Here is a 72,089-nt window from a genome sequence, read left to right as displayed (position 1 = left end):
AATGTATGTGAAGACTATATCAAATTTTGCTATATGTACTTACACACACATATGGTAGTAGAATGCAAAAATGTAAGTAAAGCATATTGTAATTTATTTATCGTATTTCATTAAATACATATGTGGTGACTCAACTGGAAATGACACTTGAACTACTTTTTCTCAAAAAAGTGTGGGATGGATTTGTTCGTCTTATTATCTTCCAATTTTTTGAATAAGTTATTTGCATTAGCCCTACAGAGGCCCCGTTACTCCTACTTAAAAATTGCAAAAAATTACGGTCACAATAAAATAAACATATGGTGCCCCTGATTTAATTTTCTTTTGATATATGTAGTGCGTCAACATACAAGCAATATTGAACAAAAATCACGATAAGGAAAAAATCCCAAATTATTTTTACTTTATTTCACGATAATTTTTGATAACGTAATTATACTATCCTTGTGAGTTAATGCTAGGATTGATTAATGAACTGAGTTTTTGAGCCGTTGATCTTCAATGAATACCTAATGTTGAAATTTTTATTGAAGGAACTCATCCTTTTTATATCATTTGAGGTTCGTAGTCAATATTAAAGAGTGATAAGCTCTTTTGACTATTGTATACTTCAACTTACAACTTAAAATACAAATAATACTACAAAAGTCTTGACTGTTCGTTCCTCTTTTCCTAATGCCTTCCAATATTTCCAAAGAATCCCTTCTCTTCAAATTCTGCTCAAGCCTTTGACAAATATAGTTGTACTATCATTCAGAGGAATATCAAATAGAGTTAGGATTTAAGTCGCAAAATACTCTTGTATCTTGATGTCTTCAATGTTGGAATATTCTGTATTCATTATATTAGATTTTTATTTCATACAGTATGTTTTTATTTTTTTGCACTCCTGTATGATATAAATTATACATAACGGTCAACATTAAAGACGGAATGAAGTAAAAATACGGGGTGGAAGAGAGGAAGAATATGAATGGGACGTACAGACTTTTGAGTTCCTTTATTTTCGTAATTTCAAGAATCGAATGACGATACTTTGGATCTTATTGGCTATTACTTCTTCTTAATCATTCCTTTGATGTTATGCGTTTTTTATTATAAACTCAATTAAATTACTTGTGAGTCATCGATCTTTGCTTAATCGAAGAAAAAAATTGAATATTGAATATAGTTTATGATTATTATCAGATTTCCTTATGTATGTAAAGCCTTGGAAGTGATTCGATAAATCTGTGTTATAGGATATATTATTTGGAGATTGCGGTTTTGCATCCATAACTTTGATCTCAATGTCTTATACTCATTACACAGATTTGAATTTTTGAACATAATTTTTTTTTTTTAAATAAAAAAACATCATGATCGAGATAACACTGATTCAACAATTTTTTTGATGTTTTTACAAATGAATTTTTTACACAACTGTTTTAAATTTTTGTTACTGTAAAACTTGCACCTTCTACATTTTCGGACTTTTTTGTTTAAATATTGATTATATAAGGAGCCCAATTGAAGCACCTTTCTTTAACTCTTGATGATGATGAGATAGGAAGAGTGTTTTAGGAAGGAATCTGATTAAATATAGGAGGGGGCACGAGGTAAGAAACGGATTCAAGATTGAAGGAGAGTATAGGTTAGAAAGAGGACTTGAGGTTGACGAGATTGATGTACGGAGATGGCTTGAAGAGTGCTCCATAAAGTCTTAAATAAAAAATTTCCTCTCTTCCTCACAATTGATCAGAGGAGCTATATTTTTTTCCTGGATATTATTTCCTTTCTTCTGTTAAAAAGGCTTCTTCAAATAAATAATCTTCAGGAATCAAAATTGTTAACTCCTTAGATGAAATGCTATTATTTAATAGCCTTAACAATTGAATTTCTTTACTGTTGAACCACTCATTCATTCTTACAATTATAGGATGATCAGAGGAGAATATAAATACGTGACATTCTTTTATTACTTTTATCTTAAAGTATTAAGATATAAATTTTTTTCCCCAATTGAGCCATTTAACTCAGTCTTGTTTTACAGACAATTTTGGAGACGTATTATTTACTACTTCATTAAGTAATCAATACAATCTATATATTGCTGATTTTTAAAAGGTTTAGAATCATTCCAACTCTGTGATCGGCAGAAAATTTGGAAAAACTCTCTTCTAGAAAATGAACATAGATTTTATCCACTTTTCTCAGCAATACAATGTATGCTTAAAGTCCCATAATAATGAAATTTTTTGTTCTGGCCTCTAAAATGCAGTAAAAAAAAATAGATGACAAATAAAAATATTATTGAAAGAAATCACCACCACAGTTATCACATTGAACTTCAGGTCGAGAACCAAAATTTTAATGCATTATTTCATGGTATAGAAGCAATTCAGTATAATTAGAACCTTTCTTCCAAGTTTCCCATCATAAGTATAAAGAAACTAAGAATATATAAACCTATTTTTGTAAGTACAATGTATAAATTTACTTGTTCCACTTCATCAAACATGTATGGTCTATGTGAGATGTCCCTGCTCCTTCATTCCTTCATGTTCAACAGCAAATAAATTGATTTTATGTAAATATAACAAGTGAGTCTTTCTTCTTTGAATAGATGAATTGACTTAGTCTCCGAAAAGTCCATTGTCAACAATTGAACTTCATTCTTATTATATTTAGCATAACTGACTCGTGTGTTGTAGTCTTTTCTTTCCATTTAAACACAATCTAAATGGTTTTTATGGAACTATCAATTTTTAATGTATAATCGCCTGAAGGATTTTTTTATGAAGGACTCCCTAAACAAGGAGGCTAGAGTTTCCGAATGATCTAAATATATATGACAAACTTCACTCCGCCTTCCCATAGTTTCTATTTGTGGGCATGCTTTCTTCCACTACTTTATAAATGTATATTTTCAACAATATCTTTGATAACAAAAATCTGGTATTATTAAATATATTTCTGGTAAAGATGAATTTACTCCAATGATTTGGAAAACTAAGAGATTTGAAGTCTGAATGAGAAGGCAACATTCGAGGAATAAAAACGCCATGCTCATGATGAAAAAATCTAGAAAGAAAAAGTGATTGACACACATTCTCGAAATGCTTCCCTTCAATAAAGAGCGTCATCCTATTTTCTTCTTCACCTATTCAAGAAAAATGTCCAAGAACACACATATCGAGAGAATCTTTGGAAGTTGTCGCCATTTCCAAGGACTAACCCCTACAAAATCTAACTTATTGGAAGAAAAACCAATTAGAGCATGGACATCTTTTTTCACAGTGTCTCATCATGATAAAGAGGTCGAATATCGAAATATGAGGTGGTAAAAATGTTGTTCGAAAATAATTTATACCTTTTGGAAACTTAATAATAATGATGTCTAATCCTATAAATAATACTAATAGTGTATAATTCAGAGATAATAATAGGATTGTTCCTCTGGGAGTAAAGTTAGATCGGATTAAAGCTTTTAACCAAGTAGCGAAACGCGATCGCTGGCCTGAGGAGATACAATGGTGCAGTGTTTTAAAAATTTCTCGCAAGATGTTGCTTTTCATATGACGTCACTCTTTCATTTTTCTTACTACTGACATAGGCTGGGATGTAATCAAAAAAGATGTCTTTGGGATGTAATAAAGAGAAATAAAATGAAGCACGCCTAGCTCACACTCTAAAATTGCTGTGGGGAAAGAAGAAATAATTTTATCCTTTGATATTTTTCTTTTTTGAATTTCCTACGAAAGAGAAGAAGCCGGAGTTTTCAAGAACACCAAGGACGCTATAGTAGAGGCATCCTTGATTATTCATTTATGATTTATTGATTGTTATTATAATAACAAATGTATGATTTAAAATACAATGGTCAATTATTGTCAGAGATGGGAGCTTGAACTCGAGACTTGACTGGGTCTCCATAGTTAAATATAGAATATATATTTTTATATTAATTATATATGAAAAATAACGCAGGATAAGCATAATAATCTTTGAATAAGAGTAAACAAATTAACAAAATTCCGTTTTATAAAAATCTTCTCTAGTTTACCTAATTCCGTCTTCCGGACTTCAAATGAGCATAATAAACGTATAATTTAAGATACAATGGTCAATTATTGTCAGAAGTGGGATCTTTGGATCCGAAACTTGACTTGGACTCCATAGTTTAACATAAAATATATACTTTTACGTTAATCATATATGAAAAAATAACATAGAATCATAGAACACATTAGATAACATAATAACTCCTACCAATGAATTCTATTGATCCTACTTATATCTCCAAATAATAACTAACCAATACCTATAGCGAAGAAGAAAAGTATCTGTGCACCAATACATTTTTTAGCTATTGATCACGTGGGTCCTCTTTTCCTGACTTAGTTTAAAGCTTTAGATCGGCTTTATTTTTATGCAACTCCGTTTTAATAAATATTAACAATGTTATGACCAATTATATTCAAAAGGTCATAACAGGCCCAATTGGAGTCTCATTAATTAATGGAAGGCTCTAAATTATAGGTAATATTCTTGAGTATCTCATTCCATCCCTCAAATTTGAGCATAAATCCCATAATGGAACAAATATGCCAACAAACTATTTGGCCATTAATGTTGATTAAGTAATAATAGGGGAATTTCCTAATAACTTGATTTTTACTCAAGAGTCATTTCTAGTTGACTCACCACATATGTCAATGAATTTATAAGCTTTTTAAATATCACAAATAGTGTTAATTTCTTTACAGTAATCTAATTTTCATTTGAAACTATGTGTTTATTCGTTATTGGAATTTGTTTAAATAAATATTTTTGACATATTAGGATAGATGAAATAATATGATAATAGTATTTTTGTAATTGCTACATAAATATATGTTTTTTATTTTCCAAACTTTTTATAATTATTTTTATATTCTGGCCCAGAAAATATAGGAATAACATTTAATTAAAGTTGACATGTTTGTAGTATAACTACTTTAAAAAAATAGAAATGGAAAAATGGTATTTGCGTGTGCTTTTTCCGTTTGTTTTGTTTTTTTATTTAATAGCTTGTCCTGGTGTTAACTTCTCCCTCTAAAGTAAGCATTATTGTCTATCTTTGGTGCATGTAAGTTTAAAAAAAAAAAATTAAATAAGTATATGGGAATTTAAATATAAAATTATCCAACAAAATCACACTTTTTTTAAAGCACTAGAACAACAAATGCTCAGCTTAGTAGAGTTTGATCTTCTCCTATGGCTTTATTTTTTCTCTGTTACCTCCTGGCCTTTAGAAAAAGTCATATAGTTTCTGTTATTTTTGGTTATAATCAAGATTCAAAGCTTTTTTAACCGTTTGGTAAATTATAGTATGTGAATATATTTCAAAGCATAATGTTAAAAAAATAATTGAAAAACATTTATTAAGTATATTTATCATGCTTATAACTCGAGTTATCTATTTTTAAAGTTGAAAATAGGTTATATTTATTCAAAGGTTCATAGCTTCAAGACAACTATATTCATAGCATTTAAAAGTTTTTTTTTGATAGTTGAAAGTCTGAACTTTAATTTAAAAAAGAAAAGTTTCCCCCAAAAACGTTCTATATTGTTGTCAATTTGAGATAAGACCACGACAATATTTAAATGATAAAACTCATTTTTCAATTGATTAAAAAAAGTCCATATAATGGAATACCGTAGCTTAAAGGAAGAGAAGAAAAGTGGAAGAAAGAGAGAGAGAAAAAATGTTGTGGTCAACTTAAAAAGTGGGAAATGAAATCCCCCTTAAGAGTAGGATCCCAGATTTGGGATCATTATAAACAATGGAGAAAACTGCATGTGTGGGAAGGAATCCCTAGCAAAGCAATTTCCGCTGAACTGTTCCTAGCCACTAGGATTCGATTTTGCCCCAAATGTCTTGCCCTTGAATGTCTGTCTTTTGGAATCCCTCACTCACTACTGGTCTACCACGAGTCATCATAATTCCATGAAGCTTGAAATAAGCATGTATTAATAGTATACCTCAAACTAAACCATTCTAAAGTAGATATAAATGATAATTTTTTTTCTGAGATGAATTTTGGATTCGCTCTTGATGGATGCTGCTGAAGTTAAAAAGAACTGTTCTAAGTGCTGCCTTTTTCCCATTTTTTCTGTGAAACAGTATAATTATTGTATTTTGTTTTTACTAATGCTATTGTAAATGTTAAAGGTTCTTTTCTTTATAGGAGTAATTCATTTTCTCACTCCTGAATCATATAATAGGCAGCTGATAGGGGTGTTAATTCAGTAGTACCATACGTCTCACTCCGGTCTTCTCCTTGTGCTCTTTTTTTCTTACAAGTATGTCAACTCTACTTATAAGTATAAAGTAATTACTGGACGAAAAGTAACAATGAAGATTTGTTGCAGAGTTATAAGTGAACGTCTTTGCTGGACTTGGAGTATAATTGAGGATTGACATCAGAGTAATTCCTGTCTATATCAGTGCAAGATACGGAGTGGGATTAAGATTTTATTTAATGAAAAATATCCTGATTTTCTTACATACATTCTTTAAATTGCTAAGGTGACCTCGTTAATTTGTGGTATGTATCATGAAAACAGAAATTTATGTTTTCGCCTCTGTTCAGTAATTTTTAAATTTTCTAATATACCCTATGAAAGAAGTTCAGATGGTTAAAACTATTTAATTCAACTCAACTATTTCTATCAGCCTTTATAAATCCCTAATTTTTTAAAAAAGAAATGGTGTAGATAAATAGTTCCAAAAACCCTCAACACTACAAATCCACTTGAGATATTTTTCTTTTACGAAATAACATCTTATTTCTGCATTATTTTTACATATATGATTTTTTTAATTTAAAAATACTTTTTTTCAGAAAATATTTTTTTATGACCTTGATAACATCAGAGCCCTGGACGATGCACTAAGGATCCCTGTCTGGTTGTCATTGGTTCAGATGAATGGTAATTATTTTAATGAACAACAAAATTTTGTACAAGAGAGTGGATAAAAGGGACAACGATATCACGAATCTAATGCTTCCATATAATATAGATATATTTCATACATAAAAAACAACTTTAAAAAATATCAAATGGAATTTCTTTAAAGTAATTTAATATTTCTACAATCAAATTGTACATTTTCAGTGTTAATTTCATGACTCTTTTTTGTATACTTGATTCAACCATAGATTGTATAAAACTTACCCATATTACCATAGGTGTATAATATATGCTGCAAAAAGTGGGACGGGCATTTCCTTGTTGGTAATCTGAATATAAGATTTTTGTTTTTTTGCAAAGGTCTTGTAATTATTATTTAATTTTTGAAAGTAGAACTTCTAATTATCAAGTAATAACTAGTACATGTGCTCAAGAAATATAAAGAGTGCAGGCCAGTTCACTAATGGGCATACACCTCTAAAAATATAAACGATGAACGCTTTTTGAAAGGTATGTCCTATTTTTTCCTTTTAGCTAAAATATCCCAACCTATCAACTATATAAATAACGAGTAGAAGTAGTTACCGCTTTCAATTTAAAGAATTTTTCGGTGATATACCAGAACTGCGCGTTATTAGTTGATAGGTTGGGAGATTTTAACCAAAATGACAACTTGGATGAATCTTTCAATACATGTTCATAGTAGATATTTTCATTGTTTGTACCTATATGTGGCCCATCAGCAGGAAAAAAAAACTAGAATTTATTTTCATCAAAATTTAGCCTGTACTACTTTTGTATCCTTCGGAATTTTTTTATTAATTCAAAATAACAAAATATTTTGATACACCCTTTGAAAATGTCGCAAACTCCTCGTCACAATAATATATTTTATATAAATGTCATATTGGCGTCAAATTAACTCTAATAAATCTAATAAAGGTTTTAAATTATAGCTAGCATTCCTTAATCTCTCAACTTATCTTAGAAATTAGAGTAAACATTCTAGAATCGACTGAAATAGCCATGTCTATGAAATATGGGCTCGAATGTACATATACTTGGTACAAAAGAAAGGACATTTCCCCTCTCTTGATTTTTGTTACAAATTATTTCATGTTAAGCCATCATGTAGGTATGCATCCAATAAGTCCTTTTTTCCATTGAATAAACCTTTCTCAAGAACTACATAGTTTTGATTTTTAATTTCTCATTACAAATGCAGATTCAATTAAGGTTTTTTTGCATTTTAAAATTAATGAATCGTTAATAATAATTAGTGTTGAAATGGATTGTAAGAAAGAGAGTGTTCTCCCAGGTAGGGCTCCTTTCCTACTCCTAAAAAGAAAGGGGCTATGCATATTGTACCATACATAAATATTCATTTGAATTATTAATTTTTAATAGTCCTTCGAGGTATACCTATACAATATATCAGTATTTGTGAATATATATAAAAAAAGGCTTATACCATTTTTTTTTAAAAACCTCAAATGTTTTAACAAAGAGAAAAAAACAATGTTTATCCTGTGGATGATGGGGGACGTCAAGAATTGAATAAAAAATTTCGGAATGAAAATAAGGGAGACCAAAGAGCGTTGTAACATGTTTTTGTGAGTTTGTATTAATCAGAGGATTGGAGTCCGAGTTAAATTTTAAAACAGCATACCTACACATATTAGGTATTGTTGTTTTAATCTATTTAAAGAAGAATAAACAATACGAGAATAATTGCAACAAGTCTTGCAATTTTAATAAGCATTATAATATCCCAAATTTCTCCTGATGGACTAAGTTTTGAATTTTAGTAAAATTTTAGATTATGATAGCAAAAGAATTAGTTACTCAAATGATATAATTTAAGCAAAATACAATGAGACAGAAATATATAAAGTCGATAAGTTGGGAAATATACAGAGTACAGAAGCAAATTTTGGGGGGGACCAGAAACAAAATTTTTTTGCACAAAAAATTTATTAACTGATTTGAAAAAAATATATTTACAAACATTGTTGGAAAATCAGAGATGCTTCATCTTATTCTATATAACCTCTATTAAAAGCAATGCCAGACTTAACAAGGTGCTTGTTGCTGGTACAGGCTTTTAACAATTTTTTCTTCAGGGTAGTTGGCCCAGACCTTGGAGTTTGTGTACTTCAAGTCATCCACATTTCGGTGTGGGGTTGCAATTTTAATGCCCTCGATGGCACTTCACCAAAAGTAATCTAGGGGGTTCAAATCGGGGGATGACCGAGCAACCATATCTGAGTTCTTGGCATCTTGGATATTGCGGACGTTCCTCACATTGACCCCAACGATGGGAGTGATCTTTTTTCGGACTATATGTTAATGAAGAAAGTTGTATATATGACCCCGTTTTGTCTTTTGTTCACTAATTTGGTGACTGAGTCAAAATAAAATATGCATCAAAACACACCTTATTTATGATGCAATCAAATAAACTACGCAACAACGTCTTACTCAAAATTCCTAAAAATGCGATTAAATCGAGAAAAAAAACAATGAGTAGAGTTAACTTTGAATAGTCCAAATGTGTTTGTGTTTTTAACCCAGGACATCCCTACTTGATTTATTTGAACAGCAGCTGATTTCTTCTACACGAGTTTTATTTTCAAAAAAATGTATCTCATCATGCCAAACTACCATCAAAAAAGATTTGTTCTCTATTCTTTTCTTTCTCTTTGGCAAATACATTGAAAAACAACTTTTATTACAAAAATATTCAAAAACAGTTTTGATTGAATATCTCGCAACAAAGTTGACAAAATCATTGATTTCTGTAACAATAATTACAATTGAGATACATTTTTTGTGACTATAGCTCGTTACAAGTGTCACCTGTCTCCCTTACATATGTAAATGTTGTACTTAACTACGTAATATCTATATATATATCCTTTATAATGTTTAAAACATATTATATCTAGTACATAATAATAATAAGAACAGTATAAGTATAAGTTATGATGACGTAAAAGTAAAAACTCTTTTGACTCGGAAATGTACATTTACATAATAATATGAGATACACTTATTTTTACCGTCTAGTATTATGAAACTCTTTTGAATACACAATACATTTCATTTTAAATCATCATCCTTGGCCACTTTTAAATACATTTATACTAGCTAAGGATTATCAAGCGTTGCACGGGCTGCTACGGAGGGAGAAAGAATTCACATTGTAAATTATCAAATTAATTGAGAAAATTAAAAAAAATATTTAGAAAATACTTCTAAATAATAATAATTATTTTATGAATGTTTCGTTATTGTCGAAAAATAGCCTAATAATTCTAATTGTAATTATTTTGGATTGGATTCTTCACACTATATCAATCCGGGTAAGTAAAAATGTATTATAAACTCGAAATAACATACATTTTTTATTTACTTCAAAAAATTCTCAAATCGAAAATCGCGAGGAAAATTGCAAAAAAAAAACTTTTTTGTAGTTATTCGTATAGTTATTTTTTGAAATGCCAATCGTTTATTGATAAATAACTCAACCCCCTATCTAGTCTCCTTGAGCTGCAAAAAATGGTTTTTGGGTATATCATAAGCAATCGACAATCCACACAGCCACACGTGTAGAAAACATTTTGTTTCAGGCACATAAGTCTTAATCTTGGTGGCACCGAGCACCTTCATGACCACTGAGGTGTCGACTATCTTAGACATGGTCAATTAAAAAATTTGGTATCTTTATTCAAATGAATGTAAATATATTGAAAATAAATTCTACGGGGGCATCCAGTAGAGAAAAAATGGATTATAAAAAATCTAAATAGCTTTGGTGGCAAGATGGATACAATATATTTTTGAATATCTGAGTAATTTTCCCTTTAAAATTCATGGCGTCAATGGATTCATCATTTCCTCTTCTTTCCTTCATCCTCCATTACTGGCACTCAATCCTCCTTTTGCTATAATAACTGAATATTTTTAACCTAAAAATGTCGGAAAAGTGCAAATAAAGGTCGAAAATGCAAACAAATGAAAATAATAGCCCAAAATGCAAATAAATCTTACTTGCATAATTTGGACATCACTAGTCATTTCATTTTGATGTTTCAAATATATTTATTCTAATGATTATATATTGGATTACTTTTATTACTTAGATTATCATATTTTGGCCCGCAAGCTGGCAAAAAATCCCGAGACCTTTTAGCCCGAATTAGCCAGAAGCTCAATACATACTAGCCCGATCCACCTCTACTCAATACTCTCCTCAAAAGTAAAAATAATAACTAGTGTTGTGTCAATCCTTATTTATGCAGTCCAGTCCATTCTTTGGACTAGTCTTTAGGACAGTTGGTCCTTTTGGGATGTCCGTTCTAGAACTGATTTAAAATAAAATAAATAAGGTCGATGACGTCATCACTAATCAAACTTAATCAGTTTTAGGACTAATATGCTAAATAAGGATCGACATAAGACTGATTACAGCTTCTGTGCAAGTAAAGTCAAATTTTCAAAAAAGTATTTCAGGCGAGTTATAGTAATTTTCAGAAAAGTGGCGGATTTTATAAGTCATAATCGAACCCTACGTTGTATAAAAACTTTGACAAATGAACGTTTACTAATTGTAATTTTTGAAGACATCCATTATTGGAAAAAAAAATATTTGGACTCTCTAAAGTGGATTGTAAGGTCGTAAAAAGCTTCTATAAAAATAGTTTTACTATGGGGACTACAGCTACTTTTCATGGGGAATTACGTATTGTATTTTATTCTTATCCGCTCGTGTTTCTGTTCTTGTTGTGTGCTTGTATGTCTCTTCCAAATTCTCGAAATTGATGGATTTTATTTAATTATTTTTGTTTTGTGGTATATTTATATGTTATTACTAGGCTGGTTATCAGGAAAGAGATAATTATAAAGTAAAATGTTTATTTATGTTATATTTATTATGTGATCCTTCCTCCTTCATGTATTTCTTATGTCATTTGTACACATTAACTGATAACCTCAATAATAATAATAACAAATCAATATAAAATAATTTTTCAGGTATAAAACATCCACCATAGCAATCTTCATTGCATTTCTTAAACTTGCCTATACTCAAAGAAAACGATAAACAGACTTAAAATTACTTGGTTGTGAGTCAATTGCAACATAATCTCAAAGTGTCGCAATATTATCTACTTAATAATACGGATATTCACTGATTTTTCTGCATTTATGTATTTTGTTCTTCATCTGATCAGATCTTGGTTGCAATATAATAAATATTTGAAAGGGCTCGGATAAGGTAGTTGGGAACACAACTCTATTTAACAAAAACTAAGAGAGGAAATATAAAAGGTGACAAAAATACCCCTAAGAATTGTTGACGTTGTTGTGATACAATTGTTATAGACGTTTCTTATAATTATCCATCATTACAATATGTATGTTTTATTGATTGTGCCCTGATTAAACTTTTAACTTTTAATTGTGATAATGTTAACAAATATACAGCATTACAAATGATGAATATTAATGTTAATTAATAGTTTGCTACAATACGACATTATTTATTTAAGATCCCGTTTTTTTTTACTAAAAACAGGATCTTAAAGCCATCTTGCGGTTACGAATGTTTTTCCTAATTTTAGATGGCATTACCTCACCATAAAAAAAATCATCGCCAGTCCATTCTTTTTTTCTGCCTTGGTGGTGTTTTAAACGTTGATTGGTTGGCTCTGCTTAAACTATGAGCTATTAAATGATTATTAGTATTTTTCTTTGTTCCTTTTTGGAAAAAAAGTTGCAAAATACAATTAAAGTAAAAAATATTGTGTGATATTGTAAACAGGAATTTGACCCGTCGAAAATAAAAGAAACAGTTATCAAAAACATTCTAATGTTAGTGTTAATAGCTAGTTAGTTAATATTTAGATATTTACGTAATCCTGGTTAGTTTTTAGAAGTATAGAAATGTTTTAGTGGATGAAAATTTTAATCAGACTGAGTATTGAACATAACTATATGAATTTGAAAATGTCAATAAGAAAATGAAATGTTTATTATTTTGCTTGTATTTTTTGTTTTACTGTTATTGAGATGTGAAGACATTGACTCGACTTGGATTTGCTGTGTCAAGACTTTTTTTTCCACGTCCGCTATTCTGTACAGACTTATTTTTGTTGCACAATGTACCCACTTTCAACTGCTATAACAGTTTGTAATAAAAAACAATTTTATTTGAAGTCCGTCCTCACTTGATGCAATTGCAATAACAGTCATGTACACAGTAAAGTTGAGAGGCCCAATATGGTTGGGAAAAAATTGGAGAGCAAATAAGTAGGAAATTAAAGTTTTGAAGAATATCTTTTTTTATAATAAAAACAAAATTATATTTTAACGATTTTATTCTATCAAAAACGTACTACATAAACTAAAAAAATGTTATTGGACTAATATAATTCTAATCTGAAGTTAATTTATTAGTGTGAAGATTCTAAATCATCACGGTGATAATATTCAAATATGGTAACACACAATTCAATAATTTTGATGAGGATTACAAACTCACTATGTTTTAAAATTGGAATGAAATTCTGATTTTAAATATAAGTTAATATATTAAGAAGTACATATTTTTAAATCACCTAACGGTTCCTCCAAATTATTTATACATATAATTGTAGAGTAAAATAATATTTTGCTAACAAAAATATCGTCATAACAAAAGCAAATTATTATCTTTGATAGTCTAAGATAATCTTCCACTTGTTTTCTAAAGGCAAAATAATCTTACCAATAATAAGAAAATTGAGAGTGAGGCTTGAAGTGTTCAGGATCCATAATTTCCCTATTGACCGTAAAAATATATTAATTTAAGGTTGATAGAGACTATTCAGTAGTAATTCCTACGTCATAGACATTAAGGGCAATGAAGTGCTGCAAAAATGCAAATTATAACTATAAATTCAAGACATTTTTGGAGCTTATAGGGGTAAAGACCTATATTTCCATGGTTTTAGGCTTCTAACTTTTTTTTTTCTTCTCAATCGAATAGTTTCAAAAAGTTTTCTCTGGCTATTTTCTGCGTCATTATTCTATTTATTTTATGTCTATGACAAGATTGAAGATCTCTGCCCTATTTTTTACCTAAATTTTGTGAATATAAATCAAAATAGAGCAGTTATTAATGAAAACTTATATCTCAAAAGTTATAATGTAGTTTTCTCTAAAATAATAAATTATCCTCTATTGTAAAAAAAGGAAAAATAACACAGGGGAACAATTGGAGGGTCAAAATTAACACCAATGAAATTGAACCAATAATATAATTTATGTTTAAGAGCAAAATCCTAAACGGATCTTAGTTTCTCTCTTGGTCATCATGTTTCAGAAATATTTGAGATTATAGTCATTCGAGACTATTATCGTTCTGAGACATTTTTTTATCATTAAGACAGTCACCAAATTGAAGTACGATTATAAAATTGTTTTTTTAAAATTCTGCATTCTCTTCTTAACTCAACCTATTTCCATTTTTAGGCTGAAAAATTAGTAGATAATTTTCATATTCAAAATATAGCTAATAGTAATTAATAATTATTTTATTTATCACAGGGTATGACTTCATTATAAGGAAATTGGAATTGTACATAATATACAATAATGTTACATATTTACTAGTTCACCCCCTAAAAATGGGATCACTCAAAAAATATCAAATGGAACTAAAGCCCTTGGAGATCATTATTTTTTAAATAGGCATTTTTTAAATAAAAGATAAAATATTTTTCTTTAATATGTTCTATGTTACTCCTTATCACTATGAATAATGAATAAGTTATAATTGTCTCCAGAAGAGTGTCGTTCTTCATGATTTTTCAGCCTAAAAATGAAAATATGTCGAGTTCAGAAGAGAATACAGAATAAAAAAAAACACTTTATAACCATAAAATACCTTTTTACATCAGTTTTATTCATCGTACTTCAATTTGGTGATTGTCTTAATGGTGAAAAATGTTTCTGAACGATTGAAGTCTCAATTACTATAATCTCAAATATTTCTGAAACCTGACAACCGAGAGAAAAACTGAGATCCATTTTGGATTTTGCGCTCAAAGATAAATTATATTCTAGGCTTAATTTCATTGGTGAAAATTTGGTGTTCCCCTGTGTTATGTACCACTGTTTTGCACAAACTTTTTTTTCCTTTTTTTAAAAGAGTTTTTTACAGTGAAAAAGTTCATATTTTTATTGAATATATCCATTTTAGCATCCACCAAGCTTAACATAGTATTTTGCTCTAAAACCGTTAAATTGTAATCCTCATAGTGGATTATTGGCCAAAAAAATCAGAGTTAGTACCAAATGTATCAGTAGGCTATTTTTATCATATACAAGGTCAACTGGAGAGTCGAAAATTAGAAAATTTTTAAAAGCTATTTCCAGTTTTACATATTTCTATTTTGTGCCATTTTTATTGCAAAATTTAGAAGCAAAATTTGGTAATTGAACAATTTTCTACACTTTTTATACAATGAAATCACTTCCATTCTAAATGATGGCTTCAATATGGGGACGAACAGAAGGAAGCTGGCCTTGATGAAGTCCGAGGCAATTTTTTCCACTCCTCCGAGATCATGGCATTCAGGGCATCGACTTTCGGGTGAAAAGTTTTGTTTGTCTTGCCCTCCAAGACTCATCAAACAGCAAAGTCCAGGGGATTCATGTTGAGTGAGGACGAAGTCCAGAAGTCTGCGTCCAGAAGGCAGCCACGACATGTTCGATTTGGTGCGACTTATTAAAAAGCAACGAAGTTAATGAACTAACTCGTGCCTCAATAGTTATAATATAATAAAGAATACAAAAATGCGCTGAGATGCTACAGGATTAAGGAACTAATCAATTACAATTTGCCACTCCGTTATTGCTAAATTTATTTTCTCATTAGATTAAATGTTGTTTTCATATTGTCTAATTTATAGTTTTATTAATCAATTAATTTAATATTACAATATACAATTCATAAAGGAATTATTTTGAGTTCTTAATTGATTTTCGAAGTGTAGTTATTATGTAACATTTGTTCGAGAGTGAGTTGAAAACACCAGTTTTTTCGTCCTGGAAAGTGATGGTAATTAATTTTTTGGGATAGTCATAAAGATATTTGGATCTATTATCTTCAAAAAGGGGGAAAAAACCATTACAGGAGCATATTACGCATCATGACATGACAAGCTTAAGGCTGATTTTCGTCAAATGAAGAGGTAATTACTTTCATGAACAATTATTTTGCAGAGGAAACCCCCCGGGTACTTTTTGGAAGGGTTACAGAGATGTAGCATCCCTAGGAGAAATCAGGAGAGTTACAAGGAGACTTTGTTAAAAGAAAAAAAAGTATAGTATATTTTTAGGGTAGGAAACCTCATCTCATATATAGATATTCATACATAAAGACAACCCTTGCTTTATTAACAAAGATGAAGTTAATAATTGACAAAGTGCCGTAGACGCTACATAAAATCTTACGTAGAACATTGAAAACTAAAAACAAATGTATTTAGTAGAGTTTCTCATTTTCCAGGAAATTATCCTTTGGGGAAAATCTGGGGAAATTTTAATATGAGGTGATAAAGAAAAATGCAGTAAATTCTTGTGAATTAATTTATATTTTAAGCAGAAATATATAATTTATGCTAGTCATTCTCTTACCCATACTTATATATAACATCCAAAATTAATTTATCTTTCTGAGGTTAGAAGGTGAAGTTATAATTAAATATTTTTTTATGTGTGCTTTCTTTGGCATCATTTTTGTTTATTTGGGATGAATTGTCCAAAAGTTGATCTCAAGTTCATCTTCAATATGTATACCACTTTTTGTTAATTACTTAAAAAAATATATATTTAACATTAGTGCAATAAGTCAATTTATGAACCCACCTTTAAGAAATAATTAAGTTTCCGGGGAATTTCTGGAACAGTAACCAATATCCTGAAAGAGAAACCCTAGTATACTGTCTAATGTTAATGTTGCTAAAATTGTGTTGTGTTTTGGGTGACTCTGTCAGGGATTTTTCCTTGCGAGGATGTTTAAAAAAAAAGTAATATATTTTTTTAAAGGGAATATATTAGGACATTTTCCAAATGATATCCCATTTTATCTGACTCAAAATAATCCATAGGAAGTATTTCATGAAGATCATTAATTTGAGTGACATCATTTTCAGCAATTATCATTTTAGCAAAATTAATTTGTGAAAATATCGATGAAAATAAGCTTGGCAAATGAATGTTGCCACTATGACACTTCCTAAAAATAAATAACCTCCAAAATTAGTGGAGACGGTGTCATACAATTTGTATTTCTAGATGATGGACAAAATTTCTTCACATAAATAATAAAATGGCCAATATATACTCGAATATATATAACAGTAAATAGTATTCCTGTCTTTTTGGTAACGGAACATAAGTTTAATATAACTTTTAATTCGTTTATTTGTCAAAAAGAATAAACTATGAAATAACCATTGTATATTAAGTGAGATGAGATAATTGACAGCTCACAATCAAATACAGTGGGTATTTTTGTGTTAGCGAGATAACACTGTGCCATATTAGCTAAATTTAAAAGTTTCATTCAAGAATCCAACGTCAAATATTTTAGACGTTAATAGGTTACAAGTACCGATATTCATACCAATTTAATATCGTACTATTTTAAATGCGTCAATATTCCGTTAAACAATAGTACCGGTATACCGAACAAACGTACATAGATACAATTTATACTTATGTACATATCAGAATAAACTAAATATGCTGATAATACTAGCTTTCAAAACAATGGAAAAATCACAATAATCCAGGTCTTGTATTTTCCTTAGGCGTTTAAGGGGAAGTTAATGAATATTCTTATTATGTACTTATGAAATATTCCATTGTATGTATGAATTTTGTGTTTTTTTGTTGTTGTTTTTTTTGAAATATTCAATAAAGAGCTTGCCCATTTTCTAATAAACAAGTATATATGTCTATGTGTATAAATTGTATGTACTTCTGTATGTACAAAATATGTATTTAAAGACATGTAAGATCGTATAATAGATATAGCCTCATAAATACTCACATTTACTCTCTACTAAAATGCAGTTTTTAAAAGTAGAGGCTAGTACAACAGCTTCTGAAAGTGTAACTACCTACAACTAATATTAATGATTTTTAACCCAGGGATGTGTTTTTTCAATGCTTAACATAAATGTTCTCAATTCACTTATCTAACTAAATGCATACATAATGTATTTAACAGCAGTAGTTCAGAATAATTTTATATTTCAACATATGGAACAAATAGTTTGTTGAAAACAATACAAGGTGTCCAAATCGTCTCATGTTTTTTTTCTAGAGAATTGGGATTATATACATAGTAAGACAAATTTTATGTATGTGTGGAAAATTTCTAAGTTTTTGTGCAAAATACGACAGTTGTATTGAAAAATGTAGAATATTTTATACAAAAATGAAATGTATTTTATTAAAAATATAAGGATATTTAAAGATAATAATTTTCATAAAGAAAAAGTAATTCAAAAAATTAAACATAAATTAATTTTTTTTTAATCCATGAAGAAAAATCATTGGAGACACTTTGTTTTAGTATAACTGTGGTAATATTTATATGTAACTCCCTCCTCTCACGTAAAAGTAGAGCCAGGGTGCCACCAGATGAGTCAATTATCATATTATGGAATAATAACATAGGTATAACCTCCTGGAGCTGATTGATGAGGGTAAATTTTAGAAACAAAGGTTTGGGTAGTGTTGTGTCAGTTCTTATTAATTTGGTCCAGTCCAGACTTAGGACCAATCCTATCTGTCCTGAAGACTGTCAATGTTTCCGACTGTCAGAACTAGAAGTTATGAAGAAAAGAATAGGTATAGTAGATTGACATTATCAAAGACGGAACATTAAATGTTTTAGGACTAATATGCTGAACTGAAATGTACGGGACTGTATTCTTCAGTCCTAAATAAGGACTCTTAAAACAATAGATTTCCCGTTAAAATATATTCAAAAACGTGATATTTATTTTACAAGACTTGCCTTAGCTCTATGTCCTCAACACCCACAAACCTCTAATTATGGAATGAGGCTGCCCTTTTTGGACGTCAATATTGTATCACCGTCATTAAAATTAATTATACTGAACTAAAGATGAGATAAAGTCAGAATTTGGCGTGTTATACTTTTACAACATGAATTATTTGATGCCAATTTTTAAATAAGTTTTTTTTTCAATTTAGGCAGATTCTGAGTTACATAAATCAGATGCTGAATTTGAAATAAAGTCAATAATAGCATTAAGAAATCTTGGTATTAGTGAAAATATTTTCTTGTTATCAAGACAAAATTGTTCAAAATTTTCTCCAAAAGGATATTATAGTTTTTTTATATAAAATTCCATATACCAAGTGGGTTGAAGGAAAAAGTATACTAGAAATTAATATGTCTAGGTACAACATCATAACTTTTATCGAGAATATTCTTTTTATAAATACTCGGTGAAAGTATTCCTTTCTTCAACAATTTGACCTAAAGTTTAAATTTTTTTTAGATAAATTAAACACTTTTTAACTTAATTTAAAAAGAAAAAATCATTTCTGTTTATTTGAATCCAAAACATTGGTGCCTAAAATGAATAATTTCAATTTTGATAGATTATGGGACAATGTTTTTCCAGTTTATAGTTTGCCAAAGAAAATTATTACGGTTGTAAAGTTTAACATTTGAACAGTATCGTTTGATCATTTTCTTCCATATTGAGAATGTAGGTAAAATATACAAATAACCAAAATATAAGTAATTAAAATAATTTTTGAGCTCCAAAAATAGACTAAAACCATCCTTGGCCCAGAGTACAAGGATTCAAATGACTCATACATGTGCATTGTGCATATTAGTGTTGTCAACCCATCAATATTTTTGTATTTCTTCTGTTACAAATAATATTATCAATATTTTTATTTTTCTATACTTATTGGACTAAAAATATTTAAGATACGATAATTCATATGCACTTCCAAGGACTTAGCTTTTTTTTGTGGACTTATATTTTCGATAGCTCAGGTACTTTAAGATATTTTTATAAAGAAATACAATTTTCAATTTTGTTGAGTTTATAAAGGACATACATAATCGGTGGTCAAATATTTTTATGACATATTGACGGTGCAAGTACCCATTTAGTATACAGAATGGGGATCCCAAACTTGTAGCAGAATTTAATTACAATTTAATTTCCGTTATTTTCAACTGTGGGGTTTATTAACCGAAATAAACAAGTTTGATTTTTATGTCATGTTGCTATGTCTAAAAATGTAGAAGTAACAAGAAAAAAGCTAACCCTCGTGCAATCTCATCCGTGTCTTTGTCAGTGTCGAGAAGTCTGCAGAGACCTTACACATCTCCATGTGGACTGCCTACAACATCAAGTTAGTGCATTAGAGTTCAATATAGCCAAGAATAACCAAAAATTCTGGCCGAGCTGCCATCATGTAAGAGTGGTCGGCCATTGCCACGGCCTTCATCATCAAGAGCTTCCAACCTTTTTCCCTTGTGAAAGAGGACATAATGCATAAAAAATATAGATAAATATAATATCTAAACATATCATATATTGGTTTTGAGTTGCCTTTTATTGACTCTATAAAAATCACATTTTTCCTAATTAAGTCATGCTACTGCAAGTTTCTGTTCGCCACTCTATAGTACTGAATGTAACGGGTCACTACGCCGTTTTTTGAATTGTACCGATATATTAAACAACATAAATTTATCATATTAAACGCTTAAATCTATTTCTATACAGACATTATTAGAGATTAGGTTCCTAAATTATTATGGTTAATTTGAAAAAGAGGGATTTACCAGATAAATTAGACAATTATAATAGAAGGAACTTTAATAGGGCACGAGCATCTAAAAATATGCATTATCCGCCAGGGGTGTTACTCTCGCTTTACCTAATATCAGGCTGGATTGCTAAAGGCCGCTAGTATCTTTTAAGATTGCGTCAACTGTTGTCATTTTTTTAGCTATTTCAATGATATTTCATCTTTACAAATTACAATATTGCGGTATTTGTAAATTATAAGATAGTTATTAATTATAATTATAATTTATACCAATGAATTCTTAGATATGGATGGGAAGACTCTTGCAACCCTTCAATGCAAGTCTACAAAGTAGGATCAACTTAACAGAGGAAATTTGACCAAACGATACACGGTTTAAGTATAAGTTCATCCAAGTAATGGGAAAACTTTGTGTCACACCTGGATGCCTTACTGTCTACAGGCTAACTAAGTATGAGAAGAAGGATCCTCCATCCACCAAAAGACAGTTCCATATTTTTTCAACGGATAAGAAATGACAAAGTCTATGTACCAAAGCTCTCTTTTTTAACGATTAGTCATTAGGAGCCTTCAAAATATTCTGCAATATGCGACTCGCATTTTTTATCTTTCGACTATAAAATTCAAGCTGAGGATTGGAACAACTATCCACGTAAGGATATCTCTATAAAAATGTTAAGCAAGGATGATACACCAACACAGTTTCCAAACATGCCTCCTATTTTTCCAAGCCAGCCAAAATAATGAGGAGTAAAGCATCTCTCTCTTCCACTCGGATCTTAAAATAAAAATAAAATATTATGAATCAAATTAATGCATTTAAAATAGCCGATACTATTTCTTCGATATGAAAACTAAATTTAAAACTGGACAGAGCTCGCTTACACGATGGATTTTATGAGCGGGTTGAATCCATTGATCCGTCATTGATATTTCATGATTTTAAATTTTCGGGTTCATATGGATTTTTCATCAGATTGTGTACCAAAGTTAATTTAGACTTATTGATTAGAATGTGGTTAGTACTTTAGTACTTTACATGCATTAATGACCATGTATATTTCAATTTTTCAGGTACAGGAACAAGGAACTTTCATTTCAACTGAAAACATAATTCATATTAATTATATCAATGAGTGTGATATTTTATTGAACATACTGGGCTATTTGAATTCCTTGTCTACTTCCGATTTTGTTTCTGAAAATTCAATTGACACCAATTTTGAAGATGAAATAGAATCAGTTATTAAGCGTCTCTCCAAAACCTCAATCCTCATTTCACAATTATCCCTGCTTCTAAAAGATTATTCACAGAGGAGGTACACCACATGGATGTATGCTTTGTCTATGCTATGGAAAAGTTTTTTAACGTCTTGATACAAAGAGCTCCGCAATGAAGCCCTGAGTTTGTTTCATTAGTCAACGATAACTGCACATAGACATTATGGGGAAAGAAATGGTAAAAAAGATTAGCTTGTCACAGCGGACTTATTGGAAGTATTTTGGACGTTGTACTTGATTGTCAAATTACGATCTCCGCGAATTTGAGGTTATCAAGAGTAATGAATGGAAATAAAACCAATTACCATGGACTGCTCTCAGCTTCACTTTTTAAAAGATTTATCATGTTGGCCTGATGAATGGGAAAGACTCAGACAAAGTAACAAGTATCGCCAATGATACGTTTTTAGCAGCTCAACAAACCTCATGATGCATTTATAATGTCTCAAAAATTATTGGATGAGGTCGATATCAACCATTTTTGATGGACTAACCCTTACTATCTTGCTTTTTATGTTTTTCAAATTTAAAAATAACCAGACAATATTTAATCAAATAAAGTATTTTTTAACATGATCCTTATGCTTCAGGCATTGCCAAAGTAGAATGTGAGGAGAATTATATTTTTAACCAATATGTTCTAAGTATAGCATGTACAATATTCAACTATATGGCAAAAAATACTTCTCTCGGTAAATTATATAATTCATGAGAACAAGAAAAGAATTGGGTATCAATATAATAAATCAAAATAATTAAAAAAACCTAACAGCGAGTAAGCAGGAAGCCTTTATTATCATAATATCTTCAATACTTTAAATAATTTGTATTGTTTGTGAATTTTTAAACGCAATAAAAAATAATTTGTTCTAATAAAAAATTTATTTTGATTCTGAAGCAAAAAGTGTATTTATTTAGTTATTTGAGTAAGTAAATATAATCTACAGCAAGGGTAAGCAGCAATGAGGAGCGATGAGTTATTATAAAATCAAGTCCGAGTAGAGTCCTCATGCTACTAGGTCAAAGATAAGTTCTCGAAGCACATAATTTAGGTAGAGTTAATCCATGATAAGTTTTAACCTCAAATCCGAGTGGAATCCTCATGGTACTAGGTCAAAGATAAGTTCTCGTAGCACACAATTGCTGAAGAGTTATCGTAGTATCGAAATTTTCAAACACAATAATGACCTTGGATCTTATCGATTTCTTATCAAATATTTAAAAGAACTGTTGTAATTCTCATCATCAATTTCCTGATGCCTTTCGTCTTCCTAAATTATGAAACTGCCACTATTTTTTATTCAAGCAAGAGATTAAATAAACTTAAATCAAATTGTTTGGCATTAGCCACAACCAATGAACTCTAAAATAAATAACTGCATTTAAACTTCTAACTTAATGAAAACAATTGGAAGGTAAATACTATATAAATTAATTGACATGTATTTCAGAATACAAAAATATATTTAAAAGGACCATATATACACCATTTTGTATGTATTAAATATTAACATAAAAAAAGAAAAATCGAAGTGATATGTATCTGTCCTGAGTATATGATTAAAAAATACTAGTAAATTTACAACAAATTATTAAAACATAGTTATTTATTCCCATTTCATAAGAGATCAGAGGGCTCCCATAAACATACTAGTATGTATTTAGATTTATATAAATTATATGAAGATAAATTCTTTATAGATGTTGACTGTTGTTGTGTTTATTTAAAGGAGCAAGAAAGTAATCATTCCTCAATAAAAACTATCTTAACTTTCATCGGAAGAAATGTTGGTCCCTTTCCTCAACTTCATGAGAATGAGTAATTCATGAATTGACTATATTCATATTATCTTGAAAGATCTTGATCTAAAAGTATGATAGCTCTTCGTTATCTTGGTGAGTCAGTCCTAGCTCACTAAAAAAATAAATTCCAAGGATTGCACTTAATTGATATTAGCATCGAAATGAGGAGAAGTAGTCCATGCTCATCTAGAAACTCTTTCCGAAGAAAAAAAAAGCCATTTTCTTGTTGCCTAACCTTGTAATATTAACATTGACTAATAGATGGATTAGTTGTTAAATCCAAATTGTAACTCAAGGACTACTAGCGAGAACTGAGAAGGACTTCATATGTTTCTTATTTCTTTAAAAGAGTCGATTCTTGAAATTAGTTTATTGGGTTGTCCAACTCATTTTTGGAAGAACCACTTTGACTCAAGAATACTTTTTATTTAATTATCACTTTTATAAAGTCTCAAGTAATAATAATGAGTAATAAAATCAAATGAATATTGTCAACAGGTGACTGAAATTTGTCTGAAGTCTTTTCTTCAGCTAGGAGATAGTATTTTTTGGGTGGATAATCATAATCACTGTACAATGGGGTTTATTATTTTTCTGCAATTGGTTGCTACTCACTGGTGATGTGTTTGCAAACGAATATAAGTAAACGACGCACATGCCCTATTGTATTGATGAATGGTTAAAAGTAGACATATCCTAATAATGTATTTATTCTAAGGATGTTAACCTTAGTGAGCCTCCTTAGAGTCCTCAGAGGAAAACTCTTCTAACCTAATACCCTTTCAACTCGTACGAGGGAAGGGAAGGGAAAAATTTATATCGAATTGCGTCGCTAATGTGATTGGGTGTCCCCTGATTTCAACTTATAAATGGCTACATTTCTGTATTGCTGTAAAATAAGATTCGTTCATAATGATATATTGTAATATGTTAAGACACAGTCCTTGACTGATTTTACCCCAGAACCCGAACCCAGGAAATCGTTTCTTCCATCAAAAACTTTAAAAACTGTGCATCCCTTAAAGTTCTGAGAAATATTTTACAGACGTTGTAATACAATGAAACTACTAAAAATTTTCTCTGGGTTACCAAAAAACGATTATGTATTGATTGCTTGACTTGAGAAAGATGAAAAGTGGGATGGATGAAATATTTCATTCGGTGTATTCGGACATTCTTCAGTTCAGTTCAGTGAGAAAACCGGAGGAAAATAATCTATACAATGAAGGACTTCATTACAGAAATATAGGACCAACATTCCAGCTTCAAGTCCAAAAGAATAGATCAAAAGAACCATTTTTATTCGACTTTTGGATAGTGTCATTTCAGAAATGAGTACCAAGTTCTCCAAGACATCAAATGTCATATCATCAAGAGAAACAACAGTAATTTTCTAGATCTCATCCAAGAGTTGGATATCTACTAAGAAGACTTATCAAGATTTGAAAGTTTGGAAGTGGAGCTTCAGATATGAAAAATAAGGTGAGAAAATTCCAATGATTAGCCAATTTATCTCTTACCTGCTCTCAACAAGTGTGATAGGGATACCTTTCCAAATATTTGTACTCAACTGAGGATTTAACTGCACCCAACCAGTTACTGCCTGTGATTCCGATAAAAGGTTTTCTGGTATTTTGAAGGATCAAAACTATGCTGAGATCGATCATGAAGGACTCCACACTGACAACACTTGCCATGATGAAATTTAAAAAAAAGAATTTATATAAAAAAGGAAGAAATTGCAAATAGGTTAGTTCAGAAGCAGCCTTGAAGACTTTTTTATAGCCTTTTTGGAAAATTTGAATAAATTTGTGATAAAAAGTATACCGTTGTTTTTCTGTTCTCCTTTTCTTTCAAAAAGTATCCGAGTTTATTGTTTTATGAAGTATTGTTGAAGTGCAGTGCAAAAAAGGTCGAGTTTTCTGTTCTTAAAATTTCGGCTCTAGACTTTTTATTGTCTATATTAAAAAAATCAGCCCCCCACTCCCAAAAAAATCTAGTTTGTGCCCCTGCATTTTATTTTAGTTTAAAATGATATTATGATAATTAGGTATTGTTCATATGGTATATATATCATATAGGTAAATTAATTAGTGTTATTTTGCAGAAGGGGGGTCCATTCAGAAAATTGCTTTTCGGTCAATAGTCCTAATAACCTGTAGTCAGACTTTCTGGCCCTTCAATACCTGGGTAAAGTAGACCACTTTTAAGGATTATGATAGCTACAACTGAACGCTACACTGCATTTATGAATAAAATTACTGATGATCAAATCTCACATTGGGCTTTTTTATACATTGATAACCTTAACTCACAAAAATAAATAATAATAAAGTCAGCTTCTCTATTTCCGTTGTCTTAGAAACTCTTACTCATTACTTAGAGATTCTACTATGATAAAAAAGAAACCGTTATTTTCTCATTTTGAATTCAATTATTCTTTAATTCTTAAATATATTTTGTTACCACATATGTAAGCTATGTTGAATTGTTAGTTTGTTTTTGAGAGATAAAAAGGTTAGACGACTCTTGGTGTGCTCTGCAAATTTTTAGAATTAAAGACACTTTGAAGTTTAGAGGAAAAATCTAAAAATACTTTTGAAAGATTGTTACTTCTTCAATGTAGTAATTTTTTTAAATGGTAAATTTGCAAGAATTAACCATCTTCATAAAGTATTTAATGAATTTCCACCTAAATTGATTTTTTCTCTCCATTTTTTTTTACATCTTTTTATTTATTATAATCAAACTAATGGTTCAAACGTTGTGGACAAGTGTACCTGCATAATAAAAAAATGATTTGGAATTAGAAAATAATGTTTTCTTTTTATCAGACATTCTACATAGAATTGACAATTTCTTTATTCTAAAAATTAATGACTGAGTATGAAATTACATGAATTCTCAACATAGGTCCTTCATTGCTATAAATTAATATAAAAAAGTAAATCATATGAAATACTTTTTTTGAGTTCATAATACGTTGTAAAGTCAGCTACTTTAAACCATATAACAGTAAACTTATAAATACAACTAAAAGGAAAATACATTGGATATTTTTAGATTAAAAAAAAGTTTGTTATTTCAAATTTGATATGTAGATCTAATAAAATTTTCTCTTTCACTTTTTCAGTAGGATATTTGTTTATTCACAATTATATAAAGTTCTAAATCTTGTTTCTTTTTGTAATTCTAATGTTTATATATAAATCAATTGTATTGCCATGTAAGTCATAGATTTATCGTCATATTAATCATATATTGGGCATTGTAGTAGTTTCTGTAGTATCTGATGTCTTTTTATTTATGGCAAAGTAATTTTAAACTAAAAGCTTTAACATACTTTAGAGCATCAAGGATCAAGTTTATTAAGGGAACTCATACTGTTTACTCTTATTTCAAAAATTACCATTTTCTGAGTGTAAAACAACAAATGTTTTTGTACGCAAATGAAATGAAAAATGATTCGACGAGAGTCAATAATTATTCAAAAAACATGAAAATCTTGTTCGTGTAAGTGTAAAGATTACTGTATTTAAGAACCAATTAAGCAATATCTTGCGTCGGAATAAATGAAATTTCTATATGAATAAGTCTATGAATATTCTATATTTTCAAAAATGTAGGCATGTTGCACGAACGAGTATATCCGTATTTCATCTTCTTTTCGACAATTTTAACCACAGAGGTAAGGACTTGCGACTCAATTAGATACACGATCAAAGTCTTGAGACTTGACATGGAATCGAAAGCAAAGACTCGTAATTGGAATTAGAATGGAAAGTAACTTTAATTTTTTCACCAGATATATTGTGTGTCTCTCCAAATCGGGAACGAATTTTCCAAAGATTAACTTTATTAAGATTTTCAAGAAGTATAAATAGTAAGAAAATACGATTATATATTAACAAAGTGGCCACACTTGGCCTCTACTACGGTATCGATCTTAGGCCTGAAGGTCTTGCAAGTCTCTTCACGTATTCTTCCAACATGTCAGGGAACTTATTTTTCACGGCAGCCTTTAGGGTATCTACAGTTGCATGGAAGGTGGCACAAGCCTTTCTCTCGATGGTCTCCCAGATCCTATAGTCAAGACAGCTGTAGTCTGGCTGGTGAAAACGGAAACTACATTAACTACCTCCAAAAAGTTGTCTTCACACCACTTTTGAGTTTTTTTTAGCGTTGTGGCTTCCATGCTTCACCTCAAGATTCTAATACCGTTCTTCACCTTTTTAATTAATGCAATGATACATTTGGAGAAGGCAAAAATGTAGGAGATCTCGTCATAACTCATTCCCCCCCATCAAGAAGCACTGCAACACGATTTCTTTTGGTCTCCATCTGAGATGTCTTTTGTCTGATGAAGAAATTTGTTTAAAAAAAGTTTTGTTTCATTGTTCTACTAATTGGTATTACGGGAAAAAATAGGTAAATTATTTATTAAGTCAATGAACTTTTTCAAAGTTTAATTCAAGATTCGCTGGGGCACTCTGTAAAGTAATCTTTAAAGCAAAAAGAAATACGATTACCTGGAAGCACTGATTCTGTTGTAATATGAATTGTTTATAGAATAAGTTTTGAATAATTTTGTAATTGAAATATTTTAGACAGCCTGTAAAGGATGGATCATGAGAATATGAAGTACTTGAAAAAGAGTTACCTAATGTTGCATGTGACGTCGTTATCTCAATAACAAAAATATTTACAATGTAATTTTTGTCAAACGTCGATTTTTTCTTCTTTTCCCTTATCATTATTATGAACGCTAATTGATTGAATTAGAATAAACTCCTGCCAAGCTCTTTCTTTATTCTTAAATAGATTTCATGGCCTCCCCCCCCTCCAAATTAATTTTTTTTACTTGTTAAGAGAAAATTTAATGTAAGAAATTTGTTCAAATTTTTTTTTTCGTCTTGACCTACTTAAAAACCAGGTTCCTAGAACACTTAGCAATGTCTATAATCTTTATCGTATCAACACTAGCATCTAAGAGATCTGAGATGCACGGCGTTTTGCTTGTTGCTCGCTCATGATGATGAAATGACTAAATGATTAGCATAGTTTGTTTATGTAAAAAGGACGGGGAAAAGAGAATATCAAAAAATAATCACTAACCCTTTTCATAATAAAAAGAAAATAAACATTAAATAACAGTCCACGTTTTGCTGCCCTACACAGTATATATATATTCTTAAATACTGAATTGTAGTTCATACTTTGGGCTATAAAACAATATAAGTTTTATCAAATTTGTATAAGTGCTTATATGTTTTTTGGGCCAATATATATTTTGTACAATATTTCTGAAAAAAACTACCACAAATAAAGTTTCTCGAAACTCCAAGAAAAAAAATTGGTGGAACTGTTTGTATAGACTCATTCAATATCTCGGTTCTTCGGATTACGATATTGTTTTTCTTCCCGATAGAAAATGAAACCCGTGAAATTATTTTTATTATAGATTGATTTTTTTTTAAATTGACTTCTATACAAAATGGTAGCTTAAACATAATTAATTTTACTATCAAAATGTAGATGGGAGTCTTTAGATAAAGATAAATTATATATTTTTTATTTATGCCTGACTTTAATTCTTTAATTGAAATTTATAGTTAAGACATAGCATATTAATATGAAACATTTCAAATGTTTATCCAATTTCTTGGGATTGGCTTCCAAACGCACAAATTAATCCATTAGACCCCCCTACTCTACATATTATGCATGTATAAGGTATTTTGATAATGAAGGTAATAAATTAATATACGACATCAAACAAGCTAATGTATGTAAATAAAACACCAATGGCAGCATAATCAAATTACAATTCACTACTGATTATCATAGTCGATCTAATTGATAGATATCAAATTTCAAATCCGCAATCATTGTTTTCTTTTCAAGACTTAATGATTTGAGACTTTTTTTTATTTAAAAAAAAAAAGAAATTATACGGTGCTAAATATACTTAAAAGAAAATGAATTTTCTGCATATCCACTAATCCAATTGTCTATCTCATTCTTTGTAGTAATTATGTGCCTTTAGGGGGAGATAATATAGGAGGATAATCTTCATTACTTGAAATGGTCGTTAAGAAAGTATGTTTCTTATTAAATAACATTATTTTATTTTAAAGTCTTGTGCTCCTTCCTATAAATGTTGTTGATTCTACTCTAGGTACAAATGTTTTGTTTTATTAGCACATAATTCGAATACTAACTTTATATGTGACACAAACTCCATCTTCAAAATCCTTCAATAACATCTGTTGAAGTTAAACATGTCAAAAGCTTATAATATTATGTTTATATTTTTTTTTACATAAGTTTTAATATCAAAGTTGATATTCTACGGAATATTTTTAAAGAAAACTCACCCAACTTCATTAGGAAAATTGCACAGCTCAATTATGTACTCGTACGTAAAAATAATAAAGATACTAAATTACTTTACAAGTTATGCAAAAAAGAACGTGGATGTTATATTTTCAATAAACCAGACATGTTAGCAAGTCGAAATCTTCATTGTATGTCGCAACCTTTCTTCCGAAAAGAAAGAGAAAAAAAGAATGGTATGACATTTAACAACTATGGAATTGTTACTTGAAAAAACATATTTGGAAATTGTTTAAAGCTTACCATGAGCTCGTTCGAACTCACCAATCAATGATGAAAACGTTGATAAGGGGGAAACAAGTAGACAAATCTACAGCTGACAAAAAATATAAAGTACATTTTTGTTTTAGTGATGTAACACCGTGTCACACGCCCTTACCTACCCCATTAACAAAAATGTATATATATATATACACCGTATGCAGCTTAATTAAGCATACTGGATGATAATATTAAAACTTCGCCCATAACGAACTCAGGAATAGGAGAAAAATTTATTTGTAGTAACTTGATATAAATTTATTCAATATAAATTCACCACAGCTTCAAACCTTTTTCTGAAATATTTACATCTACTTTCGATGTAGTCTTTATCTAATTTTGCCCATACACCCTTAATAGAGACCTTTAAAGATGCTGTTGATGAAGGAGGTTTGTTGCTCTCTCAATTTGTGCATACATGAGGAAAAGCATCGGGTTCTGAAGGGGGTGACATGTTCTCGGTCAGAAACGAATGCTTGTTGTCTTGCAAGAACTTTTGAGTATTTTTTTTTGCACTGATCCGCTTTCTTAATTCGTATAATGACTTGGTCCTTCAGCAAAATCATGTCTTTTTGCTTAGTGATGTTGTTAACAATATGCTTTTTGCATCTGGCCCTTCATGTAGCCCTAGGTTCTCCTTTACTTTATTTCTGATTATTATTGTTTCACTCATGCCCAACTCTTTGGATATACATCTCATACTCAAAACACGATTATTATTTATTCTGGCTTTGATGGTTTTTACCTTGACCTTTCCTTTTCCAAACTTATGAATGGGTTTTTTCAAATATCCCACTAGATTCAAAACATTTTTTGACAGTATAAACATCCTTTCTAATTATGTTTAAATCCCTGGTAATCTCCGTTGGAGTTTTACCAGGAAGATAACATTTCAACAACCAATTTTATTTTGGTCTCCATGTTTTTTGTCTAATATTTTTTTAAAGTATATGGTTTTTTCGAAGTTTCATTATTATATGTATTCGTGACCTAATATTCATAGAAATTTGTTCACTAGAACAAAAATTTCTTTGAGGTTTTGTGTGTTTATATTGAATTACGGCTGCATTGAGTATTTATTTCGTCAAATATTGATTTTTCTACTTCTCTTCTTTTTATTAGTTTTTTTTACATTTTGATTGGTTGAATACAAATTAATTTATTTTCAGCAGTGAAAATATAATGAACAATTCCATAGTAAAGATAATTGGCAAACTAGGTACTTATTTTTGGGAAAAAGGTTAAAAAGTACAATAATGATTATAATTTGCTCATCAGCATGAAAGTTTTTCATTTATGATTTCGGTAGCTGTCGATTAATTGCTACTTTTGACCTTGTTTATTGTTAGTGTTCTGAGCTTTGATTGGTTGAACTTGAATTAGCTCTTGATAAGCTGTTGAATATTCTCAATTATTAATACGCCAATATCTACATATATTGTACTCGTACCTATTATTCTACTTTTTCTAAGAACAAAGGAGAAAAAATAGATCAAACATCAGGTGATAGTAGTAAGCCAGTATTTCCTAACATCTGTAGGATTAATCTGCAAAATGAAAAATAGTACTAGGAAATTGTACACAACTTAACAATAAGTAATTCAAGCTCAATTAAGTAACGCATAGATATCAATTAAGGGACTTGAATAGTAGAAAATCGACAGGTGACAACTAATTATTGTAATACAAATTTATAAGCTAGTGGGATAAGGCACCTAGTAATAAATAAAGAATATTGAAACCGTTCGGAAGAAGAGATTTACGAAGAGAACCACTTGATTTTGGGCCTTTTAATTCCTTTCTTTTTATGCAGGAAAGTTTTAGAGATATGGTGATACCTGATGAATTATAGACAAAATTATTCAAAAATTAACTTATGATGTAATTAGATTTTAAAAAATGCATTATGTTGTAATACTTTTGAGACCATCAGTTCCTTAGTAATTTCTGCTTTATCCATTCGGAATAATAAGATATTTTCTTTCGATTACCCTAAAAGCTTATATTTATCTGACATAGATAGATTTGGATATACATTGAATGTATTTCATAAATGGATCTCGAGTATCTCCATTTTCTTATTTTACGAATATTATTCATTTTTTAACAAAAATGAACTTTGATGATAAATTTGATTTATTTCAAAAGCTTCAAATAGAAAATATTATCAAAGAAACTAACTCTCTAAACTAAATAATGTTGGGAACGAAAAAAATATGATCAATCGGTATAATATTACTACTTTTTTTTAAAAATGTATGGAATAATTTCCTCCACTCATTCAACGTTTTTGAATACAAATTTGGCCATTAATCTTAACACTTCTTCATGAGTGGTTATATGTATACAATATGTAAAAGCTAATAACGACTTCATGGTATATTATTATATAGATTAGACTATCATTTGTTCTTTATCTAGAGAGAAGAGAATGACTTCACACAATCCGTAGATTATATATTAATATGATTTGACTCTTTGTCCTTGAAAGTATGTTGTACGTTGTAGCTTCAACATCTGTACGAACTAATTAGTGTTGGATCCGAATCTACAGTTTCAGTACTGTGGAGTTTGAATTTTTGAGTTATGCGTAGTGTCGAAGTCGTATTTGCAGTGTTGAAACTACGGTCCAATAACTATTTCTTTTTTTCAGTTGGGTCTGAATGGGGCATAAGCGTTGTTTATTTAGTTTATTTATATTCGTTTGTAAACAAAGGGATAGATCGTCTTGTGGTAAAATAGTACAACTCCCTGAATGAAAATATTATAAAATAACAAATAACATTTACGTATGTTTTTCACTTAGAGGACTCTGTCAAACATCTTTGCAGATAAAATAATAGGTTTAGGAAAAATTAATTTCTTACTTCCCACTCTTTTTTAAAAATAAGTAAATCATGTTTATTATTAGTCAAATCGGATCAAACAATAAAATATTTTGAAGGTGTTAGTGTATACTGCGTACTGTTTTTGATAGTATTGCGCTAGGATGATTCAGCTGTGAATTATCATGCATCGAGTATGGAGGTCTCAAAGGAAGAAATTTGCCATATTCCCATTTTTACCACCTGAAAAGGGAAAATGTGTCAAAAGCGACAAAATCATGGAAAATATCGAGATTCTAGCTGTCGTAGCATTGCCCAGGAGCTGAACATCCAACATAAAACCGTTTTGAACTTTTTTCAGAAGGCTGGATACAAAAAGAATCACAAATAGGAGAGGAATCGTATTTTATCAATACAACGCAAGGCCGAACACATCTTTGATGCCCCTACAGAAGCTCCGAAAGCTTAGTTCTAATGCATCCTTCCAACAGTCCGGAACTGGAAACAAGTGACTACTACCTGTTCATGGCCAACGAGCTTGGGGGTACAAATTTGGCCTCAATAGAGGCCTGTGAAAAATGATTGCCCGAGTTTTTTCAAATAGGGACATGGGGAATTTAAGCTCGGCTTAAATTGGATGATTACTTCTTATAAAGCCTTGGAATTAAGCAAAAAATACGAAATTATTTTTCTAAAAATAATATTTTTTTTGTTAGATTGAGTTTTATTGATAAATTCGGAACAATGCTTTGGTTCAGACTGAAATTCAAACCGTGGATTGAAATTAAAATCATCGAAAGACATTATCTTTTTCAACAAAATAAGTTTATAAATTTTCCTTTTCCCTCTCTTTTAAAAAAAAATTTAAATCAAGATCGATTTTTTTGTATATGTAATGTAATTGCAAGATCGATCTGATCGAATTAGTTAAAATTTTATAGTTCTCATACTACCTATAGTATTTCCAAATAGAAACCCAACACTGATTGAGTATTATACAAGTAGATTATAAGTCTATAAGGGATCAGTGTAAAGAAAAAACTTTTGGTGATTAGACAATGAAAAAAGGTTAATGCGTGTGCTTTTTCTTCTTCTTTAATTATCTTTTAATAAGCCGTGGATGTGCTAACATCTCCCACCAAAAGAATAATTCTTGCCTATCTTTGGTTCAAATTAATTTAAAAATGCATAATAAACTTAAAAAATATGAATTTAAATATAATTATAATTTATATTTCCCTGTACTAATGCTATTTTAAATCTAGAAAAAAACAAATATCATTTAACAGGAAGTCTATATTAACAACAGTCTTAATTCAGTATCATAGTATGTCTCGCTCCCGCCTTCTCCCTGTGCTCTTACAAAAATCCCATCTCTAGTTATAAGTAAGAAATTCTATTGTATTTATGTTTTATGCTCAATTAATACAATACTTAGAATGGTATCCATGAAGCTTTTAAGTCATAAAAACTGTCAAACTCCTCAAATCAAGGATTCCAAAATTAATGTTTCAACTATGATACTTGTTACATTAAAATATTAATACATCATCTCTCCTATTAATAAGAAAGGGGCATTTGTAGTTTTTTACTGTTTTTTTAAGTAATACAATTCTTGAATTTGGACCAATAAATACTCAAGTTTTTATAATTATTTGAATTTAAGTAAAATTCAATTTTCCAATAAAAAAAAAGCTTTAGAGCAAGTTTGAGTTAGTTAGCTTTAACCAAAAGGGTTCAATGACCTGTTATGTATTGCCCTCCTGCAGCCCTAGTTACTCCTATCCATATGTCTTCGTTAGTTAACTCTTCCCCCTTCGTAACTGTCATAGTCTATACAAGTTAATTGCTCTATTAAGATGTAGGCTATTAGTGGGGTTTCCAAAAGATGAATGACCACCATGGTAGCCATGTTCGAAACCGGTATAAAATCATTGTAGTATTGTCAAGGCTATGCCATTTGGGTATTATGCGATTTGGTTGAGTGGAGTTGGCTTTTAGACATTTCATTTTCCATAATTTTTTCGTTGCTTTATTACACAGCTCTTTTGAGTCCCAGGATCTCAAAAAAATTGTCGAAATTTAGGTTTTAAATTGATTTTTTAAATGTTCCTTTAATTGTTCAGATAGAGTTGCACTTATTAATTATAAGTAAACATTATAGTGTTGCATTTCCTCACTCTAACCTAGGAATCTTCTTTGAAGTCCAACTAAATAGAGTATATTTCTTTTTCTATGAAAAAACGGGGCGAGAACTTACGCACATTGAGTATAGTTTTTTCGAGTTTGAGTAATTTTCAATCCAACACTACTTTTAAAAACATAATTTAAAGCTATGAAGCCACAAGGACTATACTTTTCCCTTCAAAATCAGTCCTACTATTTCCTATGAAATACATTCTATCATGATTTACACTTGTTAATAGCAAAAACACGCGTCTCCATTGAGTGAAAAAAAAATAATTATGAGTCACAATTTAGGAAATATATAGAAATACATATTTCTAATCCAGGAATCAACAAAAATACAACTTCATTGTTCGATTTACTCTTATTTATTTGTCTTTTTTAATGTGTGTATGTAGTACGTGATACATTAAAATCTATAATATTTAATATGATATCATTTAATTAATTATATAATATTATGTAATCAGTGGATTATTTACAGAACTAATTTTAAAATTCGACACTGGGTCGAAACATACTTAATTTTTTTTTGTGTGTATATTCTTGATTTGAATATAATCATTGAACATTATGTAAATATATAGAAATAAATATGTATGAATATAATTTTTATAGTATTTGCATTTTGGTAAATAAATTGCACTTACTTACGGCCAACAAATGAAAAAAGAAATAATGGTTGTTTGTTTTTTGGTATCAACGATTTTTTTTTTGGATTTTTTTAGGGTTTTTTTTTTTTTTTGTACAGAAAGTTGATAGTAATTACAGGTAAATTTATTTATACATAATATAAATACTTATTAAAAAGAGAATATTGATTAAAAGAAATTTCCTTTTAAAAAAGTGATTGTTTCTACATAAATAAACTAATTTTTTTTTTTAAACATAAATGTACAAATGTTTAAATTTTTTTATGCATTCACTAATTTTTCCCTTGATTGGATATTAGGAGAAGAATACAATTTGTGTCAATAATAAGAATAATAACTATAAAATGTTTATAAAGGCACTTTAAATTCGTTGTTTGTATCTATAACAACACATTTGTTTGTATGAGACTGGACAAGGCATACTCTCGTATACATAGAACGTGCACTCTTTTTTCCCTTTCCATTTTTTTCCCCAAAATAAGGCTACTTTTTTACTATGAAATGAAAGAGGGAATTGAATTTTATTAAAAAAAATTCTATAAATGTTTTAAGGACATGAGTGTTCATTTGGAGTGGCGGTATGAGGCTAGCCCATAAGTTAGATTACGTTAGACAAAACTATTTTCATTCTTGCAATGTTTTATAAGGGCCACTAGAACGAAAATGTGGAGGTAATGTCAACTGGTGGACAGTTTTTATGATATAACAGTGATACAAAAAACCGGTTCGAATATCAATTTACCGTTTTAAACGTGTCAGTACCTGTGTATTACGATATACCGAACATCACTAATACTAATAAATGTATTAATTAATAAATTTCTCTTTTAGACATTCATAACACAATGGTTTTAATGTAATTTTTCTTTCATTTCATAACTATTCCATCAAATAGAAAAAAAAGCCTTAAGTTGATGAAAAAGGAAGAAAAAAAAAATGAATTTTCCATATATAGAGTATTCCTTGGACTGAGAGAGGGGGCATTTATTAATGGGAGGCACTCGTCGTTGTTGCGTGTTCCAGATTACTATTGGTGATGAGGGAACTTTTGATCAAAACTCATGTAAATAATAATTAATTATAATATTATTATATGACTAGTTTATTAATTATTAATCAACAACTCATTGCTTTAGTGAAATCTTCTCAGAGTCAAGAGTAATTGTGGGAGGGTGAGGGGGGTGTGGGGGTGTGAGGATAATAAACATATATTTTTGTTTGTGCCAATAATTGTTGTTTGCCTATCCATTATAAAAGGGGTGGGGCTAGAGATTGAAGGAATAATGTTAATAATTTTAATATGTAATTGTAATAATAAAGTTTTCTGATATGTGATTGTCAATTGTGTGTGTGATGTCATCATTGGAGAAAGAGAGAGAGAGATTTTGCTACACATCCTGGACTGAATCATCATCACCATTCCTTCTTTTTTCCTATGTAATAATTCGTGATCTTTGCTTTCATTGTATTCTCGCATCTGTGACAACAGCATTTGCAGCTGCAGCAGCCGCTGCAGCAACGTTTGAAGATTGACTTACAGACACAGAGCTAGCAACCGTTGGAGCAGCTGCATAAGCGGCCGGTATTTGCCCAATAGGAGCATAAGCTGCATAGCCAGCTTGAATATAGTTTCCAGGTGCGGACATACCTTTTGAAAAAGGAGGACATGAAAGGAAAAAAAGAAATATTAAAAAAAAATGAATTTATTTCTATATAAATTTATAATTTTGCAAAAATTCACATAGATTATTAGGATTATTATTATGTAGATGTGATTAGAGATTGATTTTAATTTCACTTCAACAAAATGATTAGAAAGAACTAAATGAAGGTAAATGATAAAGATAAATCCAATTTGTAGCTGTCTTCCACTTTGAGGGCTGTGTGTGTATGTATCAATGGTTACGTGATTTAATTAGGACCAGACCGATGTGAATAGTTCGAGGGGTTAAACCGAAGATGAATTAATACAGTAACTGTTTATTTTTTCTTTGTCCCCGTAGCAAAGCAGCTATTCAATTAAATACCTCCGTGCAAATATATTTATAATTTTTTTAGTGATTAATTAAAAGTTTTGCTCCATAAATCATGATAATTTTTTCAAAATCATGATTTTTAAAAGTGATTGTATAAACCTAAAAAATGAAGTAGAATTTCATGGTCAAAAAATAAATTATAACACTTTCTGAAGAAAAAAGATGTGGATTTGGTTTTTTTTTTATTTCCAAAAAAATGTATGATGGATCCTACGGAACATAACATATCCATTAATAGAGAGTTTTCATCTAACATCAGCATTGTTAAGTTCGCCCAACTTACAGGCCCAAAACAACGTATTAAAAACCATTGTATTATTAATACTAAGAAAAATGATGAACTCTTCTCGTGCATTTGGATGTAAAAATGGGACTGACACATAAAATGGACTAATGCCTTTCTGTTTATGCTAAATACATATCTCAAACGTTATGTTTAATTATATATCCGATCCTTATATTTATGATATTCTACCATTATACATTTTTGTTAATATAATGTAGCCGATAAATTAACTTTGTCATTTGCAAGGATCAGATATTTTTCTTACTTCTAATCGATCATGAACAAAATAAATTGCAAAAATCTAGTCATTTCAAAGAGATTTTCAGTACTTTCTAATTATATTTAATTTAATAATTAATGTTATCGAAATGGTTATCAATTAGTATTCAGTTCATTTAAAGGCATTTCCAATAAGATTTATTGAAAATGTAACCAATAATAATATATGTAATATATCAACTCTAAGTCCCCGTTATGGCGTGACCTTCAATTATGATGTTTGAAGATTTATGGTGTCAGAGAAAACGCTCTATATTAACCGAGCAATTTGGCCAATTAGCAACTACGGGATGTTTAGTTGGAATTTGGGCATTTATAAAAGACAGGAATGAGGAAGACACATGAGATAATTGATAATTCCTCCCACCTGCTCACAAACTGTTTGTTTTTACTTCCCTTTGATGGCCTCAAAAAGAGACAAAATAATAGAGACTGCTGTTCTATTTCACGCAGATCACACAACAAAACAGTGATCCAACACTTGACTTAAGTAAGCAGGTAGGCTATTGACAAGGTCAATAAGTCCGTTAATGATGGTATTGGATCGAAACGAGCTTCGCCAAGATGGTTCCCTGGCAGACACAGCAAAGGTTACACAGTCCTTTTTGGAGACCATTCTCGCTGAAAACAATGTGGCCAGATGCCGACCCGCTTGAACTTCTCAGGGTTTCTGTTGATGAGCATTGGAACTCAAATGGACCCAATTACATAAATATCCCATGTCAAAGGTTCCAGCGACGCATTCAGCCATTATAAAGGTAAATGGAGTCTACATTGAAGATGAGAAATGATAACAAATGTGCCAACCAAATTTCAGTCTATGTAGCTCCCCCAGTTTCCGAACTTAAACTTGTTAAAATTTCAGATTCAAAATTATAGTTTTCAATTACGCACTCAGTAATATACAACTCCAAGAAATCGGTCGGGTCCTAAGTGTGTGCAACTAAACGGAAGTGTGTGTGATTTCATTTGCAACACCCAAAAAAATACAATCGTACGCAATTAAATGAGAATCACAGACATACACGCAAAATATAAAATAAATAAACGCAAAATAGCTAATTTTATACGCATATTATATTTATGTACTCCTATACTAAAAATGGATTTGTATGTAGTAACGTACTTAAAAAACTCAAACATTGAACATAAATTTAATAGTACATTATTTTGTGTAGAAATATAAAAGTAACTAAAATCATGATAACACCATAGGGAAAGATGGATTGCTCCTCTAATATAACTCACTCATATATAACTTGTCTAACACATGCGCTTCAAATTATAGGAATAATTTAAGGGACAACAAAAAACAACCTCAAGATTTCAGAAAACGAAAACTTAACAAAAGAAAATAAATAAAAAGTCTAAATCACTATAATAATAAAATAACGTCTTTTTTCCTTTGAAGAAATTGAATAATATTAAATAATAAAAATGAGTGAACATAAAACAAATACACAAAATCAATCAGTCAATAATAATAACAGCCACAACAACATCTTTAAAATTCTCATAATCCATTTCATGCCAATATATATGTATATATACAGAGTGCGTTCGTAAAAATGTCCAACTAAATGGTTTGTTATTTGGCAATGAAAAATGTAAATCTGTTTAATACTCTTTATTTATCAACAATGAAGCTTTCTTTTCAAAAGCTTGATCAAAATCTGACTAGTGAAAATAAGTAAACTACTAAAACAAAGGCAAAAAAACATTCTGGATCAAAAAGATATTTCCAAGATTGGTGGAATGAATGTCTGCTCTGTTAAGTGATTACAACAGTTCAAAAAAATGGGGATTAGGAACTGAGAGGGTCTAAATATAGACTGCAATTGACAAAAAAGTGATCCGGATTATAGTGTGCATGAAGTTTGTAATTGTGTCGGAACTTTGTCCTAGACCGATTTTTTTTTGGTTCGGTCTTCAGTTTTTATTTTTTTTTAAAGACGCCATTTTTATTCCTCAAGTGACTTAACTAAAGAAATAAATAATCAAGACCAAATTTTACTCCAGAATTTTTACTTTCGATCCATATCGAAGTTGGATGGAATTAATTAAAAACATAACAATTTCAGACCTAAACCCAACACAAGATTCTACCATATTTAGGGACGGAGTCGAAAGACTCTTGTTGATGAGATATATAATTTATTTATGAAATATTATATATCACTTATATTGTCGTAGTTTATTAAGATGAACATTTTTATGTACGCTCCCAGTATATATAGGTTCCAAATCTATAAAAATATCAAACCAAACAAGGAGGAATTTCTTTGTAGATATGTTGTCTTTCTTGTTAAATAAAAGAAGACATTGATGAACTATATACTATATATTTCTTTTTGGAACTATTCCAAAATCCAAAAAAAGGGAATCGACGCTTTTTTAAAAATAAAAATTAATGTAATGTGTTATTATGATTATACTATATTATTAGCTTTCTCCACGCGCATTATCCATGAAGGAGGGTTTTTATGCCCTTCATGTATGTTTATGCAAGCTTGTCAGAAATGTGTAAAAAAAAAAAAGTGAAAGAAAACACAACTTGCCATAGGATGTGTTAAAAACAGCAATCAAAAATGAAAAAAACAACAACATGATTCTTTAAAAATAGAAACACTGTCTTAAAGGAAATTACAAATATTCTAAAAAAAAAGTATACGTTTTATGCATGTAATTAATATATACAGTAGAAATTGGATCACTTGAACTTAAGGGGATCATCAGTCAATTTGGTTCGAAATATGAACAATCAAAAAAATTATTTTTGATTCTATTACCGTTTTAAAAGAAAGAAAAAATACTCGTTTGCTTTCAACAAATCACTGCTCTAGGTTAAAAATGTTCAAGTCTCAAAATTTGGTCAAATTTCATACATTTTTTTATGTTGAGTTTATTCGGAAGAGTACATAAAATGATTTTTTCCATTACTTAATTTATTGTGGCTTTTACCAATCTATTCATGCCCTATTTGACAAATCTTTTATTTAATCGTTATAAAATAAAATTTATAAAGAAAATTTGCATCTTCTGGCACAATTTTGAAATATCACTATAGCACAATGTTATTCAATACCAGCGTAGTACATATAATTTTAGAAAATAGAGGCTTATACAAAAAAAATTCATTGTATTATTTTATTTTTTTTAATTTCAAAAAAATCTTCAAATTCTGCCATAAATTTATGCAACTCATAATCTATATTTTATTTATTGAAGATTCTAGAAGTTGAAACAAAAACAAAATGTTGTTATAAAAAAATAATAAACGTTTTATTGCCTTAATTAATGGAATAAATTATATAAAGTGTTGAAAATAACCTATTCAATTTATAAGGCAGGATTCGAGGAAAGTAAAGATATTTAACTACAACCTTTGTGGCTCGTCAACACAAAAACAAACTAAAATAATTTTTGTCCTTTTTAGATTAGATTTGTATTTTCAATGAATTATCGCCAATTTTAATTAGCAAATTATTCTGACGTGTCATTTTGAGACCCTGCAAAGGCTTTTAAATTAGCAAACACATCATTATCACAATGAAAAAACTGGAAAGATTTTATTTGAAAGGGCCATCAGGGTTAAATTAAATTATTTATATAAAATGAAGGCTTTAAACTGTAGTTGACGTTCTTGGGTATCTCATATCAGAAATACGAATGCAATTGTAATATTTGATAAAGGCATGTTTATGAAATATTGGATTATATGATTATTTTGAAGATTGTTTTCATGTTAAGTCACCATATAGGTATGTGAGAAAGAGCCAGGTTCTTTTATTCAAGATATTCCAATTCTACTGTATTTAGTGATTATTAATTTGAAAGAAAAGCATTAAAAACTCAACAACTATCTATTTAAAAAAAAAAAAAAATAACAGTTCATCGAAAAAAGAAGAAAAAGATTATCAATTAACTTCTGATAAAGTATCGTTTGTCTCTTCATCTAGCTCTTGTAAAAAATAACTATTATATGTAAGCTCTTAGCAAGTACATATCATGCAAGGAGTATATATATAATAATGTCCTCTATAAGGTCATATTGTAAAAGGATTTAAAACTTTCTCTACTATTGACAACCCGCCAGTTTGAAAGACTTCATCAGAGTTTGATTGATATTGCAATATTCTTACGCAGATAAAAAAATAAAAAATCAAAGCACTCCGAAATATGGATGTATATTGTATATATACATATACTGTAACAGGGGTCATCATTACCTTAAGTGCTTCTTCAATCACAGATTGCTTTATATAAAAGATATTTTTTTATCACAGTTTCATCACTCATAAATATATCCGTATCCTTCATTTGCTTTAATAGATGGGAGAGAGAAAAAAATCATCAATAGATGCATGTATGTAGTAGGCTTTTGATTTCTTAATACAAATGTATATAAACTATTAGTGTTGGATTTGAGTTATAACTATCGAGTTCGAGTAATAAAATATGGATTCAAGTTGAGTTCGAGTAAAAACATCAGAGAAATAAAAATATTTTTTTATTGAATAGATATAATTCAAGTTTACCAATTAGAGGCGGGTTACCACATCCATTCTTCGTGTACACGTCAATGTGTATATATATATATATAGGAGGGTTGTCTGAAAAGTTTCCAAACCCTACGTGAAGATGACAGAACACGTACAGTAAAGCTAGTAACATCTATCAATCATCAGTTGACAATTACTTACCAAAATTTCAGCCATTTTGAATTTGCAGTCTTTATGTAACAGTCGTTTGAGTGAGTTGATGTGAGAGTTTTGTGAAATGGATAAAACTAAATATCGAGCTGTCATTAAACTTTTGTTTTTAGAGTGTTACTTTTAAATGGATTCAAACAATATTAAACATATAAAGGATTGTTGTATTAAAATTTGTCGCTTCTTAGTCAATCCAACTCGGTGAAATCGAGCCAAAAACAAAAAATGTCTTGTGAACAATTATTTTGACAGAAAAATATTGAATACTATTTGGAGGAGTTACAAAGATGGGATCATCGCTGGGAGAAGTGATATACTAGACTAGATATACAAGGAGACTATGTTGAAAAATGAAATAAAAAATTGAGAAAACATGACTTGTATCTTTTTTAGGTGGGAAACTTTTCTAACCACCCTTGTATTTATAAATGATAACAGGAGAAAAGTTGATATCATGAAAATGTCATTTATAAATATATATATATATATATACTTAGACGTGTACACGCAGGATATATGAGGTAATCTCCCTTTAGTCAGTTTGACTAGGGTAAATCATAATTAATTAATGATAATTATCATCAAACGTAGGAAAATATCTAATTCCTCGTGAGTGTAAATTAAAAAGAAAAGTATTTGTTGGCAACTTTGATAGACGGCATATCCACTGAAAAATATCACAAAATAAAGTAAAGTGCTTCAAACTCGCCAATATGTTTGAATTTTCAAAATAGGGAGAAATAATTAATTAGATCATTAATGCCTTGCAGCTTATCAACGTATACTTTTTTTTAAATGCATATTCACGAGGATTGGGACAATTTTAACATCCCTGACTAGCATAGTATTTAAAATATAATGCTGGTTGTGCATTATACTAGGAAAAAACTTATGTGGAAGTGAAATACACTCAAGTCTTAAATAATTATAAGGGATTCTTGTTAAGACGACGGATCTGTTTAGTCTAAATGTAAAATCATTATAGAAGAATTATTCTTTAGTTGAAGATATTATGATAGTAAAACAGTAATTCATTATCTACTCAACCTCAATATAAGGGAGTCAAAAAACCAGGCAGGAATTAGACTTAATAATAAATCTCCAGCCAAAAATGTGACTGCAAAACGTAGAAACAACTGGAGATGACATTAATCTACTATACTCTGATATTTGGAGTTTAGTCAAGTTTGTAAGTAATATTTGAAGCAAGTTCGAGTAATTTTTTTTTTGTAAAGTTGATTTTTATGCTCCGAGCTCGACTATTACTCGAATCCAACACTTTTAAATATGATAAAAAAATGATATATTTGTGTTCCATGTTAGAAAAGATCCAATGAGTACTATCCTATGTAAATTAAAATACCCTACCGAAAAATCTTTACACATCTAAAAGACAGCAAGGAATTTCATTACTCTATCAGTCACAAAAAGACGAAAGCAAATTACGAACGGTGATAAAAGGAGATATGACCCTATATTAGTACATAATTCCGTAATAGGATCAAGACTTATGTATATGTTGTATACATGTTGTAATTTCTTTGTCTGAAAATCCCTAACTTAATAATAAAATAAGTATTCTTAATTACCTACTAATTTGATCGTTTATAAATTAATAATTTAAAGCACATTTAAAAGTAATATAACGGTGGACATTTGAACTTTACAATGTAACACAGAAAAAATTTTAATTCGTGATTTTCATCAAAATAAACACAAATTACATCACTAGTATATTGAACATCCAAGGAATATTCAACTTTTGCATTATTCTCATGAAAAATATAATCTACATGATTAATCTAGCTTTATGGTTCTAACTTGTACAATTTACAAAAGCAAGTTACAACATATACATACACGACATATGTACATATATTGATGAAAGGTTGTTTAAATAACAAAGAAAGAAGATTTATTTTATTATATAAATTACATTAATTTCCTGAGTGTTCCTAAAAAGATATTAAACGACCTCTTTATTTCACATCTACTGCTTATCAAATGAAAACAAGTCCAGAATAAAAGTAAAATAATAATAATAAAAAAGTAATTAGTTTTCCTCTCTATACTGATCACATTAATCAATCCTAATTTTAGGATTATTCTCCCATTCTCTATAATAAATGGCTGGTTGTTACTCTTTAAGAAGAAGTAGAATAGCAAAAAGAAGAATGAACGACCTTTTCCCTTCTAACCCCATAAAAACATATCAAATGCTATACATTTCTTTAAAGAAAAACACTGTAAATTTGGATTTTAATAAGAAAGTAAGAATAAAAACTTACCGGCAGCAGCCTGTTGTGATGTATCAAGACGATAGTCGGCCATTGTCCCTGGATTACCATAGGCAGCCGCAGCTGCTGCAAGTGCAGCTGCATATTGATTCGCATAAGCGTCTAATAAAGGATTCCCAGTGGATGCAGCAGAGGCTAAAGGATTCTGAGCAGCTAGAGAAATGAGACCAGCTTGATTAGCTTGAAGGGCATAGGGATTCGCATAGAGGGACTGAAGGTACGGATTTGCTGTGGATGCAGAGTTTTGTGGGAGCCTGAAGACAGAAATATAAATAAATATATGCATATATTAATCATTGTTATAGAATAGTCCATGCTTTGATGTTTGCATGAGGATGTTGGGGTATTATGGAGTTAGTTAGAAATCTGGATGAGTATGTTATATGTTAGATATGTAGTGATTTAGATGGTATTATTAATTAAGTCAAAAGAAAATAAATAATCACTTGTTTTTGAGAATACTGAATACTCTTTAAATGAGTATCTGATAACGTCCAATGGTTGTTATACTAAATAAAAGTTCATTCCATGTACCTTGTATATATTGAAAATATACATATGTTAAGTAGGTAAATATGTAAGTAATCTGTTTATTTCTCAATATTATTAGAAAGTGTGAATATTATTGAGATGCTCAGAAAAAATATGCATGTTGTCTCAATATAACATAACATGGATGCATGAATATTTAACGTATTTATTTACAACATTTGAAGGGGGAAATGCAAATAGTATGTTCTAATAAGTTAAATAAGTGATCCATTAGGGCAACCAATATAAACATTTGGCCAAATCCTCACTAATAATAATTAGCACACACAAAAAAGTCACACAGGTTGAAAAACCACTCAAAAATATATATGTATGAAACAAAGACACTTATGTTGGATTATATTCGCGTTTAAAATACTTTTTCTTATATTATATTAAGATGTAATTACAAAAAAGGAAAAAAACCAAAAAGGAAGGAAAGGAAAAACAAAAAGAAAAAAAAAATAAGACACTGAACAAGTCCAGACGATTCTTCATCTTTTTAAATATATTATTATGATGATGATGATGATATGTGTACATATATTGATTAAGGTAAGTTTGTAATAAATAAAAAAATTGTTAGAAAGATATGCGAGCGCAATGAACGTAGGTAAATAAGAGAAAAAAAGCTTTTAAAAAATATACTAATAACTATGATATTATGTATGATATATATTGTCATTGGGTTACCGTCACGTGTCTCTCAAACTCGGCGTTATTTTATCTATTACTGGGTAAGTAGTTAATTGAGTATGTATTAATTTGTTTAATTTGAAAATAGAAGGAAAGGAATGGGGTCGCGTCATAACTAGTAAGAAAAAAATAGAAAGGGAAAATGTATGAGGATATCAATAATTATAATTATTTAATTAAAAAAGGGAAATAAATATTGATAAAAATAATAAATATTTTATTTTATTATTTTTGGAACTAGGTTGTAGATGTTGTCAGTCTTACCTGCCAGACATGAGCTGAAGTGACATGCTGCTTCTGGCTTTTCCTGGGCCTAGTGAGGCCGTTGAAACTGCTGGACTATTAACAGCTGCAGTTAATGCTGTGGCACCAGCCGTTGGGTTGACCGCTAATTGTCCTGCAGCGGCTAAGGCCGAATAATCGCTGAAATAAAAATCATTCAGTTTTGGGGGACTTGTTAAAAAAATGAAGAGAGAAAATGATGGGTCGAAACTCATTCAGTGTCAGCTTTAAAATTCGATCACGCCCTATGAATTAATATTTTCCTTTCAGGTTTCTATATTTGATGTATGTATGAAATATTTATGTATATTTTGATGAAAGTATCACGAAACAAACCACAAAAAACAAAATAAATAGGGAATAACACATTTATTTTTATATTTAATAAAAAATATCATCTACCTCCATATAATTGATATCTCTAGAACGCCTTTCTTATCTCCAATATTTATTGGAAAAATACTCAGGATTTTAGGAGTGTAATAGTGTTGGGTCTCAGTCTGAAACCATTCTAATTTTTGTTAAATCAAACTAATTCAATCCTGATAAATCAGTGTTGTTCGGTATACCGTTACTATAGTGAGTACTGACGTTTTAAAAAAGGTAATATACTAAATTGGTATTAGTACCGGTATTTGCAGTGCTCTCGTAACCTTCTACATTATAAAAAACTTACTTAATTTTGCAGCTAGAACCAACAAAAAAAAAAAAAATCATCGGTAAGTGCATGTGAATTGCACGGAATGACATTTTTGTCTTATTTTTAAATCAAAAAAGTACTAAAAATAGAATTATAAAAATTATCTAAATAAAGAATACCAAATTTTGGTAGTGGAACCGAAACGGATATCTTGTATCGTGACAACACTAGTCTCACAAAATGATAACAATAAAATAATTTTTTTAACCGAAAATTAATCATAATAATTTTTGTTAATATTTGTTTTTATAATTAATTCCATAATAAAAAATAAATGAAAAGTCATTAGAAGAATCAAAAACAATTTTTACTCTTATCATTATGTTAATGTTGACGTATTAACAAGTTAATTTAAAAACGAACTGTTATGTAAAAGAAAAATTCTTAAAAAGGAAATTTCTGTCCATAGTTTTTGAAACTGTGATCTGGATTATCAAACTGGTCCAGATAAAAACATTTAAGACATAATCAGGGGAAAAATTTGATCTCGTATCGAGTCTCAACACTAGTATGTATCCATTATATAAAATAGTCAATCTGTTTGGTTTTTGTTTGTGCATAACTTTCGTAAGTTGGTACTATACAACAAAGATACAAAATTAGCAACACAGAAAAATCCCTTCCCAAAAATACAAGTAAGAAAAAAAGAGAGAACAAAAACCGTGAAATTTAAAGCTGACAAGTCTCACAAAATATTTACAAAGAAGGAAATATTTAAAAATGTATAATATATATAAAAATATGTATTCAGACAAAGGTGCACAAGAAAAAAAAAAACAACTGCTGTAATGTATCATTATTATTTTATAGAAACTAAGAACACAGAAGTCAATAGTTAAATGTTATCCAATAACAGTTTGATAATAGTTAAATGAAATAAAAAATTCACAATTGAATTATAAGAAACTGAATAACAAATAAATGAAAAATTAATGTTGATAAATGAACAAGTTAATTTACAAACCAAAAAAAAATGACACACTGCAAAATTAAATAAAAGATATATATATATGTTGTGTGCAAGTTGCAATCTAAAAATGTTTCAAGAATTGAACGTGGGTTACCAAATCTATCATTCCTGTAAAAGTACATATTTTAGGAATGGCCAATAGACAATTTATTTCTCAGAATTTTGCATATTGTAACCTTCAAACCTCGACCATTCTCCCTTTCAAAATACAGAGGTTATATGATTCAAAAGATGTTTTGTGTGAAGGCGGGAAACTGCCAATTAAATTTTGAAAGCACAAAAATACAGTGCATTTTCTTTTGCCAAAAAAAGAAAAGTATTTTAAATTATAGAACCTCTTTACTTTCTTAGGGAGCGTTCTTGAGGTTTGAAGATTATATTATGCAATTCTTTTTTGAAATACATTGGTTGTACACGCATAATTGATGTGGTTACCCCATAAAGAATAAAAACATAAAGTGAAGATTTGAACAATAAGTTGACCCCATCGTAATTGCCAAAATATTCAAGTTGTAACAAATAAGAATATGTTGACATAGAGGGAGCTTCAATTATTTTTATGTTCACCACTGTATTTTATATTTTGTTATACTTTTCTTCACAGAGGTTTTTAGCTTTTATAAAAGTATAGGATGATTCCATACAAGATTTCGAGTGACTCTATTTTGCATTGTTTTGGTCAACTAACTTTTGGTTTCAAAAATTTCCCTTGCTTTTGGGGAGCGTAAGAAGCACTCTCTGTATTTTATCTCTATGGGTAACCCACATTTAGAACCTACTTGTGATAAAGATATGAAATAATTGAATGTTCAATTGATGGTTGATATATTAATGATGTAATTTATTATTTAAAAAAAAAATGAAAATCACTAACTGGTCCATATAATGTAGCACATTAAAAAGGTCAAATGTCCAAGGTTATATTATTCATAAAAGAATAATAAATGCGGAATTTAAATTGATAAAAAATCAAATGATAATATAATTTAAAGTACGTCATCCAATGATTGATGACGAAAATTACATTTCAGCGTAATAAGACGTAGAATTGGTAATTTGTACATAAATCACAACATATATGTATATATATAAATAAAACAAGGATTTTTGATATTATTAAGAAATAATAGTACACTTTTGGGTGGAGTTGAGAGTTTACACAAAAAAAAGTACTCTTACAATAAGTTGAGGAAAATATTTTTATTATTTATACTGATGTTTTTTCTCTTACCCAATATGCCCCTGCAGTAATGTAGGATACTGTCTAAGTGATCCCAGAGTTAGACCTATAAAAGAAGAAGAAAAAGAGAGAAAAGGTCGTTAATGTTGTAGCTTCATCATCATTAATAATAACGAATGGTAAATTCCTTACTATTCAGTGCAAATGTACGTACAGAACAAATATGTATGCATATGAAAACGTAAATGAAAGCACTTAACTGAGAGAGCATTTTTTATAATGTGTACATTAGGGTGAGGCTGATGGGAAATATATTATTATATTTTTGACGGATAACACTTTATCTTTTAATTTGGTACTGTGTATGCAAAACATTGAACTAGTGATGTACCGGTCCCAAAATTTTGACGTCCAGTCCAGTTTATGCCAAGGAATTTTAAGGACGTGCCCGAATTGGAAGCAAAAACAATCCCATAAAACAGTAGTTCCTAAACTTTTTTGAATTTGACCCTTGAAATAATTGGCTGGACAATGTGCGACCAATTCACTTCCCATTAAGAGATACATATCAAATTTGGAGTATATTTTATGCAAATAGATGACTTTATGGACAACTAACACGTATATAGTTCAACCCAGAGGATATTGATCAAAAAAAAAAATCTTCATACGAGTTGTTTCTCAAAAATTAGATGACTTTGTATTCGTAGGTGAAAATATTTATTTATTCATCAATATGTATGTTTGCCCCCTTCAAAGTAGTCCCCCTCAGATACAATACACTTGTGTTAATTCTTTTTTTAATCCTCGAAGCACTTACCATAAGCACTTTTAGGAATAGCCTTGAGCTCTTCCAGCGATGCAGTCTTATTCCCCTCAATTGCACCTAATCATCTTCCTTTTAAAGATCTCTACAGTTTTGTGAAGAAGAAAAAGTCAAATATGGCCAAATCCGATGAATATGGTGGAGGCATGATTGTGGTATTGTTTTTGGGCAAAAAATATTTTCCAAGCAAAAATAGAGATCAGTGACATTATCGTGATGCAAAAGCCATGAATTGTTTTTCGACCATTTGGTAAGAACTCCTGATTCAATAAATATATATATATTTTTACTCAATCGAGTTTCAACGTATGCCTTGGTCAATATTTCAAGTGTTTTGGAGCACTGAATTAAATTTTTAGGGCAAAATTAGATGTAAATTCTTTGATGAAACACGCAAAATGCTTCAAGCGTTATACCTTTCACAAACAAACTAAATATATTATATCGCTGAAACAGTAAATATTTGTAGGTGGCGAGTGTACTCACATAAAAAAAATCCTACATGTCAAATGTCTGTTGCTCTCGAAATTGGAAAAGTCACCTTACTTTTTGAACACTGCTCGTATATATATATTTATATATATATACGAAATACATACATACATAATCAAATATTTTGTAAATATACACTCAACGATACAAGAACTACTTGGAATCATTTCCATACTATCTATTATCTTTTTCGTGTGTTTAATAAGGTCAAAATTGAGTCTCACAGACAAATAAAATTACAGGCTGGGGATGTGCAAATATGTTTATAAACGGTTCAAAGCCTTAACTTGACGGATGTGTACTGTGCATTGAGCATAGGTATATTTAAGGTTTAATTTTAGACAAAGAAACTCAAAGATCATTCATGTTAAGCCGCAATCTTTACCTATTTTGGATATAAGTTAATACAGAAATGGTCTTCTCACATTAATAAGTTGAGTCAAATGGTATAAGTAAATCTAAAGCTCTTTAGCCAGAAATACAGAATTCGTCAAGTGTTTTAGAATCAAAATCGGTTTTTAGTGTTTGGTCGTATGAAAGTTGAATAAGCGCATCTAACATGTCAGACGAACAATAATTAGGTCAGGGATGGTGGGGGAAAGAGGCGTATTCATCTATGTTTTTGGGGAACACTATCTTCTGGAAAATACTCTTTAAAAGGATCCAGAAGAGATTTATAAAAAAAAATATAGACATTAATTATTATTAATGTTTTTATGCCACAATTTAAATTATAATCTTCTTTTTTTAGAAATCATATTGCGATCCCTCTGTTGTGTCACGAACCAACATAAATCAATATTCCATCATTTAAATAAGCCTAATTTAGACTTTAATTAGACATAAATTAAGATTATGACCCTATATTCACAATTTTGAAAGATATTTGAAGTTTTACTAAACCAATGCTAAACTGAAATACTTAACAAAAATATTAGTGCCTAGTAGAGGGTGCTTCAAAACTTGGGGACTTTTTGAAGGACAGATAAAAGGGACGGGACCAATTTTAACTCTCAATTAAAGAAACAATACAACCAAGTGCCGAATCGTGCCTGTTAGATTGAGTAGATTCCATGGCTAATTAGTTTGGTTTTTTTTGCTCGGAAGATGGCAATTTTTGTGATATTACAGATAGAAAAAGTTGCTTTATCGCTTTCTTTTATAACATATGTATTTTTTTCTTTTCCTAACATAAATTACCTTGTTAATTCAATTAAAATGGTGACTTCATGAGGTTCAGTTATAAAGTAATTTTCCACGCCTCCAGCAGACAAATAAAAGTGTCTCATTTCCATTACCTTGTTTTGATGTATGGTTCTAATGAAAATATCTGTGCAATTTCATTAAAATATAAATCAATAAAAACAAACGAACTATAAACATCCATATTTGGGTTTTGAATCAACCAAATAATTTTTATTCCAAAATATAGCCTTAAGAATAAAGTTTAGTATTAAAAAATATTATATTTTTCAAAGAAAAATTACAATTTATTTCTAGTTTATTTGAATAGAGTTTCAAAAATGCCATGTTTAATTGACTGTGCACTATGTAGACCATTAAGACCCAGTCCCACCAACTCCACTTAAATATATAAATTATGCACTGATAAAGTCATTACATGTAAACTGTACAAAATAAAAGTCGAGTTGGTAATACTAAGTCAAATATTTTTCATTTTTACTCAATATAAGCATTATGATAAGGACGTATTTAAAATTCGTTTATATTAAATCTCTCCCTATCTATTAAAATTTTTCGACATGTAAAAACCCAATAATGTGATTTTTATAAGGTTTTGTTATTACATATTTTCAAAATTTCATTATCAACTTTGTGTTTATGGTAAATATGAGGATATTTCAATGAAATTGAACAAAAAATATGTTCATTAGGTCCATACGATCAAAAACGGTTTAAGCCTTTTTGCCTCAATGTACTATAAGCCTCACCCTAATATGACTATATATATACACATTTTTAGGGCTATAATTTATGATAAACACATATTGTGTGTTTTGGACTTTCATGAGAGAGGGGGAGGGGCAGAAAAGTAATAGGAGCAAAGCCTTTGGTGTTTACTTCTTCCTTCCTTCTCCTCTATATGATATCAATAGCTTAAAAATATAGGTATTGGAAGAAGAAGAAGAATAGACATTACCATTAATAGTACTAATTCGTGGTTTCGCTCCTAAAAAGGCTAAATTAACGTTGGCTTTCCGTCCGTCGATGATCGGATTTGGTTCTTTACAAGCACGTTCTGCGTCGTCTTTATTCTGCATTATAACCTAATAACAAACAAAATATATATATTAAAAAAAGATTCTTACACGGGTCATTTTGAAAACTTTACAGATAAATTTTTAATACATAATATAAAAATATGGACAAAAAATCGCCTGTCACAAACAAAGACTCAATACAATGACGTCAGTGAAACATTTGTGTTCTCAGTTATACACGTACATACAAGATATTTATATTACATCAAAAATTTAAAAATACCCTAATAAGCATGTTAGTAGTCGTTTATTCTATTAATCAGTAAAAATATCATGTAAATCCAACAATAGCCCAAAACAGCCAGTCAAATATATGTTTACATACGTACATGATGGAGGGGGGATAATTTAGTGAAAAAGGTAAAGTAACTTGTTAGTAGTAGTTTTCTTTGTGACCAATTGTACATCAAGTTAAATATAAACCTATATATTATGCAGTCCATCAACACAAATGCAAGCTGGAATGATATTAATCAAATCCCAATGATTTGTGTTTTGTATTTTACAACAAATGATATTGTATTTCTGTTAATTGAATATTATGAGTCATCCTTTAGATGATCTGCAAATTAAACATAAAACAGAACAAATTCTTTGTCATAATTAGATGCAAATGATATGAAGACGGTAAAAAGTAGGGCTAGTATCTGGTACATACGTATCCCCTCAACATAAAAGCAAACTAGAATCAATATTATCAACATTGAATTTTGATTTATGTTTGTGTTCTTCAATGAATTACTATTAATTTCTATCAACAACTTATTATTGGATTTTTTTAATTGAAGAAATTTGAATTTAATGCATAAATTGATCAAAATATATTATGAATTATCAGGTAGTATGCATATATGAAGTAAAAAAGCCAATTGAAAATTTCTATACTTCCTGATTGTATTTTTTCTTGGACAAAAGCAAAATCTGTATTTCATTAAATAATAGAAGTAATCGATAAAATCTGAAGTACAAAACGAATAAAATACTTAAAAGAGATTCAAATAAAAGCAAAACATATTTAAATGAGGGGGAGGGGTTAGATGGACAGAGGGTAGGCTTAAAATGAATGATGCGACATAAAATAAAGAGATACTTTAAATAATAATATAAGCTTTTAGAAAAAAAAAAAAAAAAACACCCTATAAAAGGAGATCAACGTCTTTAAAATTTTCATGAGAAGTTTAACTATTGATATAATATCTGAAATACTAAAATAGGAGAAACTTATCTTTGGGTACAAGGAATTTTGTGGTTTTGTTCTGATTCTATTGGTTATAATTTCATGCTTTCTAACGTAAAAATATATAAAATTGCTTATTTTGAATACATAAAACTTAAAATTATGAATTATAATCTCAGCAACTGATTCATAAATTGGTTTTAAAGATTTACAAAACGATAGAAAATTATCTCTATACGTTGCGACAAAAACAACACTAGGGATATTCATCCAAAAAAACAACAACATCCTCCTCACTTTGAGTGTCCCGGAGAGAACGCGATATTTAAGCCACTTTTCGGAGGAGGACAGCCTGACATTTCTTATAGGTTTAATAGCTAAACGTGTTGGAATATCCAGGTTTCTTCTCTTAAAATAATTGATAAAATGATTTAGACTCCTTTTCTCAATAGTCATTCAAGATTGTTTTTATGTAGATGTATCACATATGTAGGTTTATTGTATGATTCAAATTATCATAAATCAGATTAATTCCTTTTTTTATTGTTATTATTATTATTTTTTATCAACAACACGTGAAAGTTCACGTCTCTTTTTCTTAACTCTCCCCCTCCTTGACTCTTCTCACACACCATTAACAGCTATATATAAACGTATGATCTCCTCAAATTTCATAATAAATATCTTCATCATTTCATATACAGTGTAGTATATACATATTTATGTAGGTATATTGTACATCATATAAAATAATATATATTAGTGTTGGATTCGAGTCAAAAATTTCGAATTTGGTTAAGTATGAGTATTTGACAATTTCTACAAATGTAGTTGATCTGGTTTCTCCTTATTAATTAAATTAAATTAGAACCCTTGTTCTATTCGAAGAACAAAAAAGTTTTTTTTGTTTTTTTTATGAAATTGCAGATTTATGAGCTTTTTTATTCGAAGTAATTGAATGACTGTTCTGACAAATATTTTTACGATAAAATTAATGTTGGTTTTTTCTTAAGAGTAACTCTAAAGTTAGATTTGTAGTTTTTTAAAAACACGTAGTGTTTTTTTTTTTTGGTTTTGTAGAGTTTGGGATGTCTTTTTGAGAGAAAAAATAAACTTACCAGTGTTAAAAAAAAACATAACGAACACTAATATCATGTACTGTTTGCTGATTTTTGTGAGTGCCTCCCATTTAAAAGGCACAGAATCACGTAAATTCTTAAAAAAGGGTTAATTTCCATTATTCTTACAAATAATGAGGCAAACGTTTGTAACAATGGGTGAAAGTAAGAAATTTACTTTTTTTTGGGTGTAATGATTCATTAGTTATATATTTGCAACTACAAAAAGGATATGTTTGTAATAATTCGACTATTATAATAATAAGAACGGAGCCCCTGAGTCATAATACGAGTATGTAGATATGTGACTTATCGGTACTTGAATGTTTCGACTTTTGAATCGAATTTTAGTTCAAGACAAGTCTATTTTGAAAATTGTAGGCTTTTATCAGTTACAAATCAATTTGAAGTTATAACCTTTAAGCCACATGTATTATTTTTAGGCAACACAATATTTTAATGACGTTTTAGAAAAGGCATTTCAATTTTTTTGCACAAAATAAAGTCAAGTATGAGTATTAGAGTCTCTTGATAATCAATTTTTCCCCCTTTATTGGTCAGATGAAGTTGCACTAATTAGGTGTATGTGCACATTTTAGTCCTATCTGACTTAGAAATTGTATTTATGGTAAGTCCATATACATTATTTTATATATATATATTCTTCGATTCGAAGATTTGGGATTCGAACTCACATACGTTGATTTCAAGACAATCGTTTTAGGTTTATTCAAGTCAAGTAACAATTTAAGAAAAGCGACAGGATTTTTTTTTTCTAAACTTAGGGAATACTTTAATCAAACACAAATAAATATATGCATACGGAACAATCGTTTCGATCCTCCCACGCAACCCAACAGATAAAAAATCAATTGTCGGCAAAGAAATTATCCTGTCCTTTCTCATGTCAAATCCTTTATATTCTACATTTTGCAAACCTACTAATAAATAGTGTTGTGTCGGTCTTTATATAAGACCGAGGACCGATCTTTAGTCATTAAAGAAGGTAAAATCGATTTTCCGTAACGTTTTTGAGAGTGTTTATCATTTTTTTAATTATTCAATTGTATAATATAAGAAATTATATTATTGAACGAAACTATAATATGTTCGTATTATATTGCATAGTTATGAAAACATGATTTTTTTGGCAAGATATGTACAAGATTATTTTAATACATGCATTCTTTTTATAACACATTTAGTAAAAGGGGTAAAGAAGAGACCCAAGAAATAAAAAGTATTTAATTTCGTGATAAACAGATAAATAATTATGTTATTGAAATTTAGAAACATTGTTGAGTACCTTTTGTACTCGTAAATATCAACTTAAATGGTAAAAAATTCTTCCATAAATGTAAGACATTTAGAAAAAATAAATCTTCACAACATAAGTTTAGGATTTCAACAAGATATGATTTAGTATTTTAATAGTAAAGACATTAAATTTTTTTTAAATTCATAACATAATGCGAGTTTTGAGAATGAAATAAGTATTCACCAACTTTGATTATTAAATAAAATAATAACTACAATATTACCTTTTTGTAGCTACTCCTCAGTTCTTACAATTGAAAAATGAAGACTCCAAATAAACCTTTAAAGCAAAACAGTTAACTAAATTCCCTGAACATCGATTAAAAATGGCTAAATATACAAATAAATCCTCAAAACGATTACAGAATTGCATATAAACTGTTTGAAAGACTTAGGCACATACTGAAAAGTATTGTTTGGTAATTCTTTATTTAAGATTTACTTATCAAGCTCGTTCCTTGATGACGTCCATTAACATTATTTATTCTATTTTAATCAGTTCTACCACTCACAGTACTCAAAACCAACAGTCTTAAGGAACTGTCACAATGACTGATATTACCAGTCCTTAGACTAGATTGAACTAGATCTAGGACATAAACTATTCTATTGAAAAACATCCGAGATAAAATGTAGCTTCCAAAAAATAAGAAGCATTTTTTTAAACCGGTGGGTGTATTTTACAAGTTCACTAACAGATGCTTAATAAACCATCGATATTTTTAGGAGAAAATCAAGGACTGATAGAACCAGACCTAAGACTTGATGGGTTTAATCAATTGTTACCCATACAACACTACTAATAAGCATCATTTAGAGAATTAAGTTATAATAAAAGTTAAAATATCTTTCTATACCTTGCAGAGATTATTAGTGTTTTTTGTTTTTTTAAACTTCATTAACACATTTGTGTTTGTATAACAATGTATAATATGAACATATATTAAAGAATATCTATACAGAAGTATTTATGTTGTACATAGTTTGAGGCTGAGCGTATTATGTATTTATTTAGTTATAAATAAGCCAATTGCGATCTTTATTTCATAATATATATACATATATATACTATTTCATGCATTGTAGAAACACGTAGGCTAAAGGTTGTTTTGAATAAGGGAGGGGGGAAACATTCCAGTGGCTACCTCTGAGGAAAGGAAAAAAGATCCTCTTCGAATTGTAGTAAGTACGGAGGTGGCTATCATGCAACACATGTGTTTACTAATAATTATATGTATAAATAAAAAAAATGAGACTAGATCATATATGTACAAGAGGAGAAATGACTTTACATACTGTAGAGATTCGATTCACTACCAAAGACCGGTTCGAACTGAAAATCGGATCGAACTGACTTACTTACTATCAAAATTATCTTTGAATGTTAGGTTCATTATTAAAGGTGTTTGGAAAGGAAGATTTTTAGGGAACAGCTAAATTTGAGAATTTTTTATGACCTTTTCTTTTATAAAAAGACTGAATATCACTCATTGTACACTTTACATAGCGTAGGTATAAGATTTTCAACTATAGATTTGATCCCTCAGCACTAAAATGAGTTAGAATAATTTCCCAAAAAATTGTATATCTAATTCATTTGTATACTTCAACTAATTGTTTTATATTTATGTTAATAATATACGACGATGAATCCTTTGGCCCCATTTCCCTCAAATTATCTACTTAAAGGTCGTAAAATTCCTTTTCATAAATTAAGATAAATAATAAGGTATTTGAAAGACCATATCGGCTGTCAAATAAAGTTTTATGAAACAATTAAAGATTCTTGAACTATGTATAGTAAACATTATTGAGTTTTTTCATTTATCTAAGAAATTTGAATACTAAGACAATTATTTACGCAAATATTTTTATCAAATATTAAGTTGTATTACTTTATAAAAAAATATAAAAATTTTTATTCGGATTTACTCCTATTTTTATTTATATATTCAAGATTATTTTTGTGTTGACGTACAACACATGTGAAATTATTTGGTAGATAATAAAATATTGTTAATGTTCAATAATCGAATAATTACGAATCCTCGTTTATTTAAATAAATAAAAGTGGGTCCTTTTTATATTATGAAATTGCCTTTTTTATTTAAAAAATCGCATTCATTATTTTTTCTTAAATGATTTATTAAATTCGATTATTCGAAATGATCAAATACTATATCCACGGACAAAGTAGAATCAATTTAGAAATACCTTTTTTCGAATATTTTTATATTTGATTAACAATTTATTTACAATCAAAGTCTTGTTTGACATAAAAATTAGATCGAGCTTTCTATTTATTAAACTTTATCTACTTATTATCATTAAGTCGAGTCGGGCTTTTAGAGGTTCCATAAAACATTTATAGATAGAAAGTTTACTGGAGAAACCCTGTTACAAAAATTTGTAAGGTACTTCTAAACGTCGTTTTCAGGCCCTTTTACAACCCTGGGGGGGGGATATATATCACTGATCAGGTCTATAATATGTAGTTTTTTCAAAATAAAATTTATGTAATACTATTGTTCGATATACCCGTAAAATAGAGGTGATGGGGGTACTGACGCAACTCGTTTTCCTGCAATATGACCCATATGTGGGTCACGCTATGTTTTGCTAGTCTGCAATGTGCATCACATGTAGGTCACATTACAATTTTTTATAAGTTGCAAAAATCGATTTTTTTGGTGCAATGTGAAGCTATAGTGGGTCATGCTTTTTATAGCTCGAGGCTAACTGAAGATATGCACAAATATTGTGTCACAGTACATGTGGATATACGAGTCTGAACCTATCACAGTGAATGTGTTAAAATGGTAATCAACTAAATTGGTTGTACTAAGTACTTTTACGTCATTGAAAAAATTGGAAGCCAATGATGTAACAAAAAAAGATTGAAAAGGTATTTTATGTATAAAAGAAGTTATTACATTTCTGAGCTCCTCTGTCCAAACAAAAAAAGAACGTCTTTGAAAGTACATTTATTATTTTATACTTTTAGTCAAAAAGTATCGAAATGCTGTTATCAATTTAGGAACAAGAACTAATCCAAAAAATATTGGTATCATGACAACACTAGTATGTAGTTGATATGCCGGCTTAAATTAATGATTGGGTCTATTTAATATTTATATACATCCACATATCTAGTTTGAATTTAGATTAATTACAATATAGACATTGCAGTTCACAAAAAACAAAAAAACAAAAATACAAGGAAGGAAATCATGTATGTATACTACGTACCAAAATAGGAATAATAATGTCATCCTCTTCAAAAACAAAGAATTGTGCACGTTATCAAAAAATAAATGATATATCATTAAAAAGATGTATACAAAATGCTCACAACAGCGAAAAATATATATACATATTAAGTTGGGGAGCAGAAGAAAGATATTAAATTATTTTTTTGAATAAGACACTATAAATAGACAAAAGCTAAAACATATGTATGTTATAAGTATATTCATGAGACAAAAGAAAAAAAAAGGATGTTGAAAAGTGAAGTGACTTCTTGATTTGAATAATATTCATATCACTTTCATTGTTCATTTTTTTATAAAAAACTTATAATGCCGTGATTTTCAACCTTTTTATCACTGCAGAGTGCTATAGCATGTTTCAATATCCTGCGGCATATAAAGTATCCTCGACCAAATGTTTAATATATTATTTATTTAATTTCTCACAAAATTTGGGAACCACTGCTATATGGTATCATATGTCTATTTAAGTATATTATGTTGAAATCCTATTATGTATTTAGAATTGTATCGGTTCTCGCTATAGGATTTAAAATAGGTCCTTTTCTTAAATTGAGTCCGTGAAAAACGACCCAAATTTAAAGTACATCTACAAAGCATCATTTATACTAATATTATTAATAACATAGGGTCTAAATAGTTCAAATCTACAAATATAGATGTTGCTAACTTTTTAATTCACCTCATTTTTAGTTAGTATCAGCCTTCACGAGACAGCTGTCAAAATAAAAATATATTCCTCAGTTTTGCTAAGTGTGACACAACTTTTGTGATTTCCAAAACAATGGCTCAAAAAAAAATTTCTTCTTTTAATTTCAATCTACTTTTAATGGGAAAAAATAACGCTTACGCAAAGCAATGGCGGGAAAAGTGTTAGGTAGACATTGCTCCATAAAGCAAATAAAAATTGAAAAAATTAAATAATAATATTTAAATAAAAGCCAATTTTGAACATGAAAAAAAAACGTGTTTTCTTTTTGAAACGTGGGACTTTTCAGCCCATGTGTGAGTAAAGTACCTCAGTTTACCAATGTGATTAGTCCAGATACTTAGGGACATACATTTTTAGGGTTACTTTTATTACTGGTTTAATTTATTGTCAAAGTTAATTGGTCCAACAATTGTTTTAAATTATTTCAACAGCTGAGTATTATAGAATTAACAGGTTAATCTGCCAATAAACGAGGGCGTTTTCGAGAAGATTATTGATCTCTATAACTATATTTAAGGTGGTTTGATAGAGCACAAAATTGCAGAAAAACTATTGGAGGTGGTCCAATCAACATTATTATTTCACACTTTATGAAGAGAGAAACTCTTGATCTTATGCTAAATAAGCCACAAATAAGATGTGTGAAATCCCTGTGGACACAATGTGTCGCATTTGCCGGTCAAGCACTTCAAGAACGTTGTCTTTTAACCATAAGAGCTTGAAAAAAATATATGCTACATTTTCTGCTTAATAAGGTCCTTTAAAAAATATTTTTTCACCGTAATAATTAGATTAATTGCTTCAAATTACATGGACCACTCTGAATAAGGTATGATCGGTCAATTTAAATCTTGTATGTTGGAGCCTTATTTACGACGACCGTATAAAATAATTAAGATATCCTGTAAACCATTAAGATAATGTGAGAAAGGGGAAACATCTACTTATTTATAGAAAATAGGTAAATAAATAAATGTGTTTAAGAGTGATTGAAGATGTACACTCTACATTGATACTGCTATGATTTACAAAATGAAAAAAAAAAAAACCTTTTCTGTAAAAGAGAGAAAAAACACGATTTGTTATTTTAACTGCAATAATAAATTATTTCATTCGTATATAAATACTACAAAGACTAATTCCAACTACCCAAAGCTCATTTACAACGTAGTTTTTCCCCACACCACTTACTTTTTGCTAACACAGCATTAGGATGAGAGAAAGCAGTTCACCCATATTTACTTCACTCCAAACACCACTGCACCACTGAAGATAGGATTTATTATGTATAATGTAGATTCATATATGTGATATGAATAATTGCTGATTGACTTTTCTCAATCTCAATTTATCTTTCTGAATATGTACATACTTATAAATGTATGCCAACCTATACATACAAACAACCAATGAGGAAAGGAAGCGAGGTATAATAATCCCTTATGTACAAATATTATATAAAAAGTATCAATTACTTTTTAAAATACCTTTTTTATTTGATTTTTATTTTTTTATCTTGAATCAAAAGTCCTTTTATATTCTATAAAATAAAATGCTATATATATATATATAAACAAAGATCAAATTTCCAACGATTCTTATTTTTGAAAGAAAAATAATAATAATAACACAGTGAAATATATAAACAATGATTTATGAAAGTATTTAAAAGATCAATAACAGACGACTCGACAGCACTACCACTGACAAAAATAAATACATTTTACCTACTAATGAATAATTTATAACAAAGAGCTATGAATTATCCTTTGTACAACTCATATTGCCTAGTATTATTGCTGTCCCGATAACTATATCATTAGCCCACTTCCAAAAATACACATATTGATATAAATTTTTAAAGAAGTTCGATTTGGACCGATCTCATTGAAAAATTCAATCTAAACCGATTTTAGAGATGAATATTTGATGGCGTCATATGTATTTAATAGTTGGGATCATTTTCGTACAAGGGTGCCAATTAAAGTTAAACGTATTTTATTGGTGTCACCTCACTATAATTCAAATTTACACTGTATTTTGTTCAATGTTTCTAAGGAATATTAATTCCATAGTTGGGTAGAATGGCCGAACTCCCAATTGATTTTGGGCTCTTTTTTCTGCTTCTTGTCGGTGGAAAGATTATGACACAATAAAGGTAAAGACGTTATGTACAAGATTGAGATCCCTATCTACCCCTGAAAGTTGTTGACCTAGCCCAACTTTGCTATCAGCTCTTTCTACATACAATGGGTTTTTGGTGACAGTTTCATTTTAGCCGTACCTATGAATGATCACGTATATGTGGCTCAGAAAGGAGCAATGGTAACTAGGTTTCGTGCGGTAAAGACCAAGTCTGAGTATTCCCTACAACACCCATCAAGAACTAGTTACGACTTTGGATGAAGTACCACAAGAATGGTGGTGATTTTGATGTGAAGAAAATCAGTTCATAGAGTAATACCGAACATATCCCTTCATGGGATGAGGACAGCGGTCTCACCAGAAATATTGTTTTAAATAGTTCGGTAAAAATTCACTTAAGACCGAACCGAAAAGATGCAAACAGCATAGATCTGTATGTAGATTCAAAACCTAGATAAGGAAATCTCAGTTATTTACATCTCTGGATATCAATGCCAATTCCTAGTTCAGATGGAGTAATTTCAATACAATAAAGTTTAATATTACTTAATCAGCAACTCTGTCTAACCAATCAAAGGAAGATTGACAAAATTGATCTCAGACCAAATCACAACCCTAATAAATATGTTGTTATGTATGTAGATACCGTCTTCATTGAAAATAGATGGAAAATAAAAAAATCAGACTTTTATAAGTCCAGAATTCTTAGTAGAGAAATTCTTATGAAATAATTCCTTTTGTATATAAATCATGGTGTAACGTGCCAAATATATACTATTTAAATATTATAGAAGCTTTCAAATAAGGTAGGGATATAGATAGTAGAGAATATTGCAAAATTAATACATAATAATAATTTATATAGGTATATGTTCTACAATGTCTGTACATGTTTTCTATGTCTCCATTGAGAATGGAAGCAAAAATAGTATTAATTCTTGATTGAAATTCAATTCCTTCTTTACCCAAGTACGTCAGTTGTATTAATGGCAGCAGTTATTTAAAAAAAAAAGGGAAAAGTCATTTTTGAACAATATGTGTATTATTTTTATACCTTTAACATAATATGTACATTTGTACATATTATGTTGTACAAATGTATAAGCTTACTTGCATTAATGTTCAATATAAGCATTTTAGGGAAACTGAAGGGATTTGGCTTAACGCCAACATGGACAGAGCCACCATTTTTGTATTTACAATGATATATAGTCAGTCAAGTAGAATTGAAATTATACTTATTTTGTATATACAAGCATAATTCTTCAATTATCGAAGCAAGGATTATGTACACGAGGATGGTGAAAATTGAGTCATATTCGGGCCAAGTTAATTATATTTTGACTTGCTCTGTGAATAATTAATTAGCCGGATATACCAGAAATATATAAACTATCTATCTACTAGGATACAAAGCGCTTTAAGGAATATGTTAAATACATCAGTTAATGGTGGGATTAAAATTTACAGAGTATTCCGCACTTAGAAATGTCCGTTTTGTCAAAAACATTTCCAAACTACACCAGATGTGAAAAATGGCAAAATTTGTCTTTTTAAAATATGTTTTACTTAAAACCACTACTAATATTTATATATTCAATGTATTAGACGTTGTCACAAGGTGATACTTATGATTTAAACCCAAAATTCCCCATGCATATGCGGTATTTAAGGTACGACATTGTGACACCAATCGGACAAGATACAAGAAGCTCTACACTAGCCTGACTGGTTTTTTACTTATCAGGGGCTATCATGTCTGTTGAGCCCTGGTGATAATTTTCTTAAGTAAAGCATGTCTGGTCTCTTTCGTCTATAGAATTTTTCCATGATTGTAAATATTAATTCTTCTATAATTTTCAGGGAATTTCTTCTTTTTTTTGTGGGAAAGATCCATGTTGTTATTTTGGGCATGCTGAAGGAATTTGGCTTAAGGCCAAAATCGACAAAACCAACAATATTTGTATGTACATAAATTAGAACTGCAATATAATTATTTAGTAAATACAAGTAAAATTCTTCAATAATCGATACCAATGATTAAGTACACGAGGATGAGAAAAAATGGTATCAGTATAGTGTTGACTCCGTCCAATCCAGTCATAAGAGCGATCGTTAAAACTTTCACTCCTTTTACTAAATGTGTGGAAGATTTATTAGTCGATATGATATATCAGATATTTATTAAGATCATTAACCAATATTTCAAAAATATATTCCTGCTTTCATTATAACTATAAAGGGAATAGCACACTCAGTGACGCCATGAGGGATCGATTCGACCTTTTTTCAGGACCAACAAGTTGGAATGGAATGGAGCCCGGTCCTGGATAAAAACCGAAACAAAACTTCCCATAACACAAAAGAAAGCTATATTGATTTTTCTCTAAATTGAGTCTTAATAACATTCATTGTATTCTTTGACGATTAAATATCGTCTATTTCTATCGTCTAATTGTTTTGATTAGTCCTTAATCCTACTTTAAGTAGCACGAAAATTCACTGTTAAATTGAACAAATTGGAAATTGATAAATTATTACATTGGAAAATCCATATTTGGGGCTAAATTAAGTTCCTTAGCTTCAATTAAATATTTAAAGCTTAGCTTACATTTTTGAGTATCTTTTAATTCTGTAAATTTGAATACAAAGACCACATTGGATCCAAATATGTAAATGAATAATTTTCGATGCACATTGTTTATATAATTTTTGTTCAAAATTTTTTTTGTGTTCATTCACCACCTGTTCCTTCCAAATATCTATACATAATTTAGTGTAGATGTTGTCTTTATAAAACTAGAAAAGGGGGGGGGGACAAAAAGAAAGAAAGAAAATGAAACATAAATTCATCAATTTTAGTATATATAACTGTCCTACATATTTCAGAAATATGTCGATCAGTGAAAAAGTGCCCCTTAGTAAACTACGGCCCTCGTGTGCATACATATTCCATAGCCATGTAATATAAGGGACAGATGACAAAGTTGTTACTACTTAACAGTTGGAAAGTGCCCGCGCTCGTAACATTTAAAAGATTAAACATTGCAAACTGGACGAAGGCCCGCATATCTTACTTTTGACCAGACTCCGCATTAGTATATATTTTTAAGAGAGCACTACAGACAACAAATACCTGCAACTTTATTTTAAAAGTAAGGGTTTTGTGCCCTTGAGAGATTTATATAAAATTCAAATTTGTATAATTAAAAATATTTCTTCGATCGGGCTCGTAATTTCTGAAACCGGCAGTGGTTAAAAAAATTGTATCTTTTGAACGACCCCTTTCTAATTCCATATAAACATGAGCTAGTAGCTTTAAAGATAATATCTTCTGTTATTTACCTTTTAATTAAAACTGAATTAAATTTTGGATCCTATCTATGTTTTTTTAATGGGGTTCAAAATGTACATAAGTATTTCAAAAGAGAGAGCATTCAATTGAATTTTAAGAAATGTGGGGAAGGGGAAGAATTTCCCCCTCATCATGTCGTTCTTTTTTTCTTATTTAAAGGAAGAGGTATTCCTACCTTCGTCTGTCTATCTATCTTTATATAGAAAACATCTGTGTTTTTCTTATTTGTATGTTCATTTATGCTCCTCAAGTTGAAAAGGTAGTGAGGAAAAAAATAAATACTTTCTTTAGAGAATATTGCTGTCTACATAGTTAGATGTATGTTTATTCAATCTTACTTTTTTGGCATGAGTTCAAGAATTTTTCAATCAGTTCTTATATATGTACAAATTACATAGTTCACATTTAAAAAGCCATCAAATACATATACACAGGCTATGTACAAATGTACCAATTTTTACCAGGTGTAAATAAATTAAAGTCAATTGAATAATGGCCTCATTTTGTACCGGGCACATTATTTTATAAATGATTACAAGTGTTTCTCTTTTATAAATATATATATATATATATATGTAACTAACAACTCAATAATTATAGACTCAGATCAGACTGTCCATGAATATAAAAAAATATCCATTATATGAAGTAATAAAATACATGTAAAAAAAACTTACAAATCCATATCCTCGCGATTTCCCAGTCGTTCGATCCGTGATAACAACCGCTTCTTCAATTTCTCCAAACACTTCGAAATGTTCTCTCAAGGATTTATCTGTCGTATGATAGGGAAGTCCTCCAACGAAGAGTTTTGTATGAGTCGTATCTTTTTGAGAGGGATTAATGGAGCGTGGTGGGACAACGATGGAACTGACAGAGGGTATCGTGACGGTTGCCGTTGTAGGACTCACAATGCTGGATGGGATCACTGTCGTGGGCAACGGGGAATTGGCTGCCGGCATCAACATGGTGGATTGAGCTTGGATAACTTTTAAGTCTATACTTATCTATCTAGTCTATAGAGAGAGTTATTATTTATATGCTGAATCTGCTGATTGACGTTACTTCTCGTTCGCTCGTTGGTTGGTGTAATATGTAGTTGGGTATTGGTTAATACTACGCACTTGCTTCTCAGATATAACCTCCGTGACTGAGGGAAGTAGCGTGGAAAGAATGAGTAAAAAAAAGGAGAGAAACAGGGGGAGGCATAAAAAAAGAGCACACCGCTCTGCTGCTTTTTTTTATTTAATTCTATAACGTATGATAGAACGTACATACAACATGAACGTATGTTAGTATTACTAGTGTACTAGTCGTACTCAGTTGTAGTTTGCCACACGTACTAAACGCGCGCGGTGTGAAAGGGGAGAGCCCGTACTACTTCCCCCCCCCCTCTCTTCCTCCAACAATTTTTTTCTTTTACCTTTCATTGACGAGGTGCTTTTTCTTTTTTTTTTTTTTTCATTGCAAATATGACACAACATCCACACAAAAATAAATAGAATTAAACATGGAACAATCCAGGTATAGTGTAGTATACTAGCAATAAAAACGTCACTTTTTATTGATTTCAGATGCTGCAAAGATCATTATCGTTGTTCTAAGGATCCGTACGTGCGTCTACAGGAGCTCCCCTAATAAACAACAAGAGAAAGCTGGCCGTTTCATTCCACAATAAATATATATGGAGTACTACAAGAATAAGAATAATAGACATGGGCCCTCCATGTTTATTAGATTAACGAAGAATAATTCGAATAAGAAAAATAAAATAATATAGATGGCGCTATTTCAAATTAAATAAATATAAACAAAATATGTAGCAGCATGTTGACAAGTTTTGATTGCCTTTTAGTCTTGTTACAAAAAAAAACCTTATCTCTACTTTTTTAAATACAATGATTAATAACGGAATCTCAATGCATGGGACAAGACGAACGAAGGAAAAGAGAGGGGGAAATATTATCGTATTATGAGGGTAAACCGGCCATATGTTCTCATCTACGTACAAAAACATACGTACTCCTCCTGAGACACAGAAAGAGAAGGAAAAAAAAACTCTCCTGCGCTTCTCTTACTATGGATAACACTTTTGCCACCTGGCGGAGGGATCAGAAGCAGTTCACTTATACACTATGAGCTGAGGAACATGCAGGCTGTTGCGATGGGAATTTGATTGAATCACGTGACATATTTGCAAATTAATTATTTCATTAAATAATTGTACATACGAGTACATAGCATCTAAATAGGACATATCACAACGGAAAGTAAGTTATTTTGTTTGTTGGGGGACAATATAATAATATATATACTCGTAATTGGCCATTACGTCACATCTCATTAGTTAATTTATTTGTTTAAATTTAATCTTCATATTCTCTATGACTACAAATGTACCAAGCTAGTGTACTTTTTCATACGATTGATACTGATAGAATGTATGTTGTCCTTCCACGACTTTTAAACGTGTTTGCGCGTAGACATTGAATACGTATTACGTAGAGACATTTAAATGTTGCAATGTTATAATGAGAAGATTTTGCAATATTTGATGCATAAAATGCAGCATTTATCAACAACTTCTTTGATAATGACATACCTAAGGGTAGAAATTCTCAATAGGCAGTACGCAGGTGCATTTCATACGCCCTGCGAAACTTATTCAATAACAATAAAAAAATATTTCAAAGACTTGATCATAGAATTTGATGAAAGATTTAAAATTTATATCCTTACGACGGTGTATTTAAACTGATTAAGTACCCAATTTCACTCTTACCCTATGGTGTATGGAATGGACACGTTCATGAATTTGTAAAAAATACAAATGTTCATGTACTGCAAATATAGTAAATTGACCCTCAATGAAATTATGAATAGAAGAACGTGTTCAAGACATTACCTTTTACGAAATAACTCTGGATTGGATTGTAACAAGATCTGAGCTTTTAAGACGATTGGGCCTTCGTGTTTGTGGAATGTTCAGATCAACAAGACTATGAAAATCTGTTTTCTCTAAGATGCATGTAGTGAAAATCAAATATCGTTCTAAACTCACTCATGAGCTCTTAGATCAGACAATAAGCCTTGTCACAATCAATCTGCATAACTCAGAATTCACGAAAAAATTAGGGGCATTAGAGTTATAATATGTATAAATATAAATATTCAAATGTGAATGCATTTTATCATTGGGTTTATATTGGGTTCATTGTATAAGTTTGCCCGGACGTCATACTTTATCATTCTATCTCAAAAGTGACAGCAGATATTTGAAATTATATTATCACACCCCTTTAATAATAAGGCAATAACTTCACAATGGGAAATATATATTATTGGTGTCGGAGGAGAGGGGCCTCGACTTTTTCAAGATATTTGGACAATAAGGACATTGGAGGCTCATCAAAGTAAATGGAAGGTCTCATTGTGAGGAGGAGGTTATATGTTCTTCTCTTATTAAACTCCAATTCTTGTCTAATCCTAAGTGGAAACTTATTCGAGCAACCGTGATCGATTGAATCGAGATACCTCTCCTCCTAATCCAATAATATATTTTTCACATTGTACAATTATTTCCTTATTATTAAAAAGTGTCGATAATTGAATTTCAACAATCCCCTGTTGCTGTCTCCAATTTCGAGATAGAAAGAGAAAGGATGAAGTTTGGGAAAACTTATACAAAGTACCCTTTATAGTATTTAATGTTCTATTAAAATTGTAGCCAATGTTTCATTAGTGTGGCCTACAAGATGATCTCTTCCTCTGATTGTGGCTAAAACCAAAAAACTGTTAAGAACCCCTGCCTTAGGGTGAGCAACAGTTTTCTTTCCTTGGATATGACCTCCTTTGAATTCAGTCTAGTTATTTATTTTTATTTATAAATGAATGCTATTTTAGATTTTTTTAGGTTAAGTCGATTTTCGTTTGATTTAAAACAAAAATCAAATTAACAATGATAATGTTTTTTATCATTAAAAAAAAAAAGAATAAAATTTATTAATACTTTAGGTATTTTTAAATTATATATAATTCAAAACATCTCGGAGCCCCTAAAACTTAACTGATCAGGTGATACGTTCTCATTTTTGAATATCAAATTAGGACCACTCTAGATAATATGGTTGTTTAGAAAAGTTATTTGTATGGAAAAAATGGCCAAAATGGATATAAAATATTCGCTCCATTTCCTAAGATAAGTGTCTAAATACTTAAATATATATTTTTTTAATCAAATAATACTCCACAAACCAATTATCAAAAATCAGCAAAAATAATACATACTCATTCAAGACTTATAACATGATACATTTTTCTATTTTCTATATATCTTAATATACATATTCTAAATCCTTTATATACTTCGTAAATGGTCATTGAAGGATGTTCCAAATGTTCCAATTTTAACTTACTATTACTTACTTGGGGTGTTTAACCGACCCGGAGACTAAAATATCATTGTAAAATCTTGTGTGTATCATGTTTTTGTTTCACCTTCTATATATGTAAATTTATTTAATTTATCATATACTTCTGTATCTCATTTTTGGAAGAAAGGAGGGCCCTTCATTAATTTTTAAGCTACCTTTTAACAAATTTTGGAATTCATTCTGGATATTATAAAAAAAATTATTTATCGTTTCGTATTATTGATCTCCTCCAACGATAAATATAATATGAAAGAAGTATATAAAAAGCGAATGGAAAATGTCATGTTTAATAATGTTTAATGAATAAATAAACAAAATGTTTTTTACAGTTTACATAATTTAATACTCTTTCTCTTACTGTTATTTACGAGGATTAATTCACAGGTAGAAAATATCCAGATAAAAAAGTGCTCAATTTATTCACTGATACATATGGTATCATATCCAATAGCTAACTATAAGAGACAAATATAGTTTTTTACTGCTAAAATACCGGGTGCCCACGTATATGCAATACACTTTTTAATCCATTTTTTATGAGATTGTGTCATTCTTAAACTAAATATTCCGAAAGATTTTTTATATTCTTATATTAAGAAAATCAACGACTACCGAGCTTCGTCAAAAAATTGTTCTATGGATTTTGGCTGGACACAAGACAATAGATGTATCCCTTAATTTGAGTTCTCCCTCACCACCGTCTAAAGAGCCATGGACATCTACAACGATAATGGAGATTATTTCAAACGTTGTGTG

At 29.7% G+C, this 72,089-nt stretch overlaps 1 protein-coding gene and 1 long non-coding RNA gene across 12 annotated transcripts; both read right to left on the bottom strand.

Annotated features, from left to right (window-relative positions):
- Positions 1 to 15,840: 15,840 nt before the first annotated feature.
- On the bottom strand, positions 15,841 to 17,136 carry LOC121117245 (uncharacterized). Its single transcript, XR_005864123.2, has 3 exons — positions 16,858 to 17,136; positions 16,627 to 16,804; positions 15,841 to 16,035 (listed from the first exon to the last, which is right to left on the bottom strand). It is a non-coding gene; the product is annotated as an uncharacterized lncRNA (long non-coding RNA).
- An 18,798-nt stretch (positions 17,137 to 35,934) lies between these two features.
- Positions 35,935 to 68,543, bottom strand: LOC121119102 (RNA-binding protein 24). Of its 11 annotated transcripts, XM_071888641.1 has the most exons (9): positions 68,324 to 68,339; positions 67,966 to 68,050; positions 67,578 to 67,916; positions 54,137 to 54,265; positions 53,687 to 53,813; positions 50,259 to 50,313; positions 47,340 to 47,498; positions 45,840 to 46,102; positions 35,935 to 37,886 (listed from the first exon to the last, which is right to left on the bottom strand). In XM_071888641.1, the coding sequence occupies exons 3-9, from the start codon at positions 67,866 to 67,868 to the stop codon at positions 37,699 to 37,701; spliced, it is 1,212 nt and encodes a 403-aa protein (XP_071744742.1). In that variant the 5' UTR covers positions 67,869 to 67,916; positions 67,966 to 68,050; positions 68,324 to 68,339; the 3' UTR covers positions 35,935 to 37,698. The 11 variants fall into 11 exon arrangements, 8 of the variants coding, with proteins under 8 accessions (XP_071744742.1, XP_071744743.1, XP_040569655.1 ...); XR_011780211.1 differs by lacking the exon at positions 54,137 to 54,265 and adding an exon at positions 43,069 to 43,162 and having other exon boundaries at positions 67,578 to 68,050; positions 68,324 to 68,484; XR_011780212.1 differs by lacking the exons at positions 54,137 to 54,265; positions 68,324 to 68,339 and adding an exon at positions 43,069 to 43,162.
- Between the last annotated feature and the right edge of the window lie 3,546 nt (positions 68,544 to 72,089).

This window comes from Lepeophtheirus salmonis, chromosome 5, assembly GCF_016086655.4.
Source record: "Lepeophtheirus salmonis chromosome 5, UVic_Lsal_1.4, whole genome shotgun sequence".
Lineage (NCBI taxonomy): Eukaryota > Metazoa > Arthropoda > Copepoda > Siphonostomatoida > Caligidae > Lepeophtheirus > Lepeophtheirus salmonis.
This window is presented reverse-complemented; position numbering and strand designations above follow the sequence as displayed.

Coding starts and splice junctions, on each gene's coding strand:
- LOC121119102 (XM_071888641.1), bottom strand. CDS start 67,868: ATGTTGATGCCGGCAGCCAATTCCCCGTTGCCCACGACAGTGATCCCA. Junction 53,814..54,136: donor AATTATCCCCCCTCCATCAT/GTACGTATGTAA, acceptor GTTTGTTATTAG/GTTATAATGCAGAATAAAGA. Junction 47,499..50,258: donor TTACTGCAGGGGCATATTGG/GTAAGAGAAAAA, acceptor TTTTTATTTCAG/CGATTATTCGGCCTTAGCCG.